The 72089-nt window shown below is 42.3% G+C and overlaps 1 protein-coding gene across 1 annotated transcript; it reads right to left on the bottom strand.

Annotated features, from left to right (window-relative positions):
* Positions 1 to 36515: 36515 nt before the first annotated feature.
* Positions 36516 to 71340, bottom strand: NXPH3 (neurexophilin 3). The gene is made up of 2 exons (XM_082272743.1): positions 70708 to 71340; positions 36516 to 38003 (listed from the first exon to the last, which is right to left on the bottom strand). The coding sequence occupies exons 1-2, from the start codon at positions 70759 to 70761 to the stop codon at positions 37254 to 37256; spliced, it is 804 nt and encodes a 267-aa protein (XP_082128869.1). The 5' UTR covers positions 70762 to 71340; the 3' UTR covers positions 36516 to 37253.
* Positions 71341 to 72089: the final 749 nt, after the last annotated feature.

Below are 72089 nucleotides of genomic sequence, written 5' to 3'. Positions count from 1 at the left end.
GTGGTGTAACACAACCTTTAATACCAGTAGCCCATTTAAAACTGGGGCCTACCTAGGGCAAATGATGTAGCCATCCCTATTACCATCTCACAAGATGCTTTGTGCTATGTTCAGAGTCACTTCAGGCATGCCTTTAGGCCTGGACTGCGACCATCTTTGGACAAAAACTATAGGGCAAAGTTTACCACCATACTCCTGGGCAAGTACACCTGTCACGGTCTTACAATTGTCCCTTGCATAAACACAAAACATTTTTTCCATGATTTGGGAGGCCCAGTGCAGGCGCTACAACCATAGCATTTTTCAGATATATAAACGCATTCAACATTACTGGACCTGTGGTTTGTCTCAAAATGTTATTATAGATAGGAGCAGTCTGGATCCATAACAAGCAATGATCCTGTGGGCGGGCAAGACCCACTGTGGGCTGGCAAGACCCACTTCTTATATGACTGACTCTACTATCACCTGTGAGAACAAACCAAGGTAAACAACACTTTCCTGACACCACTGTCATAATTCCTGTGACACTTTGTGTCCACATACATGTACATTTCTTCAATAAACTCACTCGCTCTGACTGGCCTCCACAGAGTGACTACATATGTCATATACATATTGTAGCGGGACTGACCCATGAGCAGGTGTCCATCCCCTCTTGCATGGTCTGGAGAACTATAGAGCGGACAATCAAATTGTCTACTTAGCCCTGAGGCATTTCTACACCAGGTAAGTTACCTGGACTGAGAAATAAGAAACAAAGATGGCTGTGTCTCCTCGTCCAATAGGACGCTTAAAAAAAACACACTACTTAAACCAATCACTGTACAGTGGGTAGCATCGGATGGTATGGCTGTCAGTAGAGATGGCACATCAGATACCACTTGCATGCTATGATCAGATAAAGAACTAAAAAAACTTTTTGGCTTAGTGCCAATTTTCCAAAAAAACTTTTTTTTTTTTTCTTCAGATTCTAACAAAAATCTGGCCAGAGGTTCCCCTCTTTTAATAGAGGATACCCATAAAATATAATTTAAAAACTATAATCAGATAAAAAGTTAATCTGATTTGAAAATTTTGGCTCTGTGCCAACAGGGTCCAATGGTCACACTAATTGCGGTAACTCTTTCTGTCCAAAAATAAATTCCATAATTATGACAGGAATAAAGATATGACATTTGAACGCTTTCTTGGCAAGTAGCCAATTTTCAAAATTTTGCAGGAAGGCTCCCCTTCACATAGGGGACCATTTGCAAAATATAATTTTTCATTATCTATAATTCTATAAAAAATAACTTCATAATATCCTGCCGAAAACAGCAATTTATATTTTTTTCTAGCAAAATAGTGTTTTTATTAATTATTACTACGCTTTATTAATTATTACTACGCTCATACAAGATGGACACAAATGTATAAATGGCAAAACTTCTAAAAAATTCTATAAAAATAATTGCATATGTATGGGAATGCTGAGACCGTTTGTTCTACGACTGTTCTGAATTAGGGAACTAATGCAGAAGTGCATTTGCAGCAGTGACCTCCCCTCTTTTCCCCTCGTGTAAGGAAATGTACTAGTTTTAAATGTATCTGACACATAAACATTTTCTGCTCGTCTGACATTACGAAGAAAACTACACCTGCCTTGGAGAATGAAACTGTGGGGTGCAGGTGTGGTCAGGGGTATTTGTAAGGTAATATTATTATTATAGGGGGACCTATGTTGAAAATGTCCTACTCTTTGATTTGCCTCTTCTGATAAGGTCCTTGGAAATGCTCTTGGAAATGCGTGCTGACAGGCTGTTTTTCTTTAGACAGATCAAAAAAGCCAGCAGCATCGCTCTCTGTTATGGTTTTTTTTTTTTTTAAAACCTTCCAAGGTTTTAGTAGCCCAATCAGAAACTTGCTGTTTTAAAATTAACATGTACTGTGACTTTAAATTAACGACAAATGTTTGAATTAGAAGACTGTGCTACTCAGCAATGACATTTAACTGCAGCCCAAAACTTTTAAAGTCTCACCCGTCTTCTGTCTATAGGCAATCGCTGTGGTCTATATCTGCGTGTTTAAAGACTTTCACTTTCACTTCTAATAGCTCTACGCAGCTTTTTTCCTATTCTATTGTACTAATATGGGGCATAAATAAACCAATTCTCCCCGCTTTTTCCATGTACTTTACATTACAACTAAACATTTACTTTCACTTTCACAAAAGCATAAACAAAACATGTCTCTAAGATTTACACATTCACAAAATCACTTAAATGCATCTGGGTCCTTAGACCCTCTTTATGGTTAAAAAACCCCTCCTGAAAAACCATTTGGTGTATGTATATTACACCTTATACTCCCTGGTATAGTGGGTATCAAGAAGGCTTTCCTACCATTATAGACAAACAAACAATACACATAATAAACATTCATCTTGATTTGTCTGATAACCTACGATCGGTCAATCAATTTTTACAGTAATAATGAAACTGTCGCTATCAGTGTTAAATTAACAGTCAGCAGGCGCAATTTTTACAAGTCATATATAATTATAGACACAGTTTCCATATATGTCAAACCAGCAATATAATACTCCAATACAATATGACAATATTTTCAAATGAAATAACAAAATAATCACGTGATCAACAGACTTATCTACTTACCAAATAAGTCTTTTTAGATCAAACAAACAAATTATCTTATACTCTAAATCTTACAGTTTCTATGCGATAGAAAGATAGAAGCAAGAAAAGAAAGTAGTTGTTTTCTACACAGAACAGACTGACATATAATATCTTTCCCTGAAAGATATTCCGGCTTCCCTGAAGCCTCCTTATATATATGTTATTATTCAAGCTTCCCTGAAGCTTCTATATATATAAAAAAATCCAGAGCGTCTCCCAGAGCTGCTCTATTATCCAACATGCTCCCTGAGCGTTTGGCGTATGGCTCATAGAACGGAACCAGGGCCAAACGGCCAAGTCCCACCGGACAGGCAAACAGATAAAATATCTCCTTACCCAGACCGGTGAATCCTTGGACCCGTGATGGCCGCTCTCTCTCCATCCCGGACGAGCCCCCAATCTGTAGGTGATTTCTCTTTATATTCACCCTAGATACCTTAAATGTATACTCAAAAGTTAAGTCCCTGACTTAATAGCAAAGTCTAGTTTGTTCTATGCAAATAAAGCAGAGCTCTGGAGAATGTTTTATCCTGTTGAAGAAAACACGTGTACCCAGTGATCAGTCTAAAACATTCTTAACTTTATTTGGAGCGGGGTAAGTCTTATACAGAAAATCCACAGGAAATACAATTGGGAGGGGGGTGAGTGCTCTCAGAAGTTAAACAATGGGTTAATACAGAATGTCCGTTAGAAATTGCAAAATGTGCCTTGTCTAGACCCTATGGCCCTAAATAACAATTGAGGAAGTTAATGTGTGAGAATGTATCTTTATCTTGAAGTGTCAGAACACTGAAAAAACATATAGGATGATTTACTTCGTGTGACTAAAGACTTAAAGTAACCTTAAACTGAAATAAGTCATTACAAGTCAGAGTTGAAGAAAGAAAATGGTGTGACACAGGTCAAGCATTAGAAAATGGTTGCCAGTAACTAGAAAGAGGTCCTGTCATTCCCCTTCAGAATGTATGGAATTAGGTTATGATAACAAGAAAAGCAATACAATAGATCCCCCACAGCCAGCAGCAATAGAGCCCCCCAGCAGCAATAGACCCCCAACAGCAGCAAAAGATCTCCCAGTAGACAGCATCAATAGACTCTCTAGCAGCCAGCAACAGTAGACCCCTCCTTAAACAGTAGATGCCCTCCAGCAACAATAGATCTCCCAGCAGTCAGCATCAGTAGACCATCCAGCACCCATTGGAGGTGCCGGATCTGCGTTCCCCCGCGTTCCTGCTGAAAAAAGCCCTGCTACTGTCTACTCTTAGTAAGGTTTAGATGAGCCTTTCTCAACCTTTTTACCCCAGAGGAATCCTTGAAATAATTTTCAAGTCTTGGGGAACCCCCTACTTAAAACCAATCTTTTGGTCATTAGTGGGAAGAATGCCTCTTACTTTGATAATTAATTGGAAGAATGCCCCTCTTACAGTGATGGCCAGAGTGCCGCCTCTCATACAGCTAAAAAAGACCACTGGTATCCTGCAGTTGGCTCTGTCCTGTAGCCTTGGCTCTCGAACCATGCAAGCACCATTAAATGGGAGGGCAATCAGTCACAGCTCCAGGAACCCCAATGAATCTATGAAGGAACCCTGGTGTTCTGGTTGAGAATAGCTGGTTTAGACCTCAATAATATTGTATAAAGGAGGATTTTGGTGCTTCTTGCTGTCAGAACTATCTCAACAATCTTGCCCTAAGCACTGTAGGATGCAGTTTTGTCAACCTAATTTTGTTTTCTTGACTTTGGAAAGGCAGACTGTAAGTAGAGGAATCTGGTGGAAATGAGGAAACATGCTCACTTTGCAAACATAATATCCAAAAGAACTAACCAGCTAGAACAGAGGAGGACATGTGTGAGGACATGTTCCTCTCTTCTAGTGTGATAAAAAAAAAAAAAAAAAAAACATCTGGATTTCCCCTCTATAGCAGACTAAAAGCGGGGCTGTGGGTTGAGGATAAAGATGAGTGAACGTGTCTGGGCTTAGTTATTCATCAAATCCATTGTGAAGTTCATATATTAAGAACCTAAAACCGAACCCCATTGAAGTGTATGGGTGACTGGCAAATCTTAAAAACCAAGTCTGGCAAGGGATTTCCAAAAAAAGGCCATTGGAGGCTGGGTTCTGCCATGGGGAACATGTACCAATGCAATTTTTTTTTTCAAAGACCGTACAGCAGGAAGAAGGTCCATATTTTAATTTGACTTTGAGGATAACATGAAAAAAAAAACACTAATAATTTGAACTACATGTTTGGGAGATTCATTTGAGATGTATGTTGTATTCTAGAACTGAAGAGAAAAAGGGGATTAAAGAAGGTGTGTGTGTGAAACCAACCGGCCCTTAGTTTGCTATACTTACCCACCAGTCTGCTGACAAACCAAATAAACCTGTCTAACATAATAGGTTAAAAAAGGGGTTTAGTTAACACACATTTGCAAACGCATGTATAAGCTGCAGGCCACTCCAAGGCACCCTGTGTATTCTGCAGTCCTAACACTACCTAACACTACTGAAACTGAGTGTCTACTGAGTGTCTCCAACATGGGAGTACATGAATGCTAATGGATGGATGGGAAACAGGTGAGCTGGAGGTGGCCCAATCCTCCCCCAACCTGCTCCCAGCCATGACTGGTATTGAAAAACAAATGGCTATGTGAAAGCCATAGGGTGCAAACTAAAAAATGACCAGCTGGGAGACACACACCCCCATCCCAATAATATAGATGGTAAAGGCAAATTGGGACTTTAGATGAAACACCAGCCTGTAAAGCGAGCGTCTCCATCCCTGGCAACATGGAAAATGTTGTTGTATTCTAGAACAGTTCTTTTCTCACGGACAGCCTTTGCCTGACCATCATCTGTAATTACATATATTAGCTCTGTAACTGTGATTTATTAACATTTACATTATTACTCGAAAGAAAGGCTTTTTTAGATAGTTTTAGCTGTGAAACCTGATTTAATATACCTTAACTGAAGGAGGTAGAAGTCAAAACAGATCTAAAAGCTATAGGAAGTGTACACTAAAAAACAACTGAACTAAAGCTAAAGCCCTTAACATTGTACAAATTGGCCAGTGGCATTGACTATGGAAACTTCACACTAGACCTCATGCAACTTGGATTCTGTGCCTCTCCACTCTTCCTCCGGACTCTGGGACCTTGATTTTGAAATGAAACGCAAAATTTTCCACAGTCCATGATGATTTGGGGAGCCATGTCATCTGCCGGTGTTGGTCCACTGTGTTTTATCAAGTCCAAAGTCAGCGCAGCCCTCTACCAGGAAATTCTAGAGCACTTCATGGTTCCCTCTGCTGACCAGCTTTATGGAGATGCTGATTTCATTGTCCAACAGGACTTGACACCTGCCCACACTGCCAAAACTACCAATACCTGATTTAATGATAATGGTATCACTGTGCAAACTCGCCTGACCTAAACCCCATAAAGAAACTGTGGGGTATTGTCAAGAGGAAGATGAGGGAAACCAGACCCAACAATGCAGCTGAGCTGAAAGCTGCTCTCAAAGCAACCCGGGCTTCCATAACACTGACGCTAATGCTGATCGCCTCCATGCCACACCGCATTGATGCACTAATTCAAGCAAAAGGAGCCCTGACCAAGTATTGAGTTGATACTATATTGTGCATGGACATACTTTTCAGTAAGCCAACATTTCAGTATTAAAAATCCTTTTTATTTTATTGGTCTTATGTAATATTTTAATTTTTTGAGATACTGAAATTTTTGTTTTCACTAGCTGTTAGCCATAATTATCAAAATTAAAAGAAAGAAAGAAATGCTTGAAATATATCACTCTTTGTGTAACACATCTATATAAAATATAAGAGTTTCTCTTTTTGAATTGAATTACTGAAATAAATTAACTTTTTGATGATATTCTAACTTTATGAGACATATATATATATATATATATATATATATATATATATATATATAGATATATATATATATATATCTATATATATATACTGCTCAAAAAAATTAAGGGAACACTTTAAAAACACATCATATCTCAATAGGGAAAAATATAATGTCTATACTGATATGGACCGGGTAATGTGTTAGGAATGAAAGGATGCCACATTATTTGATGGAAAAGAAAGTTATCAACCTACAGAGGGTTGAATTCAAAGGCCCCCCCGAAAATCAAAGTGAAAAATTTAATTTCGGCAACTCAAAATGGTAGTTTTATGGCCCTCATGTGGCCCCCATGTGCTTGTATCCATGCCTGACAACATTGAGGCATGCTCCTAATGAAACGAGGGATGGTGTCTTGCTTTATTTCCTCCCAGATCTGGACCAGGGCATCACTGAGCCCTGAACAGACTGAGGTGCAACCTGGCAGCGTCGGATGGACTGAAACATAATATCCCAGAGGGGTTCTATTGGATTTAGGTCAGGCCAGTGTGGAGCCATTCAATGGTATCAATTTCTTCATCCTCCAGGAACTGGCTGCATACTCTCCCCACATAAGACCGGGCATTGTCATGCACCAGGAGGAACCCAGGACCCACTGCACCATCGTAGGGTCTGACAATGGGTTTCATCCCGATACCTAATGGCAGTCAGGGTGCCATTGTCTAGCCTGTAGAGGTCTGTGCATCCCTCCATGGATATGCCTCCCAAGACCATCACTGACCCACCACCAAACCGGTCATGTTGAATGATGTTACAGGCAGCATAGCATTCTGCACAGCTTCTCCAGACCCTTTCACGTCTGTCACTTGTGCTCAGGGTGAACCTGCTCTCATCTTTGAAAAGCACAGGGCGCCAGTGTCGGACCTGCCAATTCTGGTGTTCAATGGCAAATGCCACTCCAGCTCCACAGTGCCGAGCAGTGAGCACATGCCCCACTAGAGGACGTCGGGCCCTCAGGTCACCCTCATGAAGTCTGTTTCTGATTGTTTGATTAGAAAAACTCACACCAGGGGCCTGCTGGAGGTCATTTTGTAGGGCTCTGACAGTGCTCATCCTGTTCCTCCTTACAAAAAGGAGCAGATACCGGTCCTGCTAATGGGTTAAGGACCTTCTCCGGCCCTGTCCAGCTCTCCTAGAGTAACTGTCTGTCTCCTGGAATCTCATTCATGCTCTTTAAACTGTGCTGGAAGACACAGCAAACATTCTAGCAATAGCATGTATTGATGTGCCATCCTGGACTGGAGGAGATGGACTGTCTGTATAGGGTCCAGGCATCGCCTCATGCTACCAGTAGTGACACTGACCTGGCCAAATGCAAAACTAGTGAAAAACAGTCAGAAAAGATGAATAGGGAAAAAAATGTGTAAAGTGACCTTTACCTGTAAAACCTTTCCCGTTTTGGAGGTTGTCTCATTGTTACCCATCTAGTGCACCTGTTGTTAATTGCATTAACATTAAAGCAGCTGAAACTGATTAACACCCCCCTCTGCTACTTAACTGACCAGATCAATATCCCTAAAGTTTAAATGACTTGATAATCTACTCTGATTAAAAAGTGTTCCTTTAATTTTTTTAAATGTTAATATATATATATATATATATATATATATATATATATATATATATATATAGTCAGTATAGAAGAGAATCACCCCACTTTAAAAAAAATCACATTTTGTTGCTTTGCAGGCTGAAATGAAGACATAGTTTTTGTTTTTTTACACTGTATTTACTAGTGCAACTTTTAACATCCAAGTGAAAGATATAACACCAACATGTCAGAAAAAAATTTCAAAAACAGAATCACTGAATTGGTAAAAGGATCACCCCCCCCCCCCCTTATGTCAGTATTTTGTTGAACTGCCTTTTGCTTTAATTACAGCCTTTAGTCTCTTTGGATATGTCTCTAATAATCTAGACTTTGCAGTATTTGCCCACTCTTTTTTGCAGAACTGCTCAAGTTCAGTTAAATTTGATGGTGATCATTTGCAGACTGCAGTCTTCAAGTCATTCCACAGATTTTCAATGGGGTTTAAGTCTGGGCTCTGACTAGGCCATGCAAGAACATTCACCTTTTTCTCCTTCAACCACTGTGTTTTCATTTTTGCTGTGTGCTTTGGGTCATTGTCGTGTTGGAAGGTAAACCTTCTTCCCATTGACAACTTTCTGGCAGAGGGCAACAGATTTTCCTAGAGAATTTGTAGGTATTTTGCCCCATCCATTTTTCTTCTATCCTGACAAGTGCTCCAGTCCCTGCTGCAGATAAACACCTCCATAACAGGATATTACTATCTCCATAACAGGAGCAGGATAATAAAAAAAGAAAATGGCGCTAAATCAAAACAACATGTGAATATTAAACCACAAATAAATTAATTAATTTATACAATGGTGAAAAAAGTCCAAAAAATATGATAAAAAGCAAATGTGTGAAAAATAAGGGAATTGAATACTAAGGCTGGCCATACACTATACAATTTTCTTGTTCAACTTTCCTTTAGATTTACCAAAACCATGTAATATAGGGTCAAACCTAAACACTTTCAATTTGTATGCAGTCAGGCAGGCCCTTGCACTACATAGTTTAAGGTAAATCTAAAGGAAATTGAATAAGAAAATTGTATAGTGTATGGCCAGCCTAAAAGGCCATCTTGCAGAAGCCCAAAGGAGTGGTGGAGTCCTATGAATAAGACTAAATAAATCCACAGTCCACGTACAGTATTTAATAGGTTTTCTCAAATTCTAAATTTCCTGTGCATCCATCACCAAGTGACAGTGTATAAATGAGCCTCTTACCATACAAAGTGGACCGCTAAATAAATGGTCAGAAGTGCTTGTTAAATCCTTTTGAACAGGATGTTTCAGGCACCAGGATTGCTCCCTCAGTATTGTAGATATCTTAGGAGATAAAAATGTATATGCCCATAGTGTAATCCATAAAATTTTTTATTTTTTAAAATAGTAAAAGTGCCGCAACACTTACAGTATAATATACACAAAAAATTGGGCAAAGATGATACAAGCAGCATATAGCGAGGATACAAATTACAATGCTTTTTCGAAGCAGCAAGCTGTATGGCTGCAGCGGACTCCACGTGCCGATCCGAGGACGTGCGTGATGACGTAGCATCGTAGCCATGTCCAACGCGTTTCATCGGAGAGATGATGTCGTTTAGATTTCTAGCTGCAAGCTGTCACAGTCGGGTGAAATGCCGCAGCCGAGGAGACTGGATCCTGGCACAGGTGAGTGTGTGTTTATTAAAAGTCAGCAGCTACACTTTTTGTAGCTGCTGACTTTTAATAAACACAAAATAGACTGAAGCTCCGCTTTAACCGCTTGCCGACCGCCGCAAGTACATATACTGCGGCGGTCAGCCCTGGCCAGGCAAAGTGACGTACTGGTACGCCACTAGCCTGTGAGCCAATAGGGGGCGAGCGCGCGCCAGGTAGACCATTTCCTAACACTGGAGGGATGGACAACAGAGAAGGAGTTGGTGGACCCTCTAGGGGATTTCCAGCTGGACCGCAGGAGAGCTGCTCAGCTTAGACATTTCTTGGGGACTCTACCAAAACCCAACCAGGTAGTATCACTATATACAAAATTTGAGGAGATTTGTGTACAAAAAGGGACATTATTACATTCCATATCTAAATTGCACTCGATGTTGAGTGACAATGGAGATAATTACCAACTAACATATATGAACGAATGGGAGAAAGAATTGAATAGTACTTTTTCTGAAGTAGAGAGAAGGCAAATATTCCAGGCTGCCTACTCAACATCCATCAGTACAAAAGATGAACTACAAAATACTGTCGAGATGGTATCAAACCCTGGTAAAAATGCATAAAATATCACCAACAAATACAGACAGATGTTGGAGGTGTGGAGAGGGAAAGGGGACACTACTACACATTTTTTGGTCGTGTCCCAAAATGGAAAAATTCTGGAAACAGATTTATGAAATTATACAAACTCTTACAGAATACCAACTGACAATGGGTCCAGCCCTCTTCCTTCTCCACAAAACTAACGCAAAAATTCAATATTACCCCATCTACTTAACGCAGCGAAAATGTGCATTCCCTTAAAATGGAAAAAAGAGGCACCACCAGATATTAATATGTGGATTAATAAGGTGGAAGAGGTTAAAAAATTAGAAAATCTTGTATTAAATGCTAATCATAAAATAGAAAAATACAAATTAATATGGAACGGATGGAACGAATATGTCATCTCGAGAAGACAGAGTCCAGTAGGAAGGCCTAGGAGATAGAGGGAACCCTAAACTCAAGGAGAATTTCATTCCCCCCTTTTCCTTTCCCCCTTTTTTTTTCTCCATCCCCCACCCCTTATGTATATATATATATATATATTTTTTTTCTCTCTTGTTCTGTTTAGTTTTGTGGTGTCTCGTTTTTGAGTACTAAAACAGAGGTTAGACTACAAAAGGTATATAAATAGACTAGCTTCTTGGGGAATATTTATGTTATGATTATTTTTTTGATGGGGTAACCCTTTCCCCAAGGTGGAAGGTTTACTGAAGTTATAACTCTTATCCTCTGCTACAATGTAAACAATGTATGATACCATGATTGTATAAAATTGTATATGAAAAATGACAAATAAATAAAATTTAGTAAACAAAATTTGTTTAGGTACAGCGTCGCACGACCGCGCAATTGTCCGTTAAAGTCACGCAGTGCCGAATCGCAAAATAGGGCCTGGTCAGGAAGGGGGTAAAATCTTCCGGGGCTTAAGTGGTTAACAAGGGCACAGACAGTAATAAAATCCTGACTCTATCCAAACCCAAAAAAAAAAAAAGAAGTTTTGCCTTTAGTTATGCTTTAATACCACCTTGTCCCCAAAAATAAAAAATGGATTTCTTGCAACATAAGACCACCAGCTCAGACACTCTCATGAATTGATACAGCCGCATGCTGCAAACAAAAGGCAGTTTCAAGAACAGATGGTCATCATTAACAAGTAAATGCTGAGCAAAACTTTAAAACAAAGCACTTTCATCATAAAACATAAAAATAAAAAACAAAAGTTAAGCCTTTTTACTAAAAGAAATAGATATAATGGAAGAAAGATTCTATCAACACAAAATAAATAACATACCCCAGAATGAAAGAAAAAAAAAAAACAGAAATAAATAAAACCTTGCAGCCAAAAAATATATAAAAATTGACTCTGGTTTGGGAGAGGTGATGGCTACAAGGAATACCACCTTGTAGGTGGGATTAGACAGAGGAAGATCTATATTGGATTCATCAAAGAACCAGATTGTTGCAGAAAAAAATTGTAGCATCCTCCTAGGAAGGTGCTAGTGAGAAAGTTTTGAGCCCTGTCTGCTTACCAGAGGGGCTGCAGGTAAATCTATATTGTTCTCTGCCTACCAGAGAGCAGGATCTGTTAGTGAGGTCTGCTCATTGTGCTCAGCATGCGATTCATTCGGTCTAAAGAGTGTTTCACGCTGGTCCAACAGGAAGGCATGTTGGACATTGGGAGGAAACCTGACAAAGGGGTGCATAGGCTTTTGATACAGTCCTGGTGATTAGCAGAGGGCAAGTTGCCTCGGTGCATTCTGGGATACTGTATAAAAGCCAGGAGCACATTTGCTGTGGGGTCTTTGGCTGGAGGGTTCCGGAGGGAGGGAGCGGCTGCCTCCTCCTCTGAAGTGGTGCCATGCAGTCGCAGGAGGCCATCCTGAGGGCCTGAGGAATGGATGAGAGGAGCTGAACCCAGAGGTCCAGGAGAGCTGACTGAGAGGGTAGACACTGGAGACCCTGGGACCACAGTATCGTGAGTACAGGGACTTGTGTCAAGGGGCCTGACCTGAGGGGGGCCACCCCTAAGTGTAGGATAATCAGTGGACAGCTGCCAGCAGTGGAAAAGAAAGATGATGCTAGTGAGAGTGTCCTGAAGATAATTGTCAGTTCACTAAGTCGTCCTAAGGAAAGAGACTCAATCCAAGATTATCCATAGTGGCAGGGTGAATACAGCCCGGCTGTATCGTCAGATAGGAGTCCTCAAGCATTGTCTATAGTTCATATTGGAGTATTCCACTATTTCCTTCTCCTATCCCCATTTAAAATAAAACAAAAACAACAACCAAATACCCCATGGACTGATTATTGGAACGAGCCGAGGAAGGAGAAAGTAAGAACTTAAAACTGTCATTATTGTATGCTGGTAACTCGAGGGGGTAAAGTGAAATCTGGCAGTCCTTACGGGGGCAGTGCTACAAAATGGATAGTGGACCTGTACTTTGAGAGGGTGAGACCCCTTTCAATTTGTGCTATCTGCAATTTGAGAGGGTGGGAGCCCTTACACACCAGACCTTCACCATTCACCAGTGCACCCCACAGGGAATGATGAACTCTTCTGGTGGGTGTACCAGCCTGTGACCCTCAGACACACCTTTGCACATGGCATTTGACCAGGAAATGAACTGAAGCGTGGTACACAGTAAACAGGCAATATCAGAAACAAAAAAGGGTAAGTTAAGGCCATGCCTATACTTTCCAGTTCTGGAACAAAACATGCTGTCGCAAAGACTCTAATAGAGCCTAAAGTAGCAGATTTCCTTTACTGCTGATCTGTGACACAGATCAAAAAGTTCTTATAATAAGGAGTGGAAGGCCAACAGTCTTTTAAAACAAGATAAAAGGGCAGAAACCTGATCTGAGAACCAAACGTTGGTTGCTGCCAAGGCTTTTTTCTCACCAGCCACTACTATTTTTTATGTTTTACACATTATATAATCACTTATATTTATTATTTACAATTTTTTACTCATAGAGCTGCACATTACTTGTTTAAGCAAACATCAGTATCGAAGTTCCATAGATTTTAACATAAATTTAGATATTATCTACTTTGCAGTACAATATTTTAATATGGCAGATTATATCTTTATCATTTTCAATGTCATTGGTTGCTATGGTTAAAAATCCTATGGTGCATCATTTTTCTAATCAGAAACAGTATATACAGTAATTGCCTATTACTAGGAAGACAATTCTGTATATAATTATTTATAACAATTATTGATGAACTCGTTAGTGATAACATGTATAGGTTTATGTATGTACTATTGCCTATATATATATATATATAAATAATAGATGGACCCTCTGCACACTGTTACATCCTTTCCATTTTCCAACTAATTATGCAATGAAAAACAGGGATATTTAGTTTATATATATTACAATACATGTTTTAGCTGACCAATTGCATCAAAACAATCCCTCTTATGGCAAGGCCTATACTGCCTTGTCACTGAAAATGCTATGGTGGACACCATGCCAACATGGGACATATAGACCCAAGGTGGGGGAGAGCGACTAGGTTCAGATCTGGTCACTGACATGCATTACAACAGAGAAAATATATACCTGTGCTCAAATCCCAATAGCTTGTACATGTATTTAAACTATTAGGTGCTAAAGGGGTGTGACCACATATTAATAAGACAAATTCTGGATAGGCCCTCTGCACACTGCTATATCCTTTCCAGCAAACTATGCGAAAAACGAAAAACAGGTCTTTATGGACCTTGCTTTGTGCACTGGTCCAATTAATTTGGTGGAGGGGGGATTGTGGTGTGGGGTTCTTTTTCAGGGATTGGGCTTAACCCCTTGGTTCCAGTGAAGGGAAGTCCTAAGGCATCAGCAAACCAAGATATTTTGGACAATTTCAGGCTCCCAACTTTGTGGGAACAGTTTAGGGATGGCCCCTTGCTGTTACAACATGACTGCACACCAGTGCACAAAGTAGAGTTCATAAAGCCATGGATGAGCGAGTTTGGGGTGGAGTAACTTGACTGGCCTACACAGAGTCCTGACCTCAACCCAATAGAACACCTTTGGGATAAATTAGAGAGGAGACTGCAAGCCAGGCCAACTCAACCAACTTCAGTGCATGACCTCACAAATGCGCTTCTGGAAGAATGGTCAAACATTCCCACTGACATACTCCTTAACATTATAGACAGCCTTCCCAAAGAAGTTAAAGCTGTTATAGCTGCAAAAGGCCAAATAAATATTGAACCCTACAGACTAAGACTGTATAGGGTCTGTACTAGGTGGGGGGGGGGCTTACTGAGGGATGCCATTAAAATTCATGAGTGTGTAAAAGCAGGTGTCCCAATACTTTTGGTAATATAGTGTATGTACTAATATTAAAGGAGTACAGTCAAAGCTTGTTTGGCTGTCCTTCTCCTATGGATCAAAGGAGTGCAGTTCATTCTGCACTCCTGTGATCATTTTTAGCAGACAGTGGGCTGAAGCCCACTGTCGTCAGATGTCACAGAGTCAGTCCAGGCTCAGGAAAGATTGTGATCTGCCCAGAGTTGGCCCAGGTCGGGATCGGCCCAGCAGCCTGCAAGCTGCTGAGAGCCTGAGCCAGCTGCTCCCACCCATTTCACAGCCCAGCGCTCCATTGAGCGTGGGGTGGGGGGCAGAGCAGAGAGCCAGTGACAGATAGTCACCGACTCTCTGCTCAGGGAGCCCTGAGATCCAAGGGATCAGCTGTGTTTGATCGCTCGGTTCTGAGCGGAGAGGCGGCAAGGGACAGATGCATCACCAGACCGATGCTGCATCTTCCTAGGTAAGTATGATTTCAAGAAAAGAAAAAAAAACTCAACTTCTCTTTTTATTCCTGTGAAGTTTATGCACTAGTGGTTTATCTAGCTAGTGGTAGGACTTGACCTATATAGGATGTGTTTATGTAAATAGGTACAAGTGTTGGAGCTGTCTCTGACATGCTTGGAGCTGGTTATCCACTTCTGAAAAAACAAAAAAGAACTATATTTATATGTGTCTAATATTGTAAATAGTATATTTAAAGTTTTCTATGATGTTACTATTATGCTGAAGTGCCTTGTTGCCCTTTGGAATGCCACATGTTTTTGGTATTGTTATTTCCCTTTACCCCTCCTCTTTAGTGTGGGATACCCATGTTCCTTGGACCAGGAGCTATTTTGTTTTGTGCCTTGGCCCAGGAGGACAGTGCTTCTTTTTTTAGCAGGGGGTAGATTTAGCACCCTCCTAGTTTAGGGCAGGCAGCTAGGTAAATTTAGTTTGGCTCTCCTGTACTCAGCAGAGAAGGGGTTGATTATTTACGGTTTGCCTTTACAGTTTCACAGGCTGCTGCTTCCCCCTGTCTTCTAGAAGATTCTAGAAGTATAGTGGGAGGAGAAGCAGAACAGGCAGCCTAAATATTTATGGAACTACAGCCAATCCTTAGGGAGGTGTGGCTAGAAGGTTGAGGGAGAGCCCCTAAATAGTCTGAGGTGTGGGCAGCAGAGTGCAGTGTTCCTGGGCCCAGCCTTGCAGGAGGAAATTTAGCGTATTCATACCCGGGTTACTCAGCTTAAAATGGCGCTTTGGGGCAATTTCCCCTTTTTTTGTCCTTGTTTTTCTACTTGCAGGAGGAAACCCCTGAGCAGGGGCTCTGCCCCCCAATGCAGGATCCTTAAGAAGGCTTTGAAGAAGACATTGAGGTCCTGGCTAGGATTAGCTGGGAGGGCCTATTCACGGATCTATTGACCAGGGATCAAGTTGAGTCAGGAGGAAGCTCACTGGAGAAAGCCTGGGAGAAGTTGGTGGGAAAGAGTCCAACTGCCCTGTTGTGGTTTGAATCTACATCTCCCTCACTAGGAAGATCCTGGTGGATATCAGAAGGAGGCAGCCAGTATTTCTGTGGCTAAGTGATTAAATGACACCCCCCCCCCAATGCTGAAGGGGAAGTGACTGCATGTAGCTTTTAGACTCCTGAGGGAGTACAAGTCACCAGCAGCATTAGGAGTCCTGTGGGACATTCGGGGTGCAGCAGTGCAGCCAGAAGTGCAGCCAGCAGTTTGTGAAGTGCACCCAAAAGTTGAGGAGTCCTCAAATTGTTCAGTTGCAGTTTATTGGGGTATCCCAGGATCCCTATCCCTATCCAAGTTCACTGTTCTAATAAAAACCTAAAATAACCCCTAGAGTCTAAACTGTGTTCTGGGCCAGTGGAAGAATGAAAAAATGGTGTGTGCCTGGCTGTGTGCGCCCTAAAAAGAGAAACAAACAAAATGACCCCTACCTCCACCTAAATCTGGCCTTCACAGCAAGGAGCACATTGAAGGGCGACGCATGCAAGACAAAACCAGAGAAATTCCCAGCTCAACTCACCAACCAGTCTGCTTACCAATTAACCTGTCTAACAGCTTTCATTCATTAGAATGCATGTGCTTCCGCTGTTGAGACTCTCATAAAGTTACAGGAGTTAGGAGTGCATGTAATACAGGGTGCCGTGAAGTGGCCTTGCAGCTAACACATGCATTTGCAAATGTGTGCTAACTAAACCCCTGTTTTTAAAGCATACTGTTAGACAGGTTAATTCAGTTGGTAAGCAGGCTGGATGGTGAGTTGAGCTGGGAATTTCTCTGGTTTTGTCTAAAGTGAGAAGACCAATTTTACAAGCAGTTTCTTAGGGGGTGTAATATATATATATATATATATATATATATATATATATATATATATATATGTATATCCACTCTAATTGTCACAGCTGCGCAACAAGACTGGAACACTCCAGAAGGGAAAGGAGGCTGTGATGCAAGTGGTCAGCGACTACTACACCAACCTCTACTTCCCTAAAGAAACGGACACGGCTGCGGCTGACAGGTTCTTGGCAGGTATCACTAACCAAATTGATCCTGCAGGTTAGTCGGCCATCAACGCCCCCTTGGCGTTGGAGGAGCTGCACTCTGCCGTCAGATCCTTTAGGCAATGCAGGATTTCAGGCTGCGATGGTCTCCCAGCAGAGCTTTATGTAGCTCTGGGGGATCTCATGGGCCCGGACTTGCTCGAGCTGCACGAGGAGATGGTGGTGGAGGGCACAATGACTCCTTCACTGAGGGAAGGGATGATCACGATTTTATATAAGCAGAAGGGGGAGAGATGGGATTTGAATAAATTGGCGTCCCGTCTCTCTCTTGAACGTGGACTACAAATTCCTCGCCAAGTTCCTTGCCAACAGGCTGAAATCTGTTATCGGACAGATCATCCAACCGGACCAGACTTGTGGCATTCCTGGTCGCAGGATTGCGGACAGCTATGCGATTGTCCGGGAGACGGTCCAGTACATTCAAGGCCGCCGTGTGCACGTGGCCCTGGTCAGTCTTGACCAGGAAAAGGCATTTGTCCGTGTCTCTCATGAGTTTATGTGCAGAGCTCTGCACAGATTTGGTCTTGGGGAAATGTTTTGCTTGTATGTTAATGTAATGTACAATGATATTTGTAGTACAGTGTTGGTGAATGGCTGGAAAACTGACCCTTTCCCTGTGCTCTCCGGGGTCAGACAAGGCTGCCCTCTCTCACCTCTGCTTTTTGTTTGCTGTATAGAGCACTTCGCTGAATGCATCAGAAAGAAGGAAACCCAGAGATCATCAGGATCACCACACCGGGACCGAACAGAAGGGAAGTCAAGTCCTCACTCTACATGTACGACGTGGCGGTGTTCTGTGCTGACCAGCGCGCCATCGACTCCCTCGTCCAGACCTGTGAGGACTTCAGCAAAGCTTCAGGGGCAAAGGTCAACTGCGGAAAGTCAGAGGTCATGCTCTTCGGAAAGAGGTTCCTGCCTTCTCCTGCATCTATCCACTTCAGCTTTAAGGCGGACTTTATCAAAATTCTTGGAGTCTGCTTTGGAGCTGAGGGCACAGCCCTGAAGTCTTGGGAGGAGAGACTGTCCTAGATGAGACAGAAGTTTGGACTTTGGAGCCTCAGAGAACTCACCATCGAAGGGAAAACACTGGTACTCCGCAGCGAGATTCTCCCTGTGTTGCAGTACCTATCGAGGCTAGCCCGTGTTACCCAATCCAATAGAAGTGCTACTGTAGCTCAAATTACTGAAAAAGTTCATGCTAGTTCTGATAGAAAGATTTTAGAACACACAGTGCACAGTTGTTGTGTATGGGGCTGCTGACCTACAGTCAGGTCCATAAATATTGGGACATCAACACAATTCTAATCTTTTTGGCTCTATACACCACCACAATGGATTTGAAATGAAACAAACAAGATGTGCTTTAACTGCAGACTTTCAGCTTTAATTTGAGGGTATTTACATTAGGTGAAAGGTGTAGGAATTACAACAGTTTGTATATGTGCCTCCCACTTTTTAAGGGACCAAAAGTAATGGGACAATTGGCTGCTCAGCTGTTCCATGGCCAGGTGTGTGTTATTCCCTCATTATCCCATTTACAAGGAGCAGATAAAAGGTCCAGTTCATTTCAAGTGTGCTATTTGCATTTGGAATCTGTTGCTGTCAACTCTCAATATGAGATCCAAAGAGCTGTCACTATCAGTGAAGAAAGCCATCATTAGGCTTAAAAAACAAAACAAACCCATCAGAGAGATAGCAAAAACATTAGGTGTGGCCAAATCAACTGTTTGGAACATCCTTAAAAAGAAAGAACGCACCGGTGAGCTCAGCAGCACCAAAAGACCCAGGAAGACCACGGAAAACAACTGTGGTGGATGACCGAAGAATTCTTTCCCTGGTGAAGAAAACACCCTTCACAACAGTTGGCCAGATCAAGAACCCTCTCCAGGAGGTAGGTGTATGTGTGTCAAAGTCAACAATCAAGAGAAGACTTTACCAGAGTGAATACAAAGGGTTCACCACAAGATGTAAACCATTGATGAGCCTCAAAAACAGGAAGGCCAGATTAGAGTTTGCCAAACAACATCTAAAAAAGCCTTCACAGTTCTGGAACAACATCCTATGGACAGATGAGACCAAGATCAACTTGTACCAGAGTGATGGGAAGAGAAGAGTATGGAGAAGGAAAGGAACTGCTCATGATCCAAAGCATACCACCTCATCAGTGAAGCATGGTGGTGGTAGTGTCATGGCGTGGGCATGTATGGCTGCCAATGGAACTGGTTCTCTTGTATTTATTGATGATGTGACTGCTGACAAAAGCAGCAGGATGAATTCTGAAGTGTTTCGGGCAATATTCTCTGCTCATATTCAGCCTAATGCTTCAGAACTCATTGGACGGTGCTTCACAGTGCAGATGGACAATAACCCTAAGCATACTGTGAAAGCAACCAAAGAGTTTTTTTAAGGGAAAGAAGTGGAATGTTATGCAATGGCCAAGTCAATCACCTGACCTGAATCCGATTGAGCATGCATTTCACTTGCGGAAGACAAAACTGAAGGGAAAATGCCCCAAGAACAAGCAGGAACTGAAGACAGTTGCAGTAGAGGCCTGGCAGAGCATCACCAGGAATGAAACCCAGAGTCTGGTGATGTCTATGAGTTCCAGACTTCAGGCTGTAATTGACTGCAAAGGATTTGCAACCAAGTATTAAAAAGTGAAAGTTTGATTTATGATTGTTAATCTGTCCCATTACTTTTGGTCCCTTAAAAAGTGGGAGGCACATATACAAACTGTTGTAATTCCTACACCGTTCACCTGATTTGGATGTAAATATCCTCAAATTTAAGCTGAAAGTCTGCAGTTAAAGCACATCTTCTTTGTTTCATTTCAAATCCATTGTGGTGGTGTATAGAGCCAAAAAGATTAGAATTGTGTCGATGTCCCAATATTTATGGACCTGACTGTATGTTCTTAGCCAAAAGTGACTACAATGGGCACGTGAGCATCAGAACTGGATTACGGAGGAATGGAAGAAGGTATTCGGGTCTAATGAATCGTGTTTTTTCTTTTATATCATGTGGATTGCAGGGTGCATGTGCATCGCTTACTTGGGGAAAAGATGGCTCCAGGATGCATTATGGGAAGAAGGTAAGTGGAGACAGTGATCGGCTACTGGTGGCTTGGCAACAGATACCGCAGCATACCTTCATAGGTTAAGTGGAGCCCATGCCTCTGGGCTGTTTTGGCAGCAAAAAGGGGGCCTATTCAATATAAGTTATGTTATGGTAAATTACCATAATGTTATGGCTGATCAGTGTATACACATGTTTTTCTCTGTAATTTACATTTTTTATATTTATCCATTTTTGTGAATCCATATTTTTCAAAGGAGTAATCCATTATTTAGCCCAAATAGTTGTACTTACATACACATGTATACATTATTGTAGGTCTACATATGTATATAGATACATGAATATGACTTTTTATTTTTTTTTATCTTTGCCAAATTTTTTTAAGGGGGAGATTACTAGCCCCTGAAACTTTTTGGCTCATATACTCAATTGATGTTTGGAATAAAACCTCATCTTGAACTCTAATACTTCAGTGTGGAGTTTTGATTCTAGATTTGAATCTTGTCCTCGCATCCTGAGGCTATTGTGGCAGAAGCTGCCCACACATCATCATGATGATCACTCGTATGCCCTACAGGGACATCGGCAGCAGCAATTTGGGATTGTAGTGGAGACAGTGAGGCTCCTGAAGTTGTCTGGTAAGAGAGACAGCCTTGTCTTGGAGTGCACATGCATGGGTGTCTCCTTAGCAGATGGCTAGCTTATGGAGACACCCACAAATAGGAGGGGACCAGCCAAGAAACTACAAAAGGCACATTTTCAAAAGAGGGTAGATGCCACAGCAAAAGGTCCGCTATCCAACTTTTTGTTTTGGCGATTGCATGGAGGCCAAGCAGATCAAACCTTATAAATATATTTTCTGATTGCTGAAGCAGACATGGCTCCCTTTTTTTGACAGATATAAGGAGTTTGATGAGAATTCTTCACCTGACTTGTTTAAACAAAGTTTGTGGCATAATCATCATTTTTTGTTGTGGGGAAAAAAGGTTATATGTTTATGCAGCTCATTGTGTAAGGCCTAAGGCCCCTTTCACACGGGTGCCCCCATGGTAGTGGGATTGGCTTGCTCAACAGGGGATCTATCTGCTGATTCCCACTAAGCAGGCAGATGAGAGGTCCATGTTTGCTCCACTATGCAGATGCATGGACACAACCTACTCTCGTCTATGGGGCAGATCCGCCAGACAGATAGGGAATAAGTCCCTCATCTGTCTGTTTTTGGCAGACAGGTTTAGATTGCATGGCGACAGCTGTCAGCTGACATCCGCGGCTCCAAAGAAAAGTGGATTGAAGAGTCTGATCAGGTCCACTTGAGAAGCTGACAGGAGGACCTGATCAGATCACCAATGTAAAAGGGGCCTTAGTGTCTTTAGGCAGCTGCTGAATAACATACTGTTTTGTGAAAAGTTTATAAATAGATCTTGTTCTGGTCATACTAACTATTTTCCTTTACCTATTAGTAATTGCATAATAAGTAAAAAAAAAAAAGAATAAATATATCGCAGAGGATACGGCAGTGTAAAAGTGCCCAGCAGCAGGACAGTTTTAAACAGGGGTAATAGGCCTAACCGGTATATGCCTAACTTTTATATTATCTATGGGGATAGTAAGTGAAGGTCAGTGATGTAATATGAGGTGGTTTGGCTGCAAGATGCAGACTATTGAAAAGCGGTAGCTATCAATCAGCTGTTGGCAGACAGATATTGGCTTTCAAAAAGATTGTAATTGTACAGAATCTGTGCACAAGGGCAGGGAGTGCAACACTGCAATTCTAAGTATTCAAGCAAAGTTTGTTCAAGTAAATGCAAACCCAACTACTAAATGTCATATGAGCTTTAATACCTGGTGTGACTAATATTAAGGTCCTTGTTATGGGATGACAACTCTCCTGTCTCCAAAAACCTCCTGCCTACAAATCACCATATCACATGCCTTTCCAAAGTAATAAAATAGACTTCTATGCTGATGCACATTGCCCAGAATAATATTAGAATGTTTTTACAAAAAATTGCAGGCAGCGATAATTAGAAAATATGCTCTTTGAAAATACACATTCAGCAAGTTATCATCGAAGTGCACGTGGCCTCAGGGAAGGGCTGTGAAAAAAAGAAATTGCCAGCAAAATATAGGAAATATGCCCTTTTAAAAACACACATTTAGCTTATTATGACTATAGACAGTGCATGTGGAGAGGCTGTAAAGACTCACATCAACAGCATTAGGGTGTAAAAAAATCCTTCCCTCCTCAACCCACCAACTTTACTAAGATACACAGAATTTGGCTACCTAAAGGACATTTAGAGACCAGTACCACCAAGCCCTACACTCATCTGTCCCTATGTACTATATCTGAAGCAGTCCCTATGGTTTTGTTATTTTTGACAAGAGTGCTTGAAAGGGAATTTTTGTTAGGTGATGATGAGGGTAGCCTCTTGTGCAATTCCCATTCAAGCACCCCTGGTAGTGGAGACAGGAACTGCTAGGGCAGTGGAAGGGTGCAGGTGCCAGGAAGCTGTAGTAGTGAACTTTAACTTGGAAACACAGGAGTCTTTCCAGTGGTGGTATGGAGTCTGGTCACAAGCCTTGTTCAGCGGCAGCCAGGTGTAGGGTAAGGATCAGGTGCAAGGTCAGGAAAAGGCAGAAGTCAGTAACATGCTGGCAGCGGGTTACCAAAACAGGAGGCAGAGACGTAGTCAAAAATCCAAGCTGAGGTCGGTAACATAAGCGAGCAGCAGACATAACAGGCAGGGGTGATCCAAGAGAGGTGTAAGACGTAGCAGGGTCAGGAACAAGGTTAGCAGACTTTCTAGAATCAGCAACACAGGAACCCGAGCTAAAGACAATCCAGCACTGAGGCACTGAGACTCTCAGTTTAAATAGGCTGCATTTAGGCTGCAGAATCTGTATTTCAAATGTATTTAACCTCTGTTGCAGGGCAAACTTCATACCAATCCAATTACTTTTTTTCTTCCTTACTAAGTACTTTATTTGGGCACTGTAAAACTTAGTAGGGAAGAAAAAAATACTTTAGACTTAGGTTTGAAGATTTCTCTGCAATTGAGTGTAAATACATTTCTAAAAATACATACGAAAGATTAACTTAAAAAAATAAATTTACCCAAGAAACAGAAAACATTTATTTTACAAAGTTTACAGTTTGCAATGCACCACAATTTTTCTGGTTTAATCAACAATCAACAAAGCAAAGGTGTGATCATGGGTGCCATGCTTGACCCTTTTATGGGGAAGTGAAAGGAGGATGTCATATTTGGTATATCTCACGGAAAGTTGATCTGTTGGGACAGATACATTGATGACATCCTCCTTCTATAGAGTGGGGATGAAACAACTCTGAAGAGGTTATGGAGGAACTCAACCACAACAATAGGAGTAGAGAGAAGGACCTGGATACTTGACCTGTCAGTCATGTGACCGGCCACGTCTCCAATCATAGAGTTTTTTCTGTAGCATCAAACAGAGAAAACTCAATGACAAACTGAAGGCTCCATACCATGACATGCAATTTATGACTAGACTGTAAAATATAGGCAGCAGTGTAAAGGAACTCTGTGGTGTATAGCAGAGAGTGGATAGCGGTATCCATTTCTTGCTATAAACATCCCTTTATGTGTTATCTAAAGAAATAGCACAGCACACACTGCCTCACATTCCAGGTTGTCTGATCAAAACTTTAGACCAAACCATCCAAAAAAAGTAGTAGTCATCCTTCTGACCTAATGAGATTGATCTACTGTGTTCTGTGAACAATGGACTGCAATAATCTCAATATGCTTTATTTCATATTTACCTATAGTACATTTATTATGATTATGATTTTTCTTTTTTATTTCCATTTTTATGCTCTAACCATAATAATAGAAAATAAAAATGTACAAAGTCACTATCCATTTAAAACTCAAAAACAAGTCTTAACATAGGATTGTATTGTACTATAGTCCTCTGGGATAGTACCTTCATTACCAGCTAAGGGATATGGCTTTAAAACCTCCCTTGATTCTAAATGCTGCCAACTCTATGCAGATGATCTAACTATCGCTGGAAAATAAACAGCCATTTATTTAGATAACACTTACCCTAAGTGACTCTTTTTGACAGTTTGAAATACATTATGTTTGCTATGCTTCCGTTTTGAAGTGAAACAAAATGCTGGGTTATTACCTTTTGTTTATATGACCTCCTAGAAGTGGATCAATGAAGAGACCATTCGGCTTATGTATAGCGTGATAACAAGCATGTTTTTAATTTAAAAAAACTTTTATGAATTCAAGCCTAACACTGGGCTCTGCTCCTCTTCCCACAATTAAACCCCCCCCTCCCTTGGGGAATTTTTTATTCTATTTTTAAAATGTTTTATACATTTTTCTTTACCAGGTATCTTCAGGACAGTCTTGTGATGCATATGAACTTCTTTCTCTTTACCACTTCTCCAGCAGTGGTCAGTCCTTGATGTGATGATGCAGCCTCCAGGGCAGGTTTATGAGACCCTGTCTCCTGGGTTGAAGGACACTGGGTGAAGACAGAGGATATCTTGTGGTAATAATAAATCACTGCAGGGGACAACTATGGAGAGAAGATATATATTGCAGTTGGAACTTTTTTTTATTTTTTTTTTAAAAATGTCCAATTGTACCCTACAATGCTCTCTACAAGTCTTATACTTCACTGGATAATTTCCAGGTATCATCTCAAATGCATAAACAATGTGGGCAATGTGGGACTTTAGGTGAGACACCAGCAGGTATGCCCAGCGTCTCCATCCCTGGTTCAGAAAAAACAAATCGAAAAGGATTAAGAGAGGTGCATGGAAGCCAGCCAGCCCCCAGTCTGATGTACTCACCCTCCAGTCTGCCACCAACCAAGTAGACCTGTCTCATGATATAAATAAAGAACAGGGGTTTAGTTGACATGCATTTGCAAACGCATGTGTAAGCTGCAGGGCCACTACACGCCACCCTCTTTTACCTGCAGTCCTAACACTTTTAATTTGGGTGTCTCCACACTGGGAGCACATGGCTGCTAATGGATGGATAGGAGGCAGGCCAATTGCCTCATATAAAGTCCCAATCTGTGTTTTACACTGCATCCGCCAAGGGGTTGGAGGTGTATGCTTCTCAGCTGGTCGTTTTCAGTTTGTACCATCGCAAGAACATCGCTATTAGAGTTTTGAGATACTAGACCTAGGTCATGGATGGGAGTGGGTTGGGGGAGGTTTGGGCTGCTCCCTCCCACCTGCCTCCAATCCATCCATTAGCAGCCATGTGCTCCCAGTGTGGAGACACTCAAATTAAAAGTGTTAGGACTGCAGGTAAAACAGGGTGCCGTGTAGTGGCCCTGCAGCTTACACATGCATTTGCAAATGCGTGTCAACTAAACCCCTGTTCTTTATTTATATCGAGACAGGTCTACTTGGTTGGTGGCAGACTGGAGGGTGAGTACATCAGGCTGGGGGCTGGCTGGCTTCCATGCACCTCTCTTAATCCTTTTCAATTCGTTTTTTCATCTTAAATGCAAACTCCACCACTTCAAGTGGTCTTCTCTTTAGCTGCTGATCCAGCTCTCATCTTTAATTATTGATCCAGCACTGTTTCCCCCTCTAATAACTGACAAGGCACTCGCACTGTTAGTCATACAGGCAAGGATCTCTTTCCTATTGTATCTTGTTGTTTCATTGTGTGTTTTTGCTATAGAATTGGAAATATTTATGTATTCTATTTCATGTAGCAATCACCCTTGATATATCTGTTACTTTCTATAGCTGAACATGAGATGACAGCTCTACATCAATCAATACTAATAAGGATACTTGGTATTTCATAAGCAAATCATTTTTTCGTTTCTCATTTAATGACTTGTTCTTAAGCTGGCCATATATGGAGCAGATTTCGGCTGGTTCCTGATGAACTGGCTAAAAGTCAGCCTGGCATCCTTTGATTGAAAAAAATTGAAGTGGAAAATTGGCACCTGGACAGTGGATGCATCCAATCAGATTCAGCTACCATTATTTTTACCGCTGGCGGCCAGCTGTCAGAATAGAACAGCCACAGTAGGAGATTTGTGCATCCGCACTGTGTAGTGTGGATGGAGGTATCTATTGGGCTAAATAGAAAAGAAATCTACATGTGTATGGCTAGATTTACCATACCAAAAGTAAGCATGACCTGTAGTCAACTAAGGATTTTGTCATCAAAATGTAGGTGTGATGAAACTGCAGCATGATGCAGCATATTTCTTTTACTGCACACTGCAAATGCTAAGTAAGTTGTTGGCTGCAGGGCGTGTTTAAAATTCAACAACTTGTCTCTGTGTTTTTAAAGTAATAGAAAGAGTTTAAGTGTGTGTATGATCATAGTAATCCCCATAGACATGAGATAAAAGCCTCAATTTTTGTCAAATCGGTAGATGAATCAATGTCCATAGACATCATATAGAAAAAAAATCCAGAATAACATATGTGCATTTATTACATTTTTGCATTGAGTTGCCCCAGCGATCAGTGCCTTGTAAGTGCAATGCAGAGGCTCCTGCATTGCTAATCCCCAGCCCCAGATGGAGGCACAGACCTCCTGTTATGGGGCAGGGTGGTGTAAAGAATGGACTTCAAGTGTGGTGACATCACCGCCATGCTGCTGGCATGTTTAGCTGTGATGGTAGTATTTCCATTCACAGATCCCTATGAATGGATGAGTCATGCACAGTGATATTATTAGCCTATATACAAGGGATAGACACGGCTTTTCTATTTATAAAATTACTTCCTCAATGAGTTTGTTGGTTTTGCATGACTAACTATGTCTACCTGACAAAACAGCCATGTCAGTTACAGCAATGATTTTATCAGCTTTATCAGACCCCTCCCTTACATCAAGGTCCCCATCAGAGTCTCCTCTTACATCAGAGCCCTTCCTTAAATCAATGTCCTCATCAGAGTCCCCCCCTTACATCTGGGTGCCTGTCAGACTCCTCCCTTACATCGGGGTCCCCATCAGAGTCTATGCTTTCATCAAGGTCACCATCAGAGCCCCCCTTTACTGTATATCAGGGTCTCCATCAGAGTCCTCCCTTACAGCATGGTCCTCATCAGAGTCCCCCCTCACATCAGGGTCTCCATCAGCCTCCTCCCTTACATCAGGGTCCCCGCCATAGCCCTTTCTTACATCAGGGCCCTCATTAAAGTCCTTCCTTAGATCAGGGTTCCTATCAGAGTACCCCCTTACATCAAAGTCTTTCCTTATATTAAGGTACTCATCAAAGTCTTTTCTTACATCAGAATCTCTCCTTACCTTAATGTCCTCATCAGAGTCCTCCTTTACTGTATATCAGGGTCTCCATCAGAGTCCTCTCCTACATCAGGGTCTCCATCAGAGTCCTCCCTTACATCAGGGTCCTCATCAGCCTCTTCCCTTATATCTGTGTCTCCCCTTACATCAGGCTCCCCATCAGAAACCCTCCTTACTTCAATGTCCCCATCAGAGCCCTCCTTTACTGTATATCAGGGTCTCCATCAGAGCCCTCCTTTACATCAGGGTCTCCATCATAATTTTCTAAAAGGGTTCCGATCAGAGTACCCCCTTACATCAAAATCATCCCTTTCATTAGGGTCCTCATCAAAGTCCTTTATTACATCAGACTCCCCATCAGAATTGCTCCTTACCTCAATGTCCCCATCAGAGCCCTCCTTACCACTAGAAGGCTTACGATAGCAGCAGGGCAAGAGCCAGTAATGAATGCTGGTGCAAGCACATCATTGTTGTCTATGATGCTGGCAGTCCTAGCAACCAATGACAAGGATGGTGATACTGCAGGGCAGGTGGCATTTGTGCTTGAGACTGTGGAAGGGGGGTTGTTGTCTGATTAGGATAATAAACAACCTCTGCTGATCCAAAGCCCCACTCTGTGTACATACCACTGATCCAAGCTGCTGGCCAGATGTGGCCCATCGGCTGTAATTTGGAAACCCCTGCTTTAGAAAATACTTGGTCATCAGCGCAATGTTTTGTCACCAAAATAGCTTCCTAAGGATTCAGTACCTAGTGATTCAGTTCGCCACTGAGGTGTTTACAGTATAAGCTGCGTTCTGATGTTCTCATGACAAAATGGGCCCATCAGTTGTGTTATCATTAAAAGACTTGTTTCATTCTTCTGTTGACTTGACAGAAACCAACTCTTGTCACATCAATAACTTCCAGAGAAAACATTATTACCTCTTTTTGCTTCTACAAAACCACTACCTCAGAGAAGGTCCACGCATTTCCCTTTCCTCTAGAGACTAAGCCTTTGTTTTCCTTCTCACCTAACAAAATGGCTCCTCTAGTGATGCCCCAATGATACGACTAACCCCTAGAGATGGGACATTTTATTATTTTACATTCTCTAGGCGAAAGGACTACCTCAGCAATATCATTATTCCCTTGAACCTAGCCTTTATTGTCGTGTCCATTTGACAAAACGACAACTTCCAAGATGCCTCAGGGATATGACTAGGCCTCTGGAGAATTGACAACAGCTTAGCGCACGTAGGCCAAAAAGGACTACCTCAGTCCTATTATGATTTGAAAAGCTTTCCTGTCATATTCATCTGATAAAGCGGCTGGCCCTGGCATTAACTCATCGATGTCGCTAATCCCTACAGAATATATACGCTGCGTGTATCTCCGGGAATAGCTTGTAAGGCCCAAATGATGGCCGCAGAAACCACTTTTAGGTGACAGGTAGACTCGGAGGCGAGCAGAAAACGTAGGTAAGGAGAGTTCAGGAGCTTAAAAAAGGAGGGAGAGATGGAGAGGAGGGAGGAGAGGGGGGGGGGGGGAAGATGGATGGTGTGCTGTACCAGAACAGCTGCTGTTGGGATCACTACAGAAAGATGCTGAGCCGGGGACGTGTGGACTGGTAATTAGTGATTAATAAGCGCAGCTACTGGGATCACACGCGCCCGCTCTATGTGTCTCTGTTAGCACGAACGTATACATATATACTGTAAATTTATATATATATATATATATATATATATGTATGTGTGTGTGTGTGTGTGTGTATTTTATATAATAATATAATTAATATAAATATATTTTAAATTAACTATATATATATATATATATATATATATATATGTGTATAGTTAATTAAAAAAAAAAAATATATATATATATATATATATATATATATATATATATATGTACATATATTTTATAATATGATTAAATAAAATACATTTATTAATATATTTATATATCTGTAGATAGACACATACACTCCAACCCTCCCCATCTTCTCTAACCCTAAGCCCTCTCTGCTTATAATTATTCACTTTTGCAGCTCCGAGAAACCTGTCAACACTTTAAAAATAATCCTCGTATACACAAACAACTCGGAAAAAAAGAAAAAATGGCTAAAAAAAACGTAGAGTCGGCAGTTTTGTTTATTTTTCACAGACAACATTATTTTTTTTTTTTTGTAAGGTACAGAAATAATGTCCATATTGCACAGAACCCCGATAATGATATAACCAACATTTCCCACCCCCAACATATGGTACACTCGTAAACATCAATGTTTAAACTGGAGACGCTCCCAGAATCCTTTGCAAACAGCTGTCTGGTTTCTGTTGATCTGGCAAGGAAGGCGTTAACAGGTTGGCGATGACAGTGACACGTTTTAGCGATCTGTCCTGGCGAGGGAGGGGGAAGATGACAGGAAAATTGATTGGTTAAAGGGTCCGTCCATCTAAAGCTGATTTAGTGGACTGCAGTGAAATCGAAATTTGAGTAAGTTAAGGGGGAACATTTTTTGCTGATTTTTAAAAATTTTGGGGGTGATTTTAGTGGTGAGTCCTTTCCCACTTTATATGGAGTCTCACTCTTCCTGCCACATTCTCCATAGTAAATGAAAAATCCATTAAAGAAAGTGAGACTCTTCTGGGTGGGCTACTCTTGATCTCACCGATCCATTATAGGTACTCGGAAGATTATCTGACCCGGTAACTTTGGATGGATTGACCCTTTAAGCTAGACATGTCACGTTGCACTCCTGCACAAATGGCGACCTCCGTATTTTAAAAACTTTTTTTTTATTCATTTTTTTACTTTAAAAATGTAAATCTGGACCTCTAGCCACTTAGAATATATATTTTATCTGAAAAACAGGTAGCTATATATCACGCAACATACATGTAATAAACAAACATATCCTTTGCTTGAGATTGTGATATTCATGTAGCCTCATTAATGAATACATTTATGTGATTAATGTCCTCTTTCTCTAATATATAAATACAGATTTAAATGTTGTATTGCCATAAAGTCCACTTTGGTGATAAAGACAATGGAATAAATAACATGGGGTTTCTCCCATTGGGTATGTCCTCATAAGAGATGGCAACGGGACTGTTGAGGATCAAATCGACCCTTCCCTTAATACAGCTTGGGTTTAGTGTGCCTTGGTTAATGACAAATTGCATACAGGGAACTAACGTGCTACAAATTACCAGATTTAAGAGATGCAGTTATTAATAAATATTCATTGTTATTATTATTATCATTATTATTAAAAAAAAGGTTGAATAACTATTCATCCAGCAATACTGCTGTTACATTTGTTCTGTGTGAATGGGGGATAATCAAATGGTCTCCTTCTATTTCCTTTGTAAGTAGATTATTTTCCCTTCATAAAAAATTAAATGGTTTGGAGAAAATTCACGTTATTGCCACTAGATGGAGCTGAGGATCATATTTATTCTTATGATAATCAGCTCCATCTAATGGCCATAGTGAGGTATGTTCCCAAACCACTCTATTTTTTTATGAATGAATAACATTTGACTAGTAGAGGAAATAGAAGGAGAATATTCACTTTTCCCCTATTCACACAGAATGTATGTACCAAAGGTTTTACTTTGCAAACCCTTTTATAAATACACCCCAATGTGTTTTTGATGAAACTTCTACCTGCAGATGCCAGTTTCTTTCTTCGGTGTTCTGCTCTTTGACATATTCTGCTAAATTAAGACACCTGTAGGGGGCAGAGGGAAGGGGGACAGCGCTGTAAGTTTATTTTAACGGACTTGCAACCAGTGAGTATTTCTGAGTCTAAATATTAAAGCCCAAATCTGAGCAAAAAAATGTTTTCCCATGCAGTGGGACTATGCCCACGCAGCACGGGTTAACTGCCTTCTACATTTGTACTGTGTAATATTGCAACGTCATTGAGCCTTTCAATAGTACCGTATATTTGCGTATTTGGTGTATATAAAATGAATAGAAAGCTTCCTCCTCGCTAGCTTGAGAAAGAAGCGCGCATTGTAAGATTCAAACCTGCTGCGTATGCTCCGAAACGCGTTGCGGCCTAGTGACATCAGAGGTTGTACTTCATTCCAGCCCTCGGTCTCGGCTACTCTCCAATCAACACTGATCTCCAGGCAGGCAGCGATACAGTACCAGCACGGGCATCATAGCCCCTACTCCTCTGGACGTCCCCTGGGTAATGAGAATACCCAAAAAGCTTGTAACCAACACTACTATGTGAGTTTTACTCTATATTTTGGAATAAATTTGACTTACAGTCTACACTCAGAGGCGCCTCTTCTCTTTGTTTCTCAACTGCTCGTTTTTGTCTAGGGGATTAGAGAAAGCCTAAACCCACCCGATCCTCCGCTCCACCTGCAAGCTGTGTTTCCCCGTGATCCAGCATTAACTTTTCCGGACGTCCTCACACCCAGAGCAGGTCTATGGGTATGAAGACATCAGGAACAGTCCACCATACAAGACCGCTAGAGCACGGGGGAAAGGGAGTAGATCAGGAGCCACAGCAACCAGTTTTGTGTGGGGAGGATCAAAGTTCTCCAATCCCCTAGACAAAAAAGAGCAATTAACCCATGCAGTATGGGCATGGGTAAACTTTTTTTTGCCCGAAATTGGGCTTTAAATTCACATGTAACAATGCTAATATGTATCATTTTCTTTATTATTGGGCATTTATAATATTATATAAATCCGTGTATTTAAATTGTTTTATATATATATATATATATATATATATATATATTCTGGATGGGAGTTCAGACCACTGAATAATAAAACTCGAATATCTGCCTTATAACTCTGTCCTGAAGAAGTGGAATTACCTTGCGAAAATCATTGATGTGGGTCCATAGACACTGAATTCTGTCTGTAGTATATCGGAGATATCATCACAGTCCAAAATCAAATATTATATGTTGAAAGGAACTAAGAACATGTTTTTATGAGTATTACTGGGTGTTCTATCTGGTATATCTATAAAATCTTAAAATGTTTGTAATCTTCGATTCCGAAGTTCCTTCTCCACTCAGATATCTTTAGATAGTGACTGTGCGGCATTTGAGGAACTAAAGTATTTTTAAATGTTATGATTATGCTCATTTAAACTAATATACACAAATTAAAGAGCACCTGTCATCATATATATATATTTGTGGTGGCTGCATTAGTCCAATTTTTTTAGGCTAGGAACATTTTCAGCAAGCACACACAAGACCTGTTGATCTTACCAGAAATGCCATGTTCTTTTCACCTTTCCTGAGATCAACTGAAAGCACAAACAATGGTATGTTATGTGAACTATTTATTTCTTCATCTCAGGGGCTTAACTACAGGGGTTGCAGGGGTTGCAATTGCAACCCGGGCCCCATGCTCCAGGGGGTCTGTGCGGCTCCCCTGTACATCTAGATAGGAGGGGGGCGGGTGCAGCATGTAGAGAAATCACTGTCCTCCTTTTTCCTCCTGTAGTTGCAGGAGGAAAATGGAGGAGATTGGTTCTTCTGTATGCTGCCCCCGCCACTCCTCCTATCCAGTTCACTTGTGTTCTGCTGTCTCTGGGCCCCTGTGTGCTCCCCTGGTCCCCCCCCCGCCCACTGTGCTGCCGGTTTCCTCCCTCCCCTCTCCTGCCGGCTGTTGCAGGGGATGTGTCACAATAGAGAACCAGGAAGGGGTAGGTAAATATGTAATTTACCAGCTAATTTAAAATACCAAAAATAAAAACTACTGACACCAGTGGGTGAACTTCCAGGATCGCAAAGGTCACACTTGCGAGCGGGCCCTGGCATTCCAACACTGTGGGCAGGCCCCAAGATAGCAGGAAGGGGGCCCACTGCAGTACTTGTGAAAGGGTCCCGCTGCGGGACTATAATAAAGGGCTCCACAACGAGAGTAAAGGGCCCCAGGATCAGTGGGAAGAAAAGGAAGCTCCCCGGTCAGGGGTCCGGGGGGCCCTTCATGGTTTCTTGCACCGGGGCCCTGAAGGTTCTAGTGACGCCTCTGCTTCATCTACTGGAGATAAAGAAATGAAGGTATTTGGAGCCCAGACTGGGTGACAACTATGTTCCCCTCCATAGATACAATGGAGGAGTGAGCGTAGCCACCCTCGTAAAGGAAGTTTGTTATCTGGAGGATTACTAAGTGAAAATTATTCTAAAAGAAGCCTACAGAGAAACCAATGCAGCTACCACACATAAGGACTTGTAAGCTGACATTTTTGCTTTGGAGTTTATATTTGCTTTAAATAGGATTGGATGTAAAAGGTTGAAAAAAGCGCTTTTACCCTGTGGATAAAAAAAAGAAAAGTACCTGATAGCAGTGAAAACTGACAGGGGTTCTAATCTTTCCACAACCAATCCAAAAGTTTTAGGTAAGGGTTGACTTTAAAGGGATTACTGTAATTTAATTTTGTTGTTTTGCCCCACAAACATACTCCTCTCAATACATGAAAAGGGGCCACTATTCAAATTTATTTACTTTGGAATAGGAAAAGTCCCTATACTGTATGTTTTAGGTCTTTCCACTACTGCATTGTACGAGGGTTCTTCAAAACGTTTTTGCACTTTTTTTAAAATTCTATTATATATATTGATATAAACGTGCGGAAACATTTTGAAGACCCCCTCGTATAAGACAGAAACTACAGCTAAAGGTTTTGCCTCCTGCTGGAGAAAGCTGGTACTGCAGATGGACCACATACAGTGAACCCCTGCTCCATCGTGGTTCAATTTTTGAGGTCCCGGTATATTGCGTTTTTTTCTGTAATGTTATTTTACTATATAAATCATTGAAAATTAAATATATTTGTGTTTTCCATTGCTCTTGCTCTGTCTCTCAGTATCTTTTTTGTGTTTAAATGTGTTTCTATTATTTGAAAAGTGTGTTTAAAGACCTTAAAATGCTTTAAAAAGTACAGTGACAGTAAAAAAAAAAAACATGCCTACAGTGTATTTTAATAGGGTTTTTCTATTTAGCGGATTTTCACTTTTCGCGGATGGGTCCGGAACGTAACCCCCGCGATGGATGGGGGTTTACTGTAACATTATAATTCTCAAAGAAAACCAGTAGCGCTGCCAGTCATTGGGTGGTGAGGTCTGCTTATATTAACGCATAGAAGGCTCCAAATCAGGGGTTTTCTGTAATATATTTCCAAGAAATTATCTTTAGAATGTGATTTGTGATAGCAAAGCTTTGTCATTTAAGTTAAGTTTCATTGTCACAATGCCACCAATTATAGGGGTTTTCCTAATATGTGATGGGCAGCCAAAAATATCATTTAGTAAGAAATAATGTTTTTTTTTTTTTTTAAGTGTTACAGGCAAAGAGCACTGTATAAAGAAGCAGCAGCTAAAGTTTATCATCATCGTGCTTTACACTGTTTTAATAAATAAATGTTTATTAGGCTTTCTTTAAAGGCATTGTGGCACAAAATGACTATGCGTAAATTTCACCCATAGAAACCAATTCATAGTTTTTCCAGCGTGACTAAAGTAAAGTTGAATCTGATTTGTTACTCTGGTTCACCCTGTGGACACAATCGTTGCTCTTTGCACTAATTTATTAACTCAATAAATAAACCCCAGTGGAGCAGAATGACATTAACTACAGTAGATGATAAGTTATTGGTGACATGGTGGGCTATATTATGTGACTGTATTATATAGTTACATGTGTCTATTATAACAAGCAGAGACCACACAGCTTACATTAGCACAGATTGAGGTAATATCGTCATGGGTTATGCTTTACAATGTTGGCAAATGTTGTCACTACACAACCTATAGAAGATAGGATGACTGGAGAGAGTTGTAGCTTTCTTTGAAACAGTCATACATGCCTATAATATCTTCTAATTTGGCTGAAAAAGAAGTGTTACAAATGGAAACAAGGCTGAATAATTGCATTTCAGGATGACTGGTTCATATTAACGTCATAACTTCTGAAATAGGGTGCTTATAATCTGACAGGTTAACTAGGTGTCCATATGTAGTACATACAAACATATCTGGAGTTTAGCAGTACAAGGAAACAGGGTATGTTGCCTATAGTAGCCACCTAAGTTATTGCTCTAGAGCAGTATTTCCCAACCTGTGGTTAGTGTACCTCCAGGACAGGGATGTAGAAAGCCCCACTTCACCTGGTCCATTCTTTAACCCAGGGGTGTCCAAACTATGGCCCTCCAGCTGTTCAGGAACTACAATTCCCATCATGCCTAGTTATGTCTGTGAATGTCAGAGATTTACAATGCCTCATGGGACGTGTAGTTCCGCAACAGCTGGAGGGCCATAGTTTGGACACCCCTGCGGCATGTCTAAAAAAGCCTAGAAGAGCTTACAAAACCCTGGTGCCCAACTTTAAGCCCTCACGCCCTTGCGGTAAGTACTGGGAGTTAGAAAGGGGCTGTGATGGCCATCTATCTCTAGTGGTCATATTTAACATGTCCCTGGTCTCAGACTGTCCCCTGCAGCTTGTCTCCAGCCACACCAGTAGCATTTCCCCCAGTCTCTATCCATCTCCTGTAACATGTCTGCTATTCCTGATGGTCTTCATTGGTGTTGCATATACTGAATATTATATTTGGCCCGTTGGTTATGTCGGGGGCCACATTGTAGGCCTCCTATACCTTATAAGATGACAACTTCTAGAAGATCAGAAGCCAAGGGTAACATTCTAGGTACATTGGTTAGTCTTGGGATTTGCCCAGCCTTGTTGTAGAGGTCCATCTGCAAGACTAATGGGACTTACCACTCACTAACTAAACTCTAGCCTTGTTGTAGAGGTCCATCTGCAAGACTAATGGGACTTACGACTCACTAACTAAACTCTACAAAAAAATATAAATCTTTTGAAATACTACATTTGCATAAAATATTGATTAAGGTCTATTATTTGTAATCTATACTCTAAAGAATGAGCTGCCAGTATATGTACAGATTTTGGAGTCACTGGCAATGAATGTAAACACTTTCAGATCGGGGTTTTCTATTGAACAGACAAACTATAGCAAGATTGTAAACCACTGCTCTAGAGAGTGAAGGGGGTGATATGACCAGTTGTTATGGACAATGCCACCAAGGTTCCTTTATTACCCCGGACCAAAATGTGAATTTAGATAATCACAGTCAACCTTTTCATATTTTCAAAGAACTGGATTTTGGATCATTATGATGCCCTCCTATATTTCTTTCTATTCTGAGAACCTGTATCTGTTCTAGTAAAGATGAAAGCAGGTAATATTTGAGTATAAAAACTGACATGAAGGAGATTTTGGAGCTCCATTTAGGTTTTCTGGGAGATCAAACATTAATTCATATCAATAGGGAAATTACAATATAGTTGTTACAGTGTGCGTATATTGAAGTGGTTCAAGTTGATGTCCAGCACATTACCTACACAGCTTTTTTTTCCACTTTCTCCACAAGTACACACACCACAATGGACCAGACCAAGGCACAGGAAGTCCATAAAAGGTAGACCCAAAGTTAGCCAATCTAGGCTATTTAATTGCTACCAGCACTTAGAATTTCAGGTCAGCCTGATGGTGAGTATGGAGAGCTGCTGTGATAGTTATAGTCAGGGCAGACCTTTTGCACTAGTCTGTAATCTGTAGTGTAAAAGGAGACATACACACAAACAATCTTGAAAGGGTGTGAACATGTCCAGGAGACCTTGCTACGAGTTTGCTGCTGATGGCAGGTCTTTGACGGATCATGAGGACACAGACCTGTCTTAATTGCTTTATCCACTTTTTCAAACTCCACACGGCAGTTGAAGATTTTTGATTCCTTTGCTTCGGCATACATCTGCTGCTCCAGATCAAAGTCGAGGACTTTGGATGGTGGAACAAGACTGACAGACACATTTCCCTGGCCAGTTGAGTTGTGAAGAAAGAAGACACTGAAGGAGCCATTCCCATGGTCCACCACTTTCCCGGTGATGAGAAGATTGAGCTTTACAGTCTTGATATTGGAATAAAAGTCCCCCCAACCAAAGACTTTCTTTGCTCTTCCGGTTGACCTGAGCACAGACTGGCGCCGCACCCTCGCTGGAACTGGAGGTTCCTGATTGTGATCTATATCTGAAAGACTGTTCAGGACATCCCAAAATTCTGGGGAGTTAGAGAGAAGTTGAAGAACTGTTGAATTTAATGGGTTGGAACTACGAGGCCGGGTTGGGGAGGAAGCTTTTTTCCGAGGGATGCGTGGTCTCGGCTGAGGCTTAGCTTCTGATTGGTCTTCATCATCAGGATCACCAGGGGAGTCTTCTGGCCCACAGATCACCTAGAAATGATAAATAGATAGTAAATCTCATCCATCAGAATAATCGCAAATACAATTTATAAAGAGTATTTATTATATATCATTTATTTAATTAGTTGTAATAATGAAACAAAGTATGACGCCTATGTTGAGAATCCAGGCTGTACATCTGGAGGCTTACTTCTTGCACAGCATTCCCTAACACGGTGCATTTGAGCACCTGAGCCAGATATCAAAGTAAAAAGTACATGAAGTTGCAAAAAGAATCATTGCTGAATCCCAATACCTATATCATAACTGATTCCAGCAGATACAAAACATTTGGCATCTGAATATGTCTGCCTTTCTGATATCATTCACACAACATTTAACCAAATATTTCCCAAGAGACCACTAACTATTGATCACTGATCACTAATCACTGATCATTAATCAGGTGAGTGTAATCAGAAAAGTTAATTGGGTCATGTTGGAGGACCTGGGTTATATTGGAGGACTGGGTCATGTTAAAGGGCCTGATTTATGTTGGAGGACTGGGTCATGCTGAAGGACCTAGAAATCCTACTACTTACAAAAGGCAGTCCTCTAGCTTTAGCTTCTGAGTTTTCATTGAATCTCACAGTAGAGCTTCTTGAACATTATATGGCTGATTTATCAAACACATTGCTCATTACAACCAATTAACTTCCATTTTTTCTGGCAGCTAAAAGTAGAAACCTGATTGATTGCTGTGGTCAACCAATCACGTCACCCCCACGTTTAAACGTCAGCCTCTCGATCTTAGTTTCCTTGCAACCTTTCTTGTTTCCAATTTTCCATTTCCCCTAGCCTTTTCCACTCTCCCTCCTCACTTTGCCTTTATTGATGGCCCCTTACCTGCAAAGCCCAAGCAGTAACAGATGCTGCCGCTGATAATTAGTGGTACTGAGTACTAATCAGTGTAACCAGCTTAATGAGAGCTGAGTAATGTTCTGGCACCTGACTTGTGCCCCCCTGGGTATCACAATGTCAAAGAGGTTTTCGAGAAAAAGACCACTACACAATACATAGCCCATAGTGCGTGAACGGTCAATGTCAAAGAAACCACATTTGGCAGCAGAGGGCAGAGATAATGAACGCCGGTGTGTTAAAAAGTCACCATAAACAGCCGCACACTGCTATGACTTGTGGCATGAAAAAGGAAAATAATAATGATAATTGCACATTCCACATATAAAAACGTCCTAGAATTCTCCTGATGTTGAAAATGTAGAAACAAATCCAACAGATAAAAAATGAATAAGTATGAAGTTAGTGAAATCAGACCTCTTGGTCTACATTCATATTCTGGGTCCATGATGCAGAATGTACTGAAGTCAGAGAATCAACATGGCAGCTAGGCGACTCGTATTTTCACAAAGTGGTCAATCATGGCAGCCTATGTATAGTGTGGAGACCACCAATGGCTGACCTCTTTTTTTTTTTAAATACCAGTTGACTTGCAGTCATGCTGTTCTAATGGCTTTGGTGCCTTATGAAGTACTAACTTGGAACATAAATGCAGATTAAGATTTCCGACTTGACCCTTATTTTCTAATTCTTATGCTTACCGATTGCACCCAGATTGGTGACCTAATATTTCCTAACTGCAGTTAGGAAATACTGCTTGTCCCTTTTCTGTGATTGGACAGTCAAAGAGCAACACACCAATGAAATGTCCCACTTCTGTCTGCATGCTTCTTGTCAGCACATGTGCAAGAGGCAGGCCCTGATTGGCTCAGAGTGGTGACCTCACAGGTGTGTGCAGCCTATTGCATTAGGGTGTGCACTCTAAAGCTCAAACACACATGCCTTTCTCTGCAGTCTCAGACAGTGGCCTGCAGGAGACAGTGAACAAATTGGAAGTGCTCTGTCCTGGGCGGCTTCCTGTTCATTCACAAACTGAAGCATAGTAAACACAGTTGTGAATGAACACAGTGAGTGAGTGTGTTAACTTCCTTCATTTAGAAAAGGAAAGCGCTGGTAAATGACATATTTACTAGCCCCTTCCCCCACTCTCTATCCTGAAACATCTCCCGCAGAAAGCCAGCAGCACTGGGAAGTAGGGGGAATCGGCACAGCACGTAGTGATTAGGGTGTGCCCAGGCACATCTGGCACACCCCCTGTGACCCTACCTATCCCAACTTGAGTTCTAGCATACAATGAATAATAGTATATAGGGGGTAGGGAATTGGCGCTGCCCAATAGGGAACTTCCTTATTGGGCAGCGCCAATTCCCTACCCCCTGTATACTATAACTAGATATAGCCTTGGCTCTATTTTAGGGAGGCTGCAGCCCCACCGCTCCCCACATCTCCATAGCGTGGGACCCCTCCAATATCTATATACAATGAATAATAACAAGATGATATCAAGTCAGTTTCAGCTACTTGCACCAATTGCATTAAAAAAATAAGTGTAACTATGTTTTTATTGAATTCATAACTGCATTGATTTATGTATTTATTTTTTACTGTTGCATGGAATGTAACTTCAAAGTGACCCTGTCTCTAGATTGACATAGTTAAATCACAAAAAGCCTGTAAAAGAAAATGTAATATTTACCTTCGTTCTCTTGTAAGGCTACAGATGCTGTAGAAGATACCTATACCCTGGTGGGCGCTGTGGTTTCTCCCATCATCCGCTACGTCATTACTGTGTTCTTCAGTGATATAGCAGTCAACAGGAAGAACCACAATTCCCAGCATGGGACAAGGTCATGTTGTAAAATCTTCTCTCTCGTTTTAGTAATTGTGTGTTGCACACCAGAAGCACCCCAAGAGAGTAAAGATTTTACTGGCCGCCAACTGAAAAGGTAAGTATTAAAGTAGGAATGGAAGTCTCTTTTGAAATTTGCAGATCTCCCGATATAAAAAAAAAAATTCCAATCTCAGATTACCTTCTCCATGCTCCAACGCTGTCCCAGGCTTCCTCCTCAGTCCAGCTTATGGGGAATAAGCTCTTGCCTTACTTATTTTTTAGTATATACCATAATTGTGATAGTCAGAGATATTTTTGGTCTGTAGAAGTCCCTCGGGCAGGGCTTTTTTCCTTGGGGTTTATAGCTTATAATCACCGAAGACTTAGTATCCTGAGGGGGTTGTATAACCATTAAGTGGACAATTTAGGCTCATTGTTATTCAAGGCTAATATGGTTTAAGAGACAGAAGCAGGAGTTTCTAAATTCAGATACAAAAAACTACCATTAGACTGGACTTGATACAACATTAATCAATGATGGTCCTTAGTGCTGGGACAAGGTCCTCTAGAGCCCAGGGTGACCTTGACAAACCCCCCCCCCCCCCCCAAGATGTATGAGCATTATTTGACAGCAAAAAATCCCCTCCCCCCAAAAAATGTACCGCTAATCTGCATGCTTAGCTCAAATCCTCTCATTCCTCATATACCCCCAGCACAATTCCCCCCCCAAAGAAATTCCCCCTTTCTGGCACAAATATTCCACCCCTCAAATTTCTCTTTGAGCACATATTCTCTCCTCCCTAATCCAAATCCCCCCTCCCAGCACAAATTCCGCTTCCCCCGTTTCCTCAGCCTAACACAAAATCCCCCCCTCCCCCATATTTCCCCTCCTAGCATAAATGCCTACCATTCATCCCCACTAGCACAAATCCCCTTTGAAAAAAAAATTCTCATTCTAGCAACCCCCCACCACCATGTTACCTTTTCTAGCACAAAGCCCCCCAAATCCCCCATCCTAGCACAAATCCTCTTCCCCATCTCCTCTCTCAACACAAATCCCCCCAAAATCACCACTCCTAGAACACCTCCCCAATTTTCCCCTCCTAGAACAATTCCTTGTCCCAACACAAATTCCCTCCCCGCAATCTCCTTGTGGTGCCCGAACGTCAGATGATACCATGTGAGGTAGCCCCCCCTCCCAACAGTCAAGGATGATTACTAAGGGCTGTCTAAACCCAGAAGGGGTAAACAACAGCTTTCAACATTTTGAGCTGGTTCAGTATTTATTACAGTGGCTCAATACTATGTTGGGGACCAAGTATAAGATGTGTAAAGGCCATTGCAAACTTCCTATCCCAATATCTAACTTCACGGACCAGGGATTAGAAGCCCAGAGGAACTCCTATTTACCCACAGCTATTCTATTCTACACCAACCCTTTCATTATTTTTGTGTTGTAGGAGAGTTGGACTCCAAGGTGACCAGGATACAATGATGCAAGGGGTAAAGTCCTTAGAGGCTACTTTTAATCGCATTAAATCCCCAGGTAAAGTCCATAGCAGCCTTTCTCAACCATTTCAACACAGAGGAACCCTTGAAATAAATTTCTGTTCTCGGGGAACCCCTGCTAAAAATGAAAAATCTACAACTCATGACACATTAGTGTGACAGTCAGTGGGAAGAATGATCCTTACTCTTGTCATCATTGGGAAGAATTACCCCCTTACAGAAAGCTAAAAGGAACAATGGTGTCATTGGGAACTTATCGGAGAGGCAGAAATTGCCCATCGCTCAAGGAACCCCTAGCAACCTCAGGAGGAACTCTAGGATTCCACAGAACCCTGGTTGAGAAACCCTGATCTATAGGGTATATGAAAGACATGAGTTTATTGGACATGATACAAACGTGGGTAGTCAACACATTTTGGGGGCTCAAAATCCGATTGGGTTTATTTAGGGACGGGTTCAAGGATGTACTAGAAACTAATGCTGAAATTCTCCTAGGATGTATCTTAACAATAATTGTATGTATATTCTTCTGTAGGTATTGCACTAGGGAGGGGGGAGGTGGTTGGGATTATTAAGGCTGTTTTGGGTACCTTATTGTTTTTTCTTTGCACCTGGCTGTGCTTTTTGTTTTGTTCTTTTTTGTTTTGAGATATTTTCTTGATACTCTGTTTTGTAAGCTTTATACATTAATCAATAAAAATAATTTTCCAAAAAAAAAAAGAGGATAGACTGGAAGCAAAAGAGTGGAGTGACTGGGGTATCAGACTAATTGGGTGTCAATGGAGCAACCACTGGTGCCCAATTCGTATGATATGCTAGTCACTTCACTTTAGTGTCCAGTACATCCTTAAATCCATCTCCACATAAAATCCCAAAGAATGGGGAGTTCTGGTCCTCCAAATCAAGTTGGATACCCACTTTTGCATTGTGTTTAATAAGCCCTCTACTCAGTGGTGTATTTTGGTTTTGTGCTGCCCTAGGCAAGACTAAAATTGGGCACCCCCCTTCCCCCTCCTAAGTAAATTTGCCCCACTCCTTCCTTTTTAACGGCTGTGACTCCCTCCAAAATTGAAGAACTACAAGTCCCAGCAGGAACCCCTGAGACCTCAGGAGAGGGGGGTGAGAGGGGAAGGGAGAGAGAGAGGGGTGTGGGTGAGGGAGAGAGAGAGGGGGGATGAGAGAGAGAGAGAGGGGGATGAGAGAGAGAGAAAGGGGGATGAGAGAGAGAGAGGGGGGAATGAGAGATAGAGAGGTGCGCGATAAGAGAGAGTGAGGGGAGGATGAGAGAGAGAGAGAGGGGGGGTGAGAGAGAGAGGGGATAAGAGAGGCTGAGAGGGGGTGAGAGAGAGAGAGAGAGAGAGGGGGGTGAGAGATAGAGGGGGGATTAGAGAGAGGAGGAGGGAGAAAGGGGGGATGAGAGAGAGAGAGAGAGAGAGAGAGAGGGGTGAGAGAGAGAGAGAAAGAAAGAAAGAGGGGGAGTGAGAGAGAGAGATGGGGGGGTGAGTGAGTGAGATAGAGAGGAGGGGGGTGAGAGAGAGGGGGTGAGTGAGAGAGGCGGCTCTAGCAACCAGTGGCCAATAGAGTCTCAGGTGGAAGGGGGGGGGGCGACTTTTCTGCTGCCCCCCTGCAAAGTGCTGCCCTAGGCCTGGGCCTTGTAGGCCTAGGCCAAAATACAGCACTGCCTCTACTGGACATATTCAATGGTTGTGGAGCTTTCTTCTTTTGCATATCCATGTAAACTTCTATTATTTTTAGACTTAATCTGGAGCTGAGGGTTGAACGCCTGTAAACTCCATTCAAAAAGGAAATTTTTGAATAGTCAACATGTTCTTCAAAGGACTATGTAGTACAGTAGGCAGTAAAGCAATAATTCGAGTTTAAAATATTTCAAAATACTTCTCCTACATCTACTCAGAATGGAACGATAAGCCTTCCTGCTCAATGCTTAATTTTCAGCCTCCTTTCACTTCTCTCTGGCTCCTAAAGAAGCAATTTAGTTCGGATCTACATTTCCCCATTATTTAACATCTCTGAAGGGCATCCTGGCAAAACTTTTTTCACATTATTTTATGCCCTCACTCTTCATTCTGAAAAGGGTATTGTGACAGTGCGAGGCCCCGCCACTGTGAAAATGGTAATATACGTGGCACAGGGTTCACATGTATGCAGAGTGCTCCAGAATATTGATTCTGAACAGAGAAAGGTGGTTTTTCAACTCTCTCCAGGGTTCTGGTCTTTCCCAGATTGGGTTCTGGAGTTTGGAGATTTCAAAAAGTTTTGGGAAGGAAGAAATCTCAAATTCAGTCTCCAGGTCTTGTAGACCAGCAGGCTGTGAGTGTAGGAGCACGCAGGTCAGGGTTGGCAACCTCCCGCAACCTTTTTTTACTAACAGAACACATTTTTTTTACTGACAACCTAAACAAAATTACAGAACTCCTATTTGAAATGAAAACAATCAATATTTAGGCAGTATAAACACAATCTGTAAACACTGACAATACCCATATCAGGTAATTGGCCTGGTGTACATTTAAAAAATCAGCACAGCGTGACAAATTATAAACCCTCCTGCTGGGATACAATTGAAAAACAAGTTCTGTTATGTATGCCAAAGAGAGCAATGGGCATGATCAGATTGCATCTAATAGTGGGATTGGCCTAAAAGAGGATGATTAAACACTTTACGACCAGCCGCCGCAGATGTACTGCAGCAGGCTGGCTCGCCTGGGAGGAGCTAGGGGGTGAGGCGCGCTCCCGCCCCCGCTTGTCAGGGGGGGAGCCAGTGCGGGTGTCAGGCGGCTCCGATGGCCGCCGGCCACCCGCGATCTCCCGCCGCTGACAGAGAAGGACGGACGGCTGATGTAAACACAGCCGTCTGTCATTCTCCCTGAAGTGATCACAGATGTCATGTGATCCTGCTATATAGGATCGCATATCTCTGTGATGACTTCACAAGCCACGCCCCCTGACAGTTAGAATCACGCCCCTAGGGTCACATTTAACCCCTTGATCACCAGTACTGTTAACCCCTTCCCTGCCAGTGTCATTTTTACACTAACAGTGCATATTTTTAGCACTGATTACTGTAGTTATGTCACTGGTACCCCTAAAAGTGTCAAAAATGTCAGTTGGGGGTCCGATCTATCCGCCGCAATGTCGCAGTCCCGCAAAAAATCGCAGATCACTGCCATTACTAGTAAAAAAAACAAAACAATAAAAATTACATAAATCTTTCCTGTAGTTAGTAAACGCAATAACTTTTGCGCAAACCAAACAAAATACGCTTATTGCGATTTTTCTTTACCAAAAATATGTAGCAGAAAACAAATTGGCCTACAATGTTAAAAAATTTTGATTTTATTTTTAAACTTTTTTTTTTTTTGAGAATTTCATATAAAAGAATGTGAAAAATATTGATTTTTTTTAAAATTGTCGCTCTTTTTTGTTAATAGCGCAAAAAATAAAAATTGCACAGGTGATCAAATACTGCCAAAAGAAAGCTCTATTTGTGGGAAAAAAAGGACGTCAATTTTGTTTGGGTACAGCGCCGCACGACCGCGCAATTGTCCATTTAAAGTCGCGCAGTGCCGAATCACAAAATAGGGCCTGGTCATTAAGGAGCCAAATCCTCCGGTCTGAAGGTGGTTAAACACTACCGCTTCTGACCACAGCATTTCAAATCAAAATTACCATTTGGCTGGAAATTCAGGAGGCAGCAGTATCACCTCCTGCACTAATGAGGGAGGGCCTTGAATTAGCATTAAAGTGGTTCTAAAGGCAGAGGTTTTTTTTTTTTTATCTTAATGCATTCTGTGTGCAGCAGTCCACCTCAGCCCCCTAATACTTAACTGAGCCCCATCTCTATCCAGCGATATTGCACGAGAGACCCGGTTGTCCGTACTCGCCCTCTTAATTGGCTGAGACACACAGCGGACATCATTGGCTCCCGCCATTGTCAATCAAAGTCAGTGAGCGAATAAGGAGAGAGAAGGGGCAGGGCCGAGCCGAGCCGCGGCTCCGTGTGTGAATGGACACACAAAGCAGCGGCTCAGCTCGTTGCAAGCTGTTGCTGTGGGGGCACTAGGTAGGAGGGAGAAGCCAGGAGGGCCGGTGGGGACCCAAGAAGAGGAGGATCTTGGCTGCTCTTTGCAAAACCACTGCACATAGCAGGTAAGTATAACATGTTTGTTATTTTTAAACAAAACAAAGAGACTTTAGTATCACTTTAACTACTAGGAGTGAGCATTAAGTACAGAGTGAAGGGTTCATGTGTGCGCTATGTACAGAGTGCAGGATTCAAGTGTGTTCTACGTACAGAGTGCAGGGTTCATGTGTGAGCTACTTACAGAGTGCAGGATTCAAGTGTGTTCTACATACAGAGTGCAGGGTTCATGTGTGAGCTACGTACAGAGTGCAGGATTCAAGTGTTGTCTACATACAGAGTGCAGGGTTCAGGTGTGCGCTACATACAGAGTGCTGGGTTCAGGTGTGTTCTACATACAGAGTGCAGGGTTCAGGTGTGCGCTACATACAGAGTGCTGGGTTCAGGTGGGGCTACATACAGAGTGCAGGGTTCAGGTGGGGCTTCATATAGAGTGCAGGGTTCAGGTGTGTTCTACATACAGAGTGCAGGGTTCAAGTGGGGCTTCATATAGAGTGCAGGGTTCAGGGGTGGGCTACATACAGAATGCACATTTCGGGGGTGTACTGCATACAGAGTGCAGGGTTAATCTGTGCACTGAATACAGACTGCAGGGTTCAGGTGTGTGCTGCGTACAGAGTGTAGAGTAACAGGGGTGCCCCCTTTTTCCCCAAATTGCTCCATCCCCAGTATAGTGCTCTACTCCCACCCCCAATTCCCTCTCCTTGACAGTACCTGATAGAGAACTGTGGCTGTAGAAGATCAGGATAGGTTACTCAGGAGGAGAGTGTAATGTAACTGCGGGGCACGTGGTGCTATGGGCACAAGCTTCAGGAGCTGTTGCCACCACACAAGCACTGGGTTCCAACTACCTATCTATGCAGAGAGGCGGCAGGCAAAGCACAGTCGAGATCACAGTGAGCCTGGAAGACTAAGAGAGTCAAGATGACTAGGTGAGTCCAGGGGACTAAAGGAATCTGGAGATTTCTTGTCCATAGGACTGAGAGAGTCGAGATGGTTAAGCGAGACTAGAAGACTGAGAGAGTCGAGATGACTAGGTGAGTCCAGGGGACTGAAGGAATCTGGAGATCTCAGAGGAATGGAAGAGTCCAGGGTGTCAGAAGAACCCCTATTGAGAGGCCGGGCGAGTTGGTCCTTGCCGCAGTGTGCTCCAGCCGAAAAGGCTGAAAGAGCCAATAGAAAGGAGGAAAGCTAATAAAACAGAGAGGTACTGTGTAGGATGGTCTGAGGGACTAGCCAAATGCCAAGGTTATGGCCTAAGTAGCGTTGCAGCTTAAGAGAGAGCCTGGTCTCTCAGTATTTTTCCAATAAATGTTTTGATATTGAAAACGCCCTACGTGGGCAACTGTTTTTGTTTGAACTGCCCTTTTTCTTGAGTTTACCTAAAAAAGTGGGCCAACAAGCCCTAAACCACAGCTTGGCCTGGCATGGACTTACTAAAATTGCTTTTACCACAATCCCCAATTATCACAGTATGAAATGATTAAAACCCCTGTCAGCTTTTTTTGCCATATGTGTTCATTGGAGAAACACTATATTGTCAAAAGTTTTGGGACACCTTCCTTTACACGCACATGAACTTTAATGGCATCCCAGTCTTAGTCCATAGTGTTTAATAGCTTCAACTCTTCTGGGAAGGCTGTCCACAAGGTTTAGGAATGTGTCTATGGGAATGTTTGACCATTCTTCCAGAATCGCATTTGTGAGGTCAGGCACTGATGTTGGACGAGAAGGCCTGGCTAACAGTCTTCGCTCTAATTCAACCCAAAGGTGTTCTATCGGATTAAATCAGGACTCTGTGCAGGCCAGTCAAGTTCCTCCACCCCAAACTCCCTCCCTCCTATTTATGGACCTTGCTTTGTGCACTGGTGGGCAGTCATTTTGGAACAGAAAGGGCCATCCCCAAACTGTTCCCACAAAGTTGGGAGCATGGAATTGTCCGAAATGTCTTGGTATGCTGATGCCTTAAAAATTCCCTTTACTGGAACTAAGGGGCCAAGCCCAACCCTTGAAAAACAACCCCATACCATAATTTCCCCTTCTCTAAATGATTTGGACCAGTTTACAAATCAAGGTCCTTAAAGACATGGATAAGTGAGTTTGAGTGGAGGAACTTGTCCTGACCTCAACCTGACAGAACACCTTTGGGATGAATTAGAGCGGAGACTGTGAGCCATGCCTTCCCGTCCAACATCAGTGCATGACCTCACAAATGCGCTTCTGGAAAAATGGTTAAACATTCCCATAGACACACTCCTAAACCTTGTGGACAGCCTTCCCAGAAGAGTTGAAGCTGTTATAGCTGCAAAGGGTGGGCCAACTCATTTTTTGAACCCTACGGACTAAGACTGGGATTCCATTAAAGTTCATGTGCGTGTAAAGCCAGGTGTCCCAATACTTTTGATAATATAAATATATATATATATATATATATATATATATATATCCTTTATTGTTATATTTAGTACTTATCAGGGCTTTTTTTTCTCAAGGAATAGGTGCAGGACAAAATACCTTACCCAGCAGCAAAAGATCCACCCCAGCAACATTAGACCCCCTCCAGTAGCAACAACAGCTCTCCCAGCAACCAGTATCAATAGATCAGCCAACAATAGACCTCTACCTCAACAGGAGATCCCTACCAACAACATAAGACCCCCCCGCCCAGCAACAATAGACCCTCACACAATAACAGATCCTTACCAGTGGCAATAGATCCCAAGCAGCCAGCATCAAGAGACCCTCCAACACACCCCACACCCCTTGCTATTAAATACATTCAGTGCTGGAGGTGCCGGAACTGCGTTCCCCCACATTCCTGTTGAAAAAAAGCCCTGGTACTTATTGTTATAAGGTAACAATAATAACCCCATTTAGGTCCACCATCAACTATGCAGTGCCTGATATGATATGATACTAAGACTGGGATGCCGTTAAAGTTCATGTGCATGTAAAGGCAGGTGTCCCAATACTTTTGACAATATAGTATATTTCCCTTCCTGTCCTGTAGACACAACAGTTAGTGAAAGGAATCCTCTCCAAAGGATGTTTTCCACCCTCTGTTCCAGTGGCAACCTAAAATTTGCGATTTCTGTCAAGGTGATAATGGTCAAATGTAAAATACTATGGTATCTCACCACTAAAGAGTCTTGTGTCTGGCTGCCAACATCCCGTATAGGATCAAAGCAAGATGATCCCCCCTGAGACTTGGGACTTTAGGGCAGACAGCACCAATGTAGTAAAAAAATAATACATTTATTCAATCATATTAAAATATAAGTAACATATGAACGTATACAATCTCCTCACTGTACACCCCTGATGAAGGGTATGATCCTGAAACGCGTCGGGTGCTATGGAGACATGTGTACATACAATGTTCAATATAATCAGGATGTGTAATTTTAAACATATGTGAATTATTCTTTTTTGTCTTTTGCATTTGTGTTAACATTGTATGTTACTTATATTTTAATATGATTGAATAAATGTATACATTTTTTACTATATTGGTGCTGTGTCTGCCCTTAAAGTCCCAAGTCTCAGGGGGCATCATCTTGTTTTGACCAAATTTAAAATAGAACATTAGCTTTGGATACACTTTCAGGTTCTGGATCCCAAATTTTGACAGCCATGGGTGCTTAACCAGTTCTGGACCGGAAGGATTTTCCCCCTGATCAGGCCATTTTTTGAGATTTGGCACTGCGTTATTTTAACAGAAAATTGCGTGGTCGTGCGACGCTGCATCCAAATAAAATTGATGCGTTTTTTCCCCACAAATAGAACTTTCTTTTGGTGGTATTTCATCACCTCTGCGGTTTTTATTTTTTGTGCTATAAACAAAAAAAGAGCAGCGATCCTGGAAAAAAAAAACAAAAAAACAAAATTTTTCACATTCTGCTATAAAAAATTCCCAATAAAAAAAAAAAAAAAAAGTTAAAATCTAAATTTTTTATCCTTTTAGGCCAATTTGTATTCTGCTACATATTTTTGGTAGAAAAAAAAATCCCAATAAGCGTATTTTGATTGGTTTGCGCAAAAGTTATCGCGTCTACAAACTAGGGGAAAGATTTATCTTGTTTTTATTTTTTTAATTTTTTACTAGTAATGGCGGCAATTTGCGATTTTTAGCGGGACTGTGACCTTGCGGCGGACAGATCGGACCCCTAACTGATGTTTTTGACACTTTCGGGGGGACCAGTGACATTACTACAGTAATCAGTGCTGAAAATATGCACTGTTACTGGCAGGGAAGGGGTTAATCCAGGGGCGATCATAGGGTTAAGTGTGAGCCTAGGGGAGTGTGTTTTCTAACTGTATGGGGGATGGGCTTGTGAAATGATCATAGAGACCTGTGATCCTACATAGAAGGATCACAGGAGTTCTGTGATCATTTCAGAGAGAAGAACGGTCGGCTGTGTTTACCACAACTGACCGTTCTTCTCTCTCAGCGGGGAGCAATTGCGGCTGCCCGGCGGCAATCACGGCCACCGGCCCTGTGGATCGGCATCTCCGCTGCCTAGTGGGGGCGGGAGAGTGCCGCCAGCCATGCGCGCTAGCCCCCCAGCACCCTGCTTGCGACCGACGTAGAGCTACGTGGGTTCGCACAGGAGAGCCAGTAAAACTCCGGCGGGCGGTAACATAGTTACATAGTTAGTGAGGTTGAAAAAAGACATCAGTCCATCCATAATGTGTGTGTGTGCGCGTTAGCTGCTAACCGTACATTGTATACCCCTGTATGTTCTTCTTGAGGTGCTCATCCAATAGTTTTTTGAAACTATCGATGCTCCCTGCTGATACCACTGCTTGTGGAAGAGAATTCCACATCCTTACCGCTCTGACAGTAAAGAACCACTTATGTAGTTTAAGGGAACCGGTTTTTAAAGAAAGAGCAGTGAGAAGTTTTACAGTACAAACCATTTCGGAGGCCACCTCATTTTCATGTTTCCCTGTACCTATATATCTTTATTGTAACTAGCAACATGAGAAAATTACGTTTTAAAAGATTAATGATCGCTCCCTTTTTTTGCTGTGCTGTATAGTAGGTGTAGAACAGACTCATCAATTCTAAAACCACTTATCCATTTTTTTTAAACAACAAAAGGCATGGTTCTAAATAGTCAAGCGTCTCATTCTGGCTTGTGCTTAGTGCTCTTGTGAGCGTACAGAGCGTAAGCTCTGTGGGTTTGGATGTGCAAGATGGGCTATTAAAGAGCTGAAAGGGGTTAATTTTAAACAAAGAAGGGGGGGGGGGGAATAACCATGGAGACAGATACAAGGGGGCAGCTGGTGAATGATCTGAGCCCATTGGGACTTGGGTTGAGTGAGAACAACACATGGCTATACAACGATGCTACAAGGTAATCCGGCAATCAACAATGCACTGCATATAAAACACATTACACCGAAGAGCAGTTCAGACTGATAAAGCACCACTGACAACAACATACAAGATAGTAATAAGCTATGATAGCCATTCTGGAATGAAGACAGACAGATGAGCCAGGGAAGGCAGCCCGGCTCACATTAATGCACAGTCACAAAATAATACAGATGTACAACCCAGCATATGAATGCATAATATAGAAAATACATGCATGAGCTCAACGCGGCACATGATCATAACCTATAAATTCTAATAACGCCGTAAATTGCCACATCAAATGGCAGCTCGGTACTGTGAGCTAATGGCGGAAAGAAAAAAGCGTAAAAACCTAAAATAACATTTGACTCGGAACTAAGACGGAAGATTAATGTAAAGTAAGAAAAGTGCTCATCTATTTAATTGCACGTATTTAAAGTGTAATAAATATTCTGTTTTCTGAGCTGCTACTTTTAAGTTGTTTTAATAGCAGGTGAATAAATAAAATGCAATAAAACTGTAAATATATCAACTAATAACACTAAGCTTCTTATTTAATGGCGCCAGCATAAATAATATAATTAAAGCATAAAATAAATAACATAACATGACTGCTTATTAAAATTAGGTAGTGCAGAGGGTAGTAATGAATGTAAAGTGCATTATCCCATCGCCACACAGCAGGGGGCATAAGCTCAGGTTGGTCATCCATGCCCCAGTATAGGTGATACGGGGTAGGGGCTCAATGGGGCACCTATGAAAAGAAAATTAAAGGCCACACAATTGCCTTTTATTTCAGTGTAGAGGAAGTTTTCCTGTTCTCTTTACAGAGAAGAGGTTAGAGAGCAGAATTCTCTGTAAATATGAAAGACATAAATTAATGCAGTACTGTAGTCATTAAAGATTAATTCCAGTCCCTTAAAAAAAATAAAAAATAAAAGTCAGCAGCTACAAATACTGTAGCTGCTGACTTTTAATATAAGCAGGGCCGGCGCTACCACTAGGCAAACTAGGCAGCCACCTAGGGTGCACTACCATCTAGGGCGCAGCCAAGGTCTCTGTCCTAGTGAAGCCCCAGGCCTGTACTGGCCTGTGTAAGCTCGGTTCTCCTCTCCTGGTTGCTGTGAGCCCCGTTCAGTGCCAGCTGTCCCGGAAACACATCTGCTGCAGGTGCCGCCAATCCCCACGATGTGTCCCACTGAGCTCTCCGCTGTCACATCTCACCGTAATACCTGACAGCGCCGGCCCCAGGACTCCTTTGGTCCAGCCTGTCCCTCTGGTGCGTCCTGTGTGTGAGTACAGCGGAGGGGGCGGGGCAGTGCTCGGTGAAGATCATGGGGGCATTTAGAGAGGTGCAGTGGCTGTTAGCTGACCACCCGGCGGGGGACACCAAGGAGTGGCTTGATGGTAGGGACTCCTAAATAACCGCCTGCCCAGTTCTGGGGAGAGCCCTGATGAGATGAATGGTGAGGCCAAGGAGAGGTATGGGGGATGATAGATCCTCCAATCTACATCATACTGTGCATGTGGGGGATGGGGGGGGGAGGGAGTTTGAATAGTACAGGAAGCAGGAATTGGGTAGGTCAGTGTAGGGGTCAGGTAGGTCAGTGTAGGTGTCAGGTTCAGTAGGTCAGTGTAGGGGTCAGGTAGGTCAGTGTAGTGGTCAGGTAGGTCAGCGTAAGGGTCAGGTAAGTCAGCGTAGGGGTCAGGTAGGTCAGTGTAGGTGTCAGGTTCAGTAGGTCAGTGTAGGGGTCAGGTAGGTCAGTGTAGTGGTCAGGTAGGTCAGCGTAAGGGTCAGGTAAGTCAGCGTAGGGGTCAAGTAGGTCAGTGTAGGTGTCAGGTTCAGTAGGTCAGTGTAGGGGTCAGGTAGGTCAGTGTAGGGGTCAGGTAAGTCAGTGTAGGGGTCAGGTAGGTCAGTGTAGGTGTCAGGTATGTCAGTGCAATGCTCAGGGTAGTGGTCAGGTAGGTCAGTGTAGGGGTCAGGTAGGTCATTGTAGTGGTCAGGTAGGTTACATGGTCAGGGAAAAGGAGGTGGAGTCAGAGGCAGAGCAGAGGGAGGGCAGCAAAATGAGGTTTCGCCTAGGGTGTCAAAAATCGTTGCACCAGCCCTGAATATAGGGACACTTACCTCTACCGGGGTCCTGCGATGTCGACACCTTTTGCCGATTCCTGTGCAGGCGCCAGCATCTGTAGTAAGGGAAACAGGAAGCGATGCCTTGCAATCTTACAGCCTCTTTCCTACTGCGCATGCCCGAGTCTGAATGGTCCCGCCGTCTTCTGGGACCTCTGTTTGTCCCAGAAGGCAGCGATGGGGAAGGAGACGGGCCCATAAATTTTGTAGATTGCTGTGCGACGATCTTACAAGGAAGTGGGAGCGCTTACCTGTCAAAACTAGGTACCCGCTCCCCCCCAAAAAGTGCCAAATGTGGCAGTGGAAGGGGGGGGGGGGGGTGCAAACGAGCGGAGTTTCCTCTTTTGGTTGGAGCTATCCTTTAATGCATCATAAATGTATTTTTTAAATTCAGGCAGTGTAGGTACCTGAATTTGACCTAATATCAGCCTCTTGCATTCTTTGTACAACAGGGCTGGAGTGAGAGAGGAGGAAGCAGCACAAGGAGGCAGTTCATCTGCTGACAAGAAGCATGCAGATAGAAGGAGAGAACAGAGTGATAGAGAGATGAGCTCATCACTCTGCTGCTTCTCCTTGCAAGGTCCATTCTCAGGCTGGGATGGGTCCAGGAAAATCTGGGTTCTGAGGAAGTGGGATAAATGATGCTGGCCATCAAACTGAGGACATCTAGTGGCAGAAAAAAAGACACTGCAGGAAAAATCTCTTGAGTTTTGCAACAAAAGCTGGTTTTGTTATTTTATCTTTTGATCTTGCTATTTTTGGCTGCTATATTATATCTCAAGGCTATAGATAAAATGAATTCTGATTGGTTACAATGGATAACTGCACTTTACAACTAAATGGGTAATTTGAAGCAACAAGAGAACCCAGTCCTAATGCTTGCACTATCCAACAAGCACTGCAAGTGTGCTAAAAAAAAATCACTTAAAGCCAATTTTCTTCCCTGCCATCCCTTACCCTTTTACCAAAAAAAATGAATAAATGCAGTGATAATGCAGCTGAAGTCTTCTGGAGCCTTACAGGACCCTACTGCTTAGTTCTCTAAAACCCACTGTAGTCAGGATTCAGAGTGCACCTCAAAGGGTCACTAAGAGTGTATCTAAACCACTTTTGATCCAGGTAATACGATAGCGAGTAGACATCAGAAATCAAGCACTCTACCACTCACGAGTTTGAGTGACCACGAAAATTTGCTTGATTGTGCAGTTGGAACTGGGCATTCAATTGCCAGCCCCAATACTGATTTTAAAGTGGATGTGGACCCCATTCATTAAATTTGACCTGGGCACATATATCTGTAGTGTTTCCTTATCTCTCTTCAAAGCCCTAAGTACTATGGTTTTCTCCTGCTCCGTTCTTCTGTTATCAGCACGATAACTTCTGACAAGTTCTCCATCAACTGAGATAAAATCAGGCTGAAATTTGTGTCGGGTGGGTGCTATAAATAGATTAGCAGAGAGCTGATCTATTCACAGCACAGCTTTTTATGTTACTGCCTATGTGGAGAGGGGAGTGTGTGGCTTTCCTCCAATCAGCTGTCTCACAGTGTATGGCAAGAATCCACACCCACAGGTGAATCAGGAAGAGAAATTCTAACAGGACGTGCACTTTCTAAACAGTATAGAAAGTTGAAGACAGCACTTACACAAGTAAAACATATGTAGGGAGATTAGTTTCATCTCTGTGTATCATCTGAGGCTGTTCACTTCACCGGGTATATGTGAGGGTTTACATGCACTTTAAAGAATAAATTGAACGGAAATTGAAATGCAATAATATTTTCAAAACAACGGCAATTTAATCAAAAGCAATCAGATTTTTTGCCCCATTTAATCAGGGCTTACCTAAAACGCCTGGGGAGCTCACTTTTTCACTCTTTGCCTTTTTAAAGCTCAACTCTGGGCCTCCAGTGCATTCCGTCTAGGGCCCCTACTTTATGTTTTGCTTTTCTGGATGGGCCTGAATGATGCAGAGAGCTGTGCTAATGTGATGACATCAGTGTCACTCTCTGCACCAATATACAGTAAATGAAGGGTGTTATGATGATGCCCATGATGGGGTTTGACCAGGATGCCCTGCACTTACAATATCTCCTCAATCTTTCGGGTGGAAGGACATTAGGGGTCATTTAACCCAGAAGACGAGGTCATCTTGTGGAGAAAAAAGGGACTGCAGGGGACAGCAATTGATTAAAAATTAGTTTAGCACTGTGGTCTATTTATTTTTAACACATGCCAATGCTGGAGTGGGAGAAGAGAAAGCAGCTCAAGGAGGGAGTTCATGTGCTGACAAGAAGCATGCAGATAGAAGGAGAGAACATAGTGATAGAGAGATTAGCTCATCACTCTGCTGCTTCTCCTTGCAAGGTCCATTTTTAGGCTGGGATGGGTCCAGGAAAGTCTGGGTGCTGAGGAAGTGGGTTAAACGGTGCTGGCCATGAAACTGAGGACTTCTAGTGGCAGAAAAAAGACACTGCAGGAAAAATCTCTTGAGTTTTGCAACAAAAGCTGGTTTTGTTATTTTATCTTTTGATAACCTGTTCATTTGTATCTTGTTATTTTTGGCTGCTATATTATATCTCAAGGCTATAGATAAAATGAATTCTGATTGGTTACAATGGAGCTCACCTAAACTCTTTGCCTTTTTAAAGCCCAACTCTGGGCCCCCAGTGCATTCCGTCTAGGGCCTCTACTTTATGTTTTGCTTTTCTGGATGGGCCTGAATAATGCAGAGAGCTGTGCTAATGTGATGACATCAGTGTCACTCTGTACTATTATACAGTAACTGAAGGGTGTTATGATGATGCCCCCTGAAGGGGTTTGACCAGGATTCCCTGCACTTACAATATCTCCTCAATCTTTCGGGTGGAGGGACATTAGGGTTCATTTAACCCAGAAGACTGAGGACATCTTGTGGAGAAAAAAGGGACTGCAGGGAACAGCGATTGATTAAAAATGAATTTAGCACTGTGGGACATTTATTTTTAACACATGCTAAGGGGCTTTTTTAATTATAGAAGCTTGGATTTGGGCTTTAAATAAGCCTAACGGTACAGTCTAGTATTAGCAGACACAACCTGTGACAATAGCTGCTAAATAGTTTTGGGTAAAAACAACAAACATTTTTGTGCACTATACTGAAACAAAGCAGGCATGACAATGCACATCATGCAGAAGAAATGTACAATAGTAAACTACAGTGATAACAGAAAAATTATATAGCTTCATGATGGAAGGCTGCTCAAAGAACATACAGTTACAAAATGGCAGTTTCAGTAGAGGGTACCATCTGTTAAATGAGCCCGCAAATCCATAGAGACGCTGAAATGTTATACAAGAGCTACACAATGAAACAGATTTGATCAATCAGATGTAGTGAGCCGTTCCTGTATGAGGCAGGACACTGGTCTTGCATGGAGCTGATCCTATATGGGGAAGAGCATCGTTCTTGTACGGACCAGAACCCAGATTCTGTATAGGGCAGAACACTGGTCCTGTATGGGGCACAGCACCAATCTTGTATGGGACAAAGCGCTAGACCTGTATGGGGAGCAGCGCTGTTTCAGTATTGATTAGGTCACCTATTCTATATGGTACAGGGCACTGGTCCTATATGGGGAAGAGTACCAGTCCTGTATGGGGCAAGGCACCTCTACTATATGGTACAGGGCACTAGTCCTATATGAGGAAGATCACCAGTCCTGTATGGGGCAGAGAACTGGTCTAGTATGGGGCAGAACACCAGTTCTGTATGGGTTAAGGCACTCTTCCTATATGGTACAGGGCACAAGGTCTATATTAGGAAGATCACTAGTCCTATACAGGGCAGCGCACCGGTTCTGTAAAGGTTAGGGCACACCTCCTATATGGTACAGGGAATTGGTCCTATATGGGTAAGATCAATTGTCCTTTAAAGGGCAGAGCATTGGTCCAGTATGGGGAAGAACACTAGTTCTGTGTGAGGCAGAACACTGGTTCTGAATGGGGCCAAGCACTGGTCCTGTATGGGGAAGGGCGCCAATTCTGTATGGCACATAGCACTAGTCCTGTATGGGGTGGAGTACTGGCCTTGTATGGGGAAGGGCGTCAATCCTGTATTGTGCAGAGCACCAGTCCTGAATGGTGTGGAGCACTGGTTCTGTATGAGGCAGAACACTGGTTCTGAATGGGGCACTGCACTGGTCCTGTATGAGGAAGGGCACCAATCCTGTATGGGGCAGAGCACTGGTCCTGTATGGGGTGGCGCACTGGCCTTGTATGGGGAAGGATGTCAATACTTTATTGTGCAGAGCACCAGTTCTGTATAGGGTGGAGAACTGGCCTTGTATGGTGCAGAACACTGATCCTGTAGGAGACACAGCATTGGTCCTGTATGAGGCAGGACACCTATCCTGTATGGGGCCCACTACTGGCCCTGTATGGAACATAATATTCGTCCTGTATAGGGTAGAACACCTGTAAGGGGTAGGAGTTTGAGTCCTGTATGGGGCAGAGCACCAGTCCTGTATGGGGCAGAGCACCAGTCCTGTATTGGCAGAGCACTAGTCCTGTATGGGCAGAGCACTAGTCCAGTATGTGAAAAGGCACTGGCCCTGTAATAGGCAGAACACTGATTCTGTATGGGGCACAGCGCTGGTCCTGTATGGTGAAGAGCACCAGTTTTGTATGAGGCACAGCACTAGTCCTGTATGGTGTGGTATCAGTCCTGTATAGGGCACAGCACTGGTCCTGTATGGGGCACAGCACTAGTCCTATATGGGGAGAGCATTAGTCCTATATAGGGCAAAGGAACCAATCCTGTATGTTCAGAGCACTGGTCCTGTATGGGGAAGAGCACTGGTCCTGTATGGGGCAGAGCACTGGTTCTGTATGGGGAAGAGCACTGGTCCTGTATGGGGCAGAGCACCAATCCTGTAGGAGGCACAACATTGGTCCTGTATGGGGCAGAACACCTATCCTGTATGGGGCCCAGCACTGGTCCTGTATGGGACGTAATACTGGTCCTGTATGGGGTAGAACACCTATCCTGTATGAGGCAGAGCTCTGGTCCTGTATGGGGTAAGGTGTCAGTCCTGTATGGGGCAGAGCACCAGTCCAGTATGTGGAAAAGGACTGGCCCTGTGTGAGGCAGAACACTAATACTGTATGGGCCACAGCGCTGGTCCTGTATGGGGAAGAGCACCAGTTCTGTATGAGGCACAGCACTGGTCCTGTATGATGTAGGGCATCAGTCCTGTATAGCACAGCACTGGTCCTGAATGGGGCAGAGCACCCGTCCAGTATGTGGAAAAGCACTGGCCCTGTATGAGGCATACCGGTCATGTATGGGGTGCCAGATGCTGGTCCTGTTATAAACTTGTAATATCAACCAAACATGCAAACATCAGTTAAATCAACCCAAATCAAAAGCCATAGGCAGCCAGATCTTAATGTGATTTGTCCATACATGGGGACCATTTTATATTGGACAGATGTAGATATTTGATGATATGCAAAAATATAGATCCCGATTAAACAAGCTGCCAGTAGCATTTAAGGCACTTTAAAATCTATCTCTGGGGAAAACGAAAAAAAAAAAAAAAACTCCCCTTGCAGTGGTACTCCACATGCATGTCAAGGGTTAAATGTTTGTTTATGCCTAGGGGTCCTAATCCCTGGCTCTAGCAGTAGGTGGCGCTCAAATCTTTACCCCAACAATCTGGTCTGTGAGTTGTCACTATTATTGGCTATTGGTCCTGCATTGTACTTGATAATATCAGAGTGCCTGCTGCTGGAGCGTGACACATACTGATAGGAGGAGAAAGCAGAGTGGCAGAGAGATGGGCTCACCACTGTCCAGTCTCAGGCTGGAGCACATTTAGGACAATTTAGGCTCAAAGAAAATTGGTTTAATTATGCTAGCCATCAGACTGAGGACATCTAGTGGCAGAAAAAATGTATAACAGGGGAAACCTCTAAATTGAAGGTGAATATTGCAGCAAAAGCTGTTTTTAAACTTATCTTTTCAATGGGCTGCTCTTTTTTAAACTTAGACTATATTACCAAAAGTATTGGGACTCCTGCCTTTATTTGTCCCCTTATAACAATAAGTACTAAATATAACAATAAAGGCTATATATATATATATATATATATATATATATATATATATATATATATATATATTTATATTATATCAAAAGTATTGGGATGCCTGCCTTTACACGCACATAAACTTTAATGGTATCCCAGTCTTAGTCCATAGGCATCAAAAATGAGCTGGCCCACCCTTTGCAGCTATAACAGCTTCAACTATTCTGGGAAGGCTGTCTACAAGGTTTAGGAGTGTGTCTATGGGAATGTTTGACCATTCTTCCAGGAGCGCATTTGTGAGGTCAGGCACTGATGTTGGAGAGAAGCCCTGGCTCCCAGTCTGCGCTATAATTCATCTCAAAGGTGTTCTATAGGGTTGAGCTCAGGCAGGCCAGTCAAAATCCTCCACCTCAAACTCTCTCACCCATGTCTTTATGGGCCTTGCTTTGTGCACTGGTCCAAATCAATTGGTGGAGGGGGGGGATTATGGTGTGGGGTTGTTTTTCCAGGGTTGGGCTTGGCCCCTTAGTTTCAGTGAAGGGAACTCTTAAGTCGTCAGCATACCAAGACTTTTTGGACAATTTCATGCCCTCAATTTTGTGGGAACAGTTTGGGGATGGCCCCTTTCTGTTCCAACATGACTGCGCACCAGTGCACAAAGCAAGGTCCATAAAGACATGGATGAGCAAGTTTGGGGTGGAGGAACTTGCCTGGCCTGCACAGAGTCCTGGCCTCAACCCGATAGAACACCCTTGGGATGAATTAGAGCGGAGACTGCGAACCAGGCCTTCTTGTCCAACATCAGTGCCTGACCTCACAAATACACTTCTGGAAGAATGTTTAAACATTCCCATAGACACACTTCTAAACCTTGTGGACAGCCTTCCTAGAGCTGTTATAGCTGCAAAAGGGGGGCCAACTCAATATTGAACCCTACAGACTAAGACTGGGATGCCATTAAAGTTCATGTGCGTGTAAAGGCAGGCGTCCCAATACTTTTGACAATATAGTGTATCTTTTAATGGGCTGTTCCCAAACATGGTCTAATCATTGTCAAAGCATTTAATGTACGTAAACTGCCCCTGTAGCACTGAAATGATCCATTAGCCATTGTGTAGGAATGTATCCTATGTGAATAAACATACTCGTGAATTGGCATCTAATTATAGCCTGTAGACATTGAAAATATGAATGGAGCCCAGGTTGATTGCCCAAACCCTTTTACTCTCACCCCACCTTATTGGCTAATGAGGTCACCTTTTACATTTAAAGGGCAATATGGGGATGCAGGGGTGGAAAAAGGAAGGCTGAATTTGGACCTCTCAAGGTCTTGTTGGAATTTGTATAACACAGAACCCCAGCTCATTGGTTTTCTAGGTTCTAGGTTTCTAAGTAACACCTTCATTGTGATCATTGTGATCCCTTAGTCCAGGTGTGTCAAACAGGCGGCCCTCCAGCTGTTGCGGAACTACAAGTTCCATCATGCCTCTGCCTGTGGGAGTCATGCTTGCAACTGTCAGCCTTGCAATGCCTCATGGGACTTGTAGTTCCGCAACAGCTTGAGGGCTGCCAGTTTGACACCTGTGCTTTAGTCCCTTAGACTGCATACTATAACTTGGTTTTACTAGGAATTTTACTGTAAATCCCTTATATCCTTTGGAATCCATTGTGCAGACTAGTGAGGAAATCCTGGCAAGTGAATCCACTAGCACTAGTCTGGATATGAGGGCAGGCCACGGCGTACGCATGCATTGCGTGAATACTTGATTAGCATATTATTGGCATTGCACCCATTCACTTGAGAATGGGTGAAGTGAAAGCATACAGTATGTGGACCTCCCATGAGGAGCACCAACAAGTGACAGAAATGGCTGCAGCTCATGGTATGGGTCATGGTTAGGAGTCATTTTTGAATCAGATTTGTTCAGTGAGTGCACTGTGGGCCCCCACTTCTTTGGGGTCTATGTACACTGCACACACTGCATACATTAGGGACACACCAAAGCTTTGGTGTTAAGTTCGTGTCTTATTGATTAAATAGCAACCAATAATCGCAATTGGCAAGGAACTAATGCTATTCAACAAATGCTGCAGCTGTGCTAAAAGTCAAAAAGTATACTCAATTCATCTTAATCTGATAAAACCCCACAAGCACACATTGATCTATAAAGGGTCACTGGGAGTGTACTTCCTGCAGCCTTTGCTACGTAACTTCCTTTCTCATTCTGCTTATGGGATCAAAAATTACATTCCGACTTCCAAAGCAGGTTTGAATCTGATTGGTGGCTGAGAGAAACATCTTAGTAGTGTGAGAGGTAGCAAGGAGCCTGAAGGGTGTTTCAAAAACAAACGCAGGCGTTTTCCAGGATAATCAGACTAATGACTAACAAAAGAGTTTGAGGTGATTTGGTCCACCACAGCAATGCTGAGGTGAAAAACTGAAGGTATGAATCTGATTGGTGGCTGGGAGAGACATCTTGGTAGTGTGAGAGGCAGCAAGGAGCCTGAAGGGTGTTCCAACAACACAAACAGGTGTTTTCCAGGATCATCAGACTAATGACTAATAAAAAAAAGGTGTGGGGAAGTGGTCCACCACAGCAAAGCTCAGGTGAAAAACGGAAAGTTTGAATCTGATTGGTGGCTGTGAAAAACATCCCAGTAGTGTGAGAGGCATCAATGAGCCTGATGGGTGTTTCAACAGCACAAGCAGGCATTTTCCAGGATCATCAGACTAATGACTAACAAAGAGAGTTGAGGTGAAATTGTCCACAACAGCAAAGCTCAGGTGAAAAACTTAACGTTTGAACAGGATTGGTGGCTGTGAAAAACATCTTGGTAATGTGAGAGGCAGCAAGGAGCCTGAAGGCTGTTTCAACAGCACAAGCAGGCATTTTCCAGGATCATCAGACTAATGACTAACAAAAGGAGTTGAGATGAAATGGTCCACCACAACAAAGCTCAGGTGAAAAACCAAAGTACTAAAGTAGGCTGTGCTCCTTGTATATACATCAAAGTTTAATTTACATTTTGAGTGTAGCACATGTTTAATAGATCTTTGTGACCCATTTGTCATCTTTTCACCTGGAAATAGGACTCCATCTAAAAGCTGGACAACACCCAAAATGGATTCTCTGAATGATGTTGGGCAGGGTCCAGAATCCCATCAAATCTTCACTGCAGAATGGAATCAACATAAAAAGACTTGCCTCAACTATCATCTTATGGCACTTTTCCACTGCAAGTACCGGCTCGGCTCTACTCGGCCCTGCTTGGCCCAGTTTGCTTTTCCACTGCTGGTACCGCATTGTACGGTGTTGGAACGGTTCGGTACGGTATGGTTTGCTTTTCCACTAAAGTAGTACTAAAGTTAAGTGGGTGGGATAACAACGGGGTGGGTGGGATTCTCTGACCAATCAGTGGCTAGTAGTGACTGCATGCAAAGGATTGTGGGATATAGTACCGGTTATGGTACCTCTTGGAACCACAATCGAGGTGGTACTGTTTTTGAGAGCCGTACCGTTCAGTTCCATGCAGTGGAAAAGCGCCGCCGTACCGCACCGTACCGAACCGTTCCTACACCATACCATGCGGTACCAGCAGTGGAAAAGCACAAAAGCGAGCCGAACCATTCGGTTCCATGCAGTGGAAAAGCGCCATTAGCAAGCCAAGCTCAGATTTTTCAGCTGAGCTTTTCTTTGTAACCGACTCTATATGTTCCTATGGAGAATCTGTTAAAGGATGAGTGATAAGCATCTCTTTGATCTGGTCCCTCTAGTTGATATTAGAGAGTAATCTCTAGGAATAGATGAAGAATTAATTTAGGTCTCTGACAAAGCTCAGCTATGAGGTGGTGCTTGGTCTTTCACATCATAATCAGTGGATGCCCTTTCCCCACCACTGTCTTGGAAATCAATATGGCCCAGCATGGGATAAGTCCTCAAACCATGTCCTACTGCACTCAAAATTGAGATTTTCGGTTGGGTTGCTCTAAACACTACTTCTGTAATTTAGGTCTCTTACAAAGCTCAGCTATGAGGTGGTGCTTGGTCCTTCACATCATAATCAGTGGATGCCCTTTCCCCACCACTGTCGTGTAAATCAATATGGCCAAGCATGGGATAAGTCCTCAAGCCATGTCCTACTGCACTCAAAATGGAGATTTTGGGTTGGGTTGCTCTAAACACTACTTCTGTAATTTAGGTCTCTTACTAAGCTCAGCTATGAGGTGGTGCTTGGTCTTTCACATCATAATCAGGGGAGGCCCTTTCCCCACCACTGTCTTGGAAATCAATATGGCCCAGCATGGGATAAGTCCTCAAGCCATGTCCTACTGCACTCAAAATGGAGATTTTCGGTTGGGTTGCTCTAAACACTACTTCTGTAATTTAGGTCTCTTACTAAGCTCAGCTATGAGGTGGTGCTTGGTCCTTCACATCATAATCAGGGGATGCAATTTCCCCACCACTGTCTTGGAAATCGATATGGCCCAGCATGGGATAAGTCCTCAAGCCATGTCCTACTGCACTCAAAATGGAGATTGGGTTGCTCTAAACACTACTTCTGTATACCAGAACGGGGGAAGGGGAGGTATCAAAAAAGAAGCTACAAGCTAACAGTAGCTGTGTTCACATTTCTTAGATCGGATCGCATGCAGTCCTGTTTCTATATCTATATGTCTACCATACATTACCAGTAGGCACATCAAGGAAGTATAAGCAGACCAGGTTGGCAAATATGTCTGATGCAATCCTTTAGTAGGTGCCACCTGATGGCAAGATGAAGTTAGCCTACATGCTAAATAAGAGGGTGTGCCCCTTTAGGCCAGCAATACACTACTTGACCTAATAACCTACATTTGAAACTGAACATAAAAGGTCACTTAACAACTCAGCCCTTTATAAACCATTGCCTATTACAGATGACCTCTTCAACCCATCTTAAAAACCATTAATCAATAGGCCGTTTTTATATATATCTTCCTATAACAAACCTATGAAGCCCTGATAATCTCAAGTAAATGTACTTACAAATCTTTCCCAGCATCATCTTGAAACTCTCTGAAATCAATGGCCAACCCTTATTAGATAACTAGCTGGCATTGTCTGAACTTTAAATATGTCTCTCATTACACCACTAGGCTCCCTAGGGGGACAGGCCTTTTAACCTATCGAACATGTCAATGTCAATAGGTCATTCGACAATCCACTGGGACTGACAGTTTGCACGACCTAGTAGGAAGGGCTACACTCCTCTATGTAAAGGATGAGCCTAAGTGCCCAGTTAGTTGTGACAGGTAAAGATAAGGCAGGTCAATGTGACACTGGCTGTACAAGGAGCTTCATGTATAATCCATCGAGCATGTCACGTGTTTTAGATCTGGACAGATTTATTATAGGTTGAAGAAAGGAAAATGTCAACCAATCAAGCTTCAGCCTTCATCTCAAGCTGCGGTGAAAAATCACTGCCACACTCTGATTGGTTGCTTAGGGTAATACGCTTTCCTCTCCTCTAATTTTTAGAATTTGTCCCACAGAGAGAGAAGGCAACCGACAACTTTATATATTATGTTAGGGCTAGGCTGATTTAGCCTATTAACCATTTGCCGACTGCCTAACGACGATTTACGTCGGCAGTCAGCCCCTCACAGGCAAAGCGACGTAGGTCTACGTCACTAGCCTGTGAGGCTCTGGGGAGCGAGCGCGCGCCGCCGGATGCGCTCTCCCGCTCACTCACGGACCTGCCCGTGCCCGGCGGACCCGATGTCCGCCGGGCATTCACGATCGTCCGTTAGAGCAGGCGGCTAATGTAAACACAGCCGACTGTCATTCTCCCCTGTGTAAGAATGGAGATCACACGGTTCTACTATGTAGGACCGTAGATCTCTGTTCTTACACCAGTAGCCACATCCAATCCCAGTTAGAATCACGCCCCTAGGGACACACTTAACCCCTCCCTCTCTTATAAAGTTAACTCTTTCCCTGCCAGTGTCATTTTTAAAGTAACAGTCCATATGTATAGCACTGATTACTGTAGTAATGTCACTGGTAACCCCAAAAGTGTCAAAAATGTCAGTCAAGGGTCCGATCTGTCTGCCGCAATGTCGCAGTCCCGCAAAAAAAAAAATCGCAGATCGCTGCCATTACTCATTAAAAAAAAAAACAACAAAAATGACAAAAATCTTTCCCTTTGTTAGTAAACGCAATAAATTTTGCGCAAACCAATCAAAATACGCTTTTTGCAATTTTTTTTTTTACCAAACATATGTAGCATAAAACAAATTGGCCTAAAATGTTAAAAAATTTTGATTTTTACATTTTTTTTTTGGGAGTTTCATATAAAAAAATGTGAAAAATATTGTTATTTTTGCAAAATTGACGCTTTTTTTGTCTATAGCGCATGATCAAAAAATTGCACAGGTGATCAAATACCACCAAAAGAAAGCTCTGTTTGTGGGGAAAAAAAAGGACGTCAAATTTGTTTAGGTTCAGCGTCGCACGACCGCGCAATTGTCCGCTAAATTCACGCAGTGCCGAATCGCAAAATAGGCCCTGGTCAGGAAGGGGGTAAAATCTTCCGGGGCTTAAGTGGTTAAATCTCATCTTTTCCATAGACTTCGCTTTCTACAAGGCTGCAAGCTTTCAATGTGGGACTATCCCTTTAAGTCATTAAACATTCTATTGTAATTAGGTTATTTTTGCTCCTGTATGACACACTTTGTTTAGCTAATGAAATGGGCTCCTACCTATAGATCTCTCAGTTCATATTTGACTGATCTTTAACCCATCAAACGTGCCTAGCATACAATCCATCCGACTAGACGAAACATGTCAAGCTCCCTATATATCCACTGCTAAACCTTTAACCTGCCTTTGATGTTAAGGTAGTTGCTTTTTATCTTTTCACATAGATATTAAGGTTGGGGGGTCTCATACTATGCTAGATTGGCCATTTAACCCCTGCATGATCTCTCTCTCTGATCTCACTTGATGTTCAAGATCTACCCCAGCGAACCACCAGCAGAGCTGTAGATCTTAGCACCTATACAAGAGAGACCTTTCAACTCTTTGACTGGCTGTCTTCTCTTCTGTCTGATCATACCTAGGATTGCCTGTAAAAGTCAAGCTCCTGGCAAGTCCGTCGATCCAGGCATCTACTTTAGACTGACCCTTTAAATATGTCCTTTTAACTCTTCTTTCTGATCCTAGGTGAGGAGGACTCCCATTACATGTACACGTCTGTAGATATCTGATGCCACACTTGATAGAATGGTTAATCTATTCGGCACACAGCTTTCATCAGACGAACCAAGGCCACATTTATTTATTTAATTCTTCAAATACAGAATCAGTTCCCAAGATCTCTGGATTAAATGATATAGAAGCACTGCACAACTGTTATTATATTTCTCAGATATCTCTCAGAACCATCTATTTATCTCTTCAAATACATGTCTCAGGTCTTAGGATCTGTGGAAGAAATTGACATAGAGGGCTTACCTTGTTTTCTCACAACTACCAGTTCTTTCAATGGTCATGGCTGACTATTTACCCCTTATTACCTTATTTTCTCACAGCTGCCATTTTCTACAATGTTCATGGCTGACTATTTAACCCTTTTTACCTTATTTTCGCACAATTTTCATTTCTTACAGTGGTCATGACTGATTATTTAACCATTATTACCATATTTTCTAACAACTGCCATTTCTTACCATGTCATGGCTGACTATTTAACCCTTCTTACCTTATTTCTGCACAACTGTCACTTTTTACAGTGGTCATGGCTGAATATTTAACCATTATTCCCCTATTTTCTCACAAATGCCATTTCTTACAATGGTCATGGGTGACTATTTAACCCTTATTAAGTTATTTTCTCACAACTGCCATTTCTTACAGTGGTCTTTTCTGATTATTTAAACATTATTACCTTATTTTCTCAGAACTGCCATTTCTTACAATGGTCATGGCTGACTATTTAACCCTTATTAAGTTCTTTTCTCACAACTGCCATTTCTTACAATGGTCATCGCTGATTATTTAAACATTATTACCTTATTTTCTCACAACTGCCATTTCTTACAATGCTCATGGGTGACTATTTAACCCTTATTAAGTTATTTTCTCACAACTGCCATTTCTTACAGTGGTCATGGCTGATTATTTAAACATTATTACCTTATTTTCTCACAACTGCCATTTCTTACAATGGTCATGGTTGGCTATTTAACCCTTCCAATATCCTAGGATCTTTGGAATGCAACTGTAGAGAAACCTTGAACCACAAGAAACCTTCATTGGATCTCTCTTATGTCTTAGTGATAGTCTTCAGTTGCATGTGTCTAAAGTCCTCTGAAATAAAATTACATGGCATTATTAACTCATGAACTATCAGTCATTCCCTCTTTTAATATTTGGATGTGTCCGTTCAACTTTCATGATGTAGGATCTAAAGGTCTTTGGTGTAAAAGTAAATGATAAAGGCATAACTGTCATTTTGGGACTATTTAACTCCTAAAATACATGTCCAAGATTAAAGATCGCTGGAATAAACGGACATAGAAGACTCTGATTTATTAAATATACATGTGTAATCAATTTTTTATACATTTTAGAGCTGTGTGGGCTCATATATACTTATCTATGTTCAAGGATCTCCTTGATAATTCTCAGGATTTTACACTTGACTCCTAACATACAAATCCAGACCTTAAAAAATCTCTGGAATAAAATGTTATGGTGGTCTAAGAAGGCTATTATCAGATCACTTGATAAAAATCTCTGGAATAAAATGATATGGTGGTCTAACAAGGGCTGAGATCAGATCACTCGATAAAAATCTCTGGAATAAAATGATATGGTGGTCTAACAAGGGCTGAGATCAGATCACTCGATAAAAATCTCTGGAATAAAATGATATGGTGGTCTAACAAGGGCTGTGATCAGATCACTTGATAAAAATCTCTGGAATAAAATGATATGGTGGTCTACCAAGGGCTGTGATCAGATCACTTGATAAAAATCTCTGGAATAAAATGATATGGTGGTCTACCAAGGGCTGTGATCAGATCCCTCGATAAAAATCTCTGGAATAAAATGATATGGTGGTCTACCAAGGGCTGTGATCAGATCACTTGATAAAAATATCTGGAATAAAATGATATGGTGGTCTAACAAGGCAATGATCAGATCATTAGATATTCAGGGCTGTCTTAGTGACTTTTTAGATACATGTTCACAGATATGAAAATTTCTACAATCAAATGACATAGTGGGTATAAATTTACAAATGTCATTGGTTCTTTTTTCATGTACAGCACTGTCTGTTTAACTCTTTGAATGCATTTTGAAGATGACATAATCCTTTAAAAAACACCTGTCATTAGATCTCATAATTCTACAAACTCTTACATTTCTAGGTCTAAAAACCTCTGGAATACAGTTTCAAAGCTGTATTAACCCAATAAATACAGGGCTGTCATTACATCTCTCCATGCATTTCCATACTGCCTTCTTTACATTACAAGTAAATGTACCCAGTAATCTCCGGAATAAAACAAGGCATAGTGATTAACCCATTAAATACTTTTAATTTCCTTTTACTTTTAGTTATCTCTTTCAAGTGTTAAAATTTCCAGTATATAATGCTGCGCAAACTGTTGGCGCTATATAAAAATCCTGTATAATAATAATAATAAAAATATATAATTGGGTTAATGCACTATACTATTAAATGCACAGCCGTCATCAGATCACTCTTAGAATGCTAAGATCTGGCTACTTAACTCTTCCAATACCTGTCGAAACCTGAGGATCTCTGGAATAAAATAAAGCAGGTGCATTATCCCAAGACTAGACCACACTTCCAATTCTCAGAATCATTTAGCACTTTAGGTATATGCTCAGATCTGTAGTCTGTGTCAAGGCAGAAACTCTAAAAGGTTAAGGTTTCTTGAGATCATACCTGAAACAAGCTGTTTAACCCGCTCGAAACCTTTTCATGCCAGTTCTTTAACTAGAAGCATCCTTTGGAACTGTTAGTGCTTCTTACTCCTATACTGGACTAACCTCTTAAACCCCAACAACCCCCCTCCCTATTATTTTCTCTGCTTGTAAATAGCTTGTTTAACCTATTAGACAGCCCCCAGACGGTAGATCTCTCCGCTCATACATGTGACTGACTAGTAAACCTATGAATCATGCCTTAGTTCCCTCTGGATCACTCAGCCCCTTACAGTCCCAATTTCCAAACCACTACACAAAAAATAAAAAAAAATACCAAAAATACAGCTAACCTCTTCAAGGTTGGCTCCATATTGTACTATGCATACCCCCCTCTTCCTTACCCTTGCAATGTCAGACCTTTAAACCAGACATCTGGTATCCCCATTACCCACACGCCCCCTGTATATTGCTAAATGCACATATACTAATACATTAGCTAGCTGGAAACAAGCAACAGGTAGGGGATTGTTTAACGTAAGCTAAGGATTTAAATCCCCTCCTTGTTACGGAAAAGCTTGGGCTTTTAATGTGACCATATACACTCTATAGGATGTGCATAAAGAGGGCTTACACATAATACACAAGGCAATATATCATACGTTGGAGAGCAGCAGGTGTGACAGCCTGCCAAAGGGAGGGGGGGGGGTTAGATAAGGAGGGGGTCAGATCAGGAGGGGGGCTCGAGATAGACATTGATATAAAGAGACAGACAGACAGACAGACAGACGGAGGGGGGTAAATAGAGATATTTCAGATCCAGTACTTACCAGATAGATGCTGCCTTGGACGAGGAATATAAAACAGCATTGTGTCAGCTGCATTTTGCTCAGCGGCTGAGTCTTGTAGCGTACACTCACCTGCGTTGAGCATCCATGTGTATGCTGTGAAGATCACAGCTAGATATACACACGCAGCCTGACCACCTCACTAATTCCCCCCCTCTTCGGTCTCTCGCACTTCTCTGTTCTTTCTCGCCCTACATAGGTGGCCCCGGTCCCCTCCTCTTTCTCTCTTTCCAGTCTCAGCCTCTTTTTATCCCTTTATCATCACTCTTGCCGCTCTTGACTCTACTCTTTTTTTTTTTGTTGCCTTCTTTCTCTTGGCAGTGTATCCTTAAGCTGGTCTTCTCCACTTGCTCCCTGCCTTGCTTGTCCCTGCCGTCTCCGTTCTCCACCTGCTCCTCTTCTTCCTTTGCCCGTCACACACCTTTCTCCTCTTCTCCTGCTCTCATTGGCTCATCCTTCTTCTGCTTGTTCCCTCGCTTTTTTTTTCTTCTCTCGAGCATCCCTCTCTCGCCAGGTCTGTGGCTCTCTCTGTCACAGGGTCTACAACCCCCCCCTCCCCAACCCCTTCCTCAACTATGCCTCTCGCTTTCCTTCTGCATGTGTCTCTCTCTCTCTCTCTCTCTCTATCTGACCTTCTATCTTCCTCCCTTTTTCTCTCCTCCCATCAGACGCTCTCCTACTGTCTGTCTGTCTCTTGGTCTCTGTACATCCCTCTGTGTTTTTCTCACGTACAAGTCACCCCCTCCACCTCATATTTACAAGCTTGTACCTCTCACCCTCTATTGCTTTTTTTTTTTTAATATACTTCCACCCTTTAAATTATGCATTTAATATATTTATTGGTTACAATCGAGTCAAAACCTTATCCCCCTCCCCGTGAGATTTTATCTGATTATTTTACATTTTTTTATTTGATTTTTTTTTTTTAACATTATCACTTTTGTGTTCTCAAATCAAGTAATGCTTTCAGCTAGGCATCATTTTTTTTTGTTTTTTTTTAAAGATTGACTCATTTTTTTTTAATTATGACAACCACCTTTTCCAACACATGTGCCCAGATCATCAATGGGGGGGAGGGGGTTTTATTTGGGCGCACCATTATGAATGCGCATTAAAGCGAGTTTTCGTGTAGTCCTCCCTTGAACAGGCTTGTAAACAGGTACCGGCTACATAATCCTTCTGAAAGCGATGTCTAACACTCTCTGTCTCTTTTAGACCATCCCCATCTCTCGCTTTTCTCCATCTCTCCCGTGCGCGCTGGGTCAATATGCCGGGTTACGGACAAGGCTTTTCCAATTAAATTGATGTTTAGACAGACATTTTCATTCTCTGCATGTTAGTGCCAGGGAATAGAGAGGCCAACG

Source organism: Pelophylax lessonae (assembly GCF_965119305.1).
Source record: "Pelophylax lessonae genome assembly, chromosome: 11".
In the NCBI taxonomy this organism is placed as follows: Eukaryota; Metazoa; Chordata; class Amphibia; order Anura; family Ranidae; genus Pelophylax; species Pelophylax lessonae.
This window is presented reverse-complemented; position numbering and strand designations above follow the sequence as displayed.

What these genes read in the sequence shown, in the direction of transcription:
- NXPH3 (XM_082272743.1), bottom strand. Translation starts at nt 70,761, where the DNA reads ATGCAGCTGACACAATGCTGTTTTATATTCCTCGTCCAAGGCAGCATC. An exon ending in TCCAAGGCAGCATCTATCTG is followed by an intron (nt 38,004 to 70,707) that starts GTAAGTACTGGA and finishes TATCATTTCTAG; the next exon opens with GTGATCTGTGGGCCAGAAGA.